Source organism: Gossypium hirsutum, chromosome D05 (genome assembly GCF_007990345.1).
Source record: "Gossypium hirsutum isolate 1008001.06 chromosome D05, Gossypium_hirsutum_v2.1, whole genome shotgun sequence".
Classification (NCBI taxonomy): domain Eukaryota; kingdom Viridiplantae; phylum Streptophyta; class Magnoliopsida; order Malvales; family Malvaceae; genus Gossypium; species Gossypium hirsutum.
The window spans coordinates 27,999,015-28,059,962 of record NC_053441.1 but is presented as its reverse complement, the minus strand read 5'-3'; the positions used below and the strand labels follow the sequence as shown (position 1 = coordinate 28,059,962).

Below are 60,948 nucleotides of genomic sequence, written 5' to 3'. Positions count from 1 at the left end.
TAGCAAGTTGCCATTATAGATAAATTGATGAATTAGACTTGAATTTGATATTTAATAAGCTTATATCATGATAAGGACTAAATTGTAAAGCTAATTAAGTTTGTTAGATAACTTTAAAAATTAGGGACTAAATTGAATACATTGAAAATTGTCATGAGGTTATATTGTAAGTAGAAACTATGGGGTCCCTAATGAAAGACTGTGAAATAAAATTTTAATCTGATGTTAAATATCGAAAAATGTGTATATCTCGAGTACAGAGACTAAATTGAATAAAATGTAAAATATAAGTGGCTATGTATTTGAATGTGAATTGGATGAAATCTGATATTGTTTTATTTTATTAAATTTTCGACGGTAGCTAAAGACGACATTGGGTCGTCACGAGAGAAAAGAAAGTCAAGAGTCATTGACAAGTAGCTGAACTATCGATTTGTACTTTTATGATTTGAGATCATTGAATATACACATTGCATGATTTACTTTCGAGGTAAGCTCATATCATCATATGAATTAATTCGTATTGAATGATGTTGAATATTGAGAATTGACTGAATTGAATGGAATAGAAAATAACATGATATAATTTATACATGATATGTGATATGAATATGGAATGAATCATGTTATGTGATATTGGACATATATATATTGATGATGAATTGAAATGAAATTATGATATTGAATATGAATTGATTATAAAATGAAATTGGAACATTGGTACCCTATTAACTGTTCGGGTAGAGTCGAATATAATTGACATGCCATAGGATTAGATTGTGTATGGGTTATATTTTAGTTATATACCAATGAGCGTTGTACGCAACTTATATACTTTGGATTTTGATGAGGCACTAGGTGTCAAATTGGTATGATGGTTGGATGATCCGTGTATTTGCCAGAGTTCAAGTTAGGTTAATAGAGATTATAAATTTTGAACCCATTAAATGATATTGAATTGAGGTGATAATGTGAAATAGTCTCATATGTATTCAAATGTGAAATGTGATTATAGACTGCATGTGAAAGATCATGCAAATCAAATATAAACGAGCCCTGGGGGTTGAATCGAATATTAATCAGTCAATAAACTCGAGAAAGAGAATTGAACCGTAAGTTGAAAGATCAAATGGCATTGATTGAAAATGAGGATTGAGTATCGTATTGTTAAATGCATATGTGCTTTAAACTTAAATGAGATTGGTTGTATACATGTCAACATAAGGCACAGTATTGAATGTTTCAATTGGTTATTAAACGAGCTAGTATATGAGATAGAGATTTGAATAAAGAACATGTAAATTGATATAAATAAATCTTAGCATATATTGATTGAATCTCTATTACGATTGTGCTCGTCTTATGACTTGAATCATGAAAGTACCACTGAGTTTTATCGCTCAATGTACGGTTTGTTTATTCCATGCGCAGGTATCAGTGAATCTCGAGGTCTCGAGAGGTGAAGTAGCATTCGGATCATTGATTCTCGACTCAATAATATTTTTATAGTTATTTATGTTTCAATAGATGACATGTACCTAGGTTTTAACCGTTTAAGATTGAAAATGGTCAATGGAGTGTTTTGATTAGGGAATGATAAATAGAGGTTGACATATGAATTGTTATAACATGTATATATATGTTATATAGTTTTAAAAGGTTAGAAATGTGTACTTGAACATCATCATGGGATGAAATATTTTGTATGTTAAGTCATTAGACCATTGTGTTGCCTATTTTGACAGTTATAGAATATAAGAGTTGACGAAATCTGTCTTCAATGTCGCAACACAACCATAAGGATGTCGCGACAAAAATCTCTAACATCGCAACGTTCCCTATTTGAAGTTGCGACGTCAATATATTGCTTTCCAAGTCGTGACATTGAGCCTCTGTTGGTGATGTTGTGGCATGGGTCCACCATGGTCGCGATGCCAACTCGGAAAGTTTTGAAAACTTTGCATTCTAGTCCTTATTCGACTTGGGTTATCTGAAGAGCTTTTGTAAGCTCGTATAAGATTCGATTATGATTTTAAAACATATGGTCAATGCATATCGTACTTAATAGCATAGGTAAATAGTTTAATTAGATGGTAATTGATTATAATTGCTTCGACAATGAATGTGATATCCGATAGCTTGGACTCAATAACCAACTTGAGTATGAGGTGTTATATTTAGTAGGGATAAAAATTAACTTATAAAAAAATTTTAAAGAAGGCTTCAAGGCGTGTATTAATGTCATTTGATTTCTATTCACCCCCACATATATTATGGCGTGTGAAAAAAGTTACTGGCAAATGAACTTCGAGGATACAATGAAACCCAATGACTATCTATGTTTTACATTGATGGAAATAGTCCATTGAGTACTAAGCAGGGTATAGAAAGAATATCAAATTTTCTAAAGAATTTTTGCAATTATTCTTCATAGAACAATCTAAGAATATGAAAGATTGTGAGAGAATGAAGAGGAACTTTATTTTTATGTTTTTTAGTGTATCATACAAATGAAAGTTCACTCTTATTTATAGGAGATCTCATGTCTCTTCATAGGGACATAACTACCAAAATGGGTAGTCATATATTTAGCATAATTGTTCAATAGGTATTTACTTGAATAATTATGATTATTTGTTAATAATTAAGTCATGTAACTTTTAAATTTATTAAACATAACTTATCACTATAAATAATGACAACTTTTGATTAATAATCAAATGACATAACTTTTGGTTTGTAACACCTAGGTTTTTGAGGTTAGAAGTTTTGAGGTTTTAAGTAAGGGTCAATGAGTAGGTTGAAGTATTGTGTTTACTTTCGCATTCTAATGACAAAATGAGCCTACTGGTTCGGTGGTTGGATATGTGTTAGTTTACCTTTAGGTTTTGGGTTTAAATTCTCATGTGTGATTTAAGGAAGTAATTTTATTTTAGATTTGTTTTATTAAAATATTTATTATTTTATCAAAAGTCTTTCCCACGTTCTTTCCCATTTTCTTTTTCAGTTCTTTTCCTCATTCTTCATGTTTTTTTTCTTCTTTCGTTATTTCTCTGCTTTCTTTTTCTTTTGTTTCCCCAATTTCTAGATTTTTTTCTACTTCGTTTCTATGGGTTGTTTTCTTCTCGTTGGAGATAGCGTGGTTTTCCGTTCTCATTTTAATCAAAATCAAGTAGAAGGTTTTTAAAAGGGTAGTTGAGGCGTTGGTCATTTGTTGTGCATTGGAAGCATTTATTAGGTGTGTGTTCTGAATTGTTCAAATTTTCGACATCGAATTATTGAATGGATTCTGTGGAATTCGGTAATTTTTGTGTGTTTCTGAAATTAAGTGGTTTGCATGATCTCAAATTTGTTTCGGCGTGTGTCTCAATATTGTCGATGTTAGGGATTAATTTGCTAAGGAAAAACACGAATTTCAGGCTGTTTTAGTGTGGTTTCATGACCACATGGGCATGTGCCGCACACGGGCGGTCCACACGGCCATGTGAATTTGGGAATTAGGGTTTTTGGGTAATTTTTGGTGCCACACGGTCGTGTATCTGAATTTGGGGATTTTTTCGATTTCCACACTAATGTGTGCCTTGGACACATGACCGTGTTCTTTAGCCACATGGGCGTATGAGATTTCTATGTGGCCATGTCTGCTCTACACCCTATTTTATCAATTTTGGATAGAAAGTTACACAGGATGCTCACACAGCCATGTAACTAGGTCACACGGACGTGTGTCTCCTCCACATGGGCATGTGCAGCCTGCACACGGGTGTGTAGGCTTCCACATGACCTAGGCACTTCCACACGGCCGAGGCATACGGCTGTGTGGCCTTGTTTCACAGATTTTTGTTCTGTGTCAGATTTTGACTCCTTTTGTGTTTCTGTGTGTTCCAACCCTCAGTTAGGCCTTATTAAGGATGGTTGGGACTTTGTTTAAGCTCGGATTTGTGCAGTTGTTTGTAATCATAGCATTAATTTAATGATTTTTTAAATGTTATGTGATGTTCCTAATAAATAAATACAGCCATAACTGATTCTGAATTTGATCGATTGAATATGTGCACCTCTATTTCTGTATGATTGTTGTATGATTGTTTGTAAGTTATGTACATTGTGCATCTGCATGAAAATCTGGGATTTGGTTGTGAAGAGAAAGAAGTCTAATCCGGCAGTTTAACTACATTACTTAATAGTGGTGATATCACAACATAAACATATGTCAGCTCAGCTGCATATTTTTATCAGAGTGGCTTGGTTCCACATATCGTAGTGTGTAAGGTGGATGGACCTATCATGGTCCTATGTGGTGTGCAGAGGGGATGGGCTAGATATAGCTCATATGTGGTGTGTAGGGTGGTCAAAATGGTGTTCGGATGGTTGGGGTGGGTTTTATTTTGTTGTATTCATTGCATTTGATTATAAGTCTATCTGTATGATTGTGAGGTTAATTGCATAATAATGTGAATAGTTTGATGTGTTTATGTACTGGCGTGTTTTGGGATATTAGCTCCATGTTACATTTGTTGTTGGACTGATTATTTGATACAAGTTGTACGTTTTCTGTCTATATGCACGTATGAGAATTATTTGCTTCACTCCTTTTCACTTGCTTTTGTTTTGATTTCGGACTCACACTAAGCTCATGTAGCTCACCTTTTAGTTTTCTCCCTTTTAGGTACTCTCGTGTTCTGTAGCTGGACTAGACAGTCGGAGGTCTCAGATGGGTCAGATTTGAATTAATCAAATAAAGTGATTCTTCAAATCTTAATTCATGAACTATTTTGGACTGTTATTAATTATAAGAACTGTGGAATAATTTAATTTTGGGCTTTCATAAATAGATACGCCAAATTGTTAAATCCTAAATTGTTAAACGATCCAGTGCGGTTTTAGGAAACTATTTTGTAAATGAGTTTTAAACAAGATTTTGTTTGTAAATTGCTTTTAGATCATTTCGGAAGTTAATGTGACCTCCGAGATTAAGTCGAAACTTCTAGGCCGAGTTTTGGGGTGTCACACGGTTACTTATAACTTTTCATTTGTAACTATTGGAACATTTTATATATTTAAAAATGCTCCAACAAACATAACACAACAAAAATATTATTTCATTTAAGGTAAGGTAAAATGTCGGTGTCATTGTAACAGTTAGTGAAACAGCAAGATTCAAGCAGGTTCAGTCATTATTTCCACGTAAATAGTGGGATTCAGATGTCTTTATCTTACGATAAACTATGGGGGATTCTTTTCATCACTCTCCCATCTACTATCCTATAGTGCTAGGGAATTTGTTAGTGGATCATTCCGCAGTATTTATCCACATGTTCTTCATATTTGCCGTAGAAAGTCAAAAGAGTAACAGATAAGACGGTTCCTGACATCAGGACATGACAAACACATTATAATTAAATGAGTGCATGATTTAAGTTCCCTTGCATCATATTGCAATTAATCAGCAAAAATGGGAACAAATATGTAAAAGATTCCACAAGGTCAAGAAAGGAAGTTTGTGATAGGAGCTTGATACCAAGTTTTTGAAGTTTTAACCACATAAAGTAATAATCTATCTTGAACTCAGGTGTAAGTGTCAAATATATGTATGTCTGATATTTTCCAAGATTTTAATGTACTTGGAGAGTCTTTAGAGGATCATTATCATGTCCCGTAACCATGTCTAGATATGTGTCGAACATGAAAATTTACAAAAAAAATAAAGAGTCTGAACAACATAATCCATGATTGCTTACTAGAAATAAATTAAAAGAGGTTGTGATTAAACCACTAAGTTAGGTTTAGTTACATTTAATAGTATATCAGGATACATGTATTCATCAATGAATCATAAGAAAGATGAATGTGCAATAATTAGACAGATGAACTTTCTTACCAACATAGGCAAGTGTGAAGAAAGAGCAATAGCTACCAATGGCATAAAAGAGCCACAGACAAATCAGAACCTTCCAAATAAACTAAAGGTGAAGTGACATTTAAATTGGCTAGTTATGTTGATTAAACTTGTTTGGGAAAAGACAATGTAACAAAATGGGGAATCTACAAATGCTTAGTTGATTTATTTAATAAAGTGGAAAAATACTCAACTCCAAAATCTGGGTTGGAGTTGAAAGGAGGGGTGGAAGGTAAACATAGTAAGCCTTTACTCTTATTTTTTTTACTCAAGTTTTAGTGTGACTATGTTCCATCTTTTCCAAGATTTTCATGGATTTTTAGAGTCTTTGAAGAATCATATCCCGATTGTTATGTTCGAATATGTTTTGGAATGGGTACTTTAAGAAAGAAAAATGAAGAGTCAGAGCAATGAGGCTCTATTTCCTATTACCAAACCAAGACACACCTTGATACTAGTAACTAATGATTGAAAAACAATTCACAACTTAATCATAGTTCAACTGTAACACCCCTAACTCGTATCCGTCGTCGAAATAGAATTTCAGAGTATTATCAAGTAATCGTAATCTAATCATTCATTTCAAACATCATAAAATGATTCAACATTAACATACATAAAGTCCCTTAATAAGTCTTTGAGAGTCTGAAAATACATTAGAAACAATTTGAGACTAAATTGGGAACATTTGAAAATTTTAGGAAAAAAAAGTTAGAAAAATTTTAACTGCAGGGTTCACACGGCCGTGTGAGTCACACGCCCATGTGTCTGGTCATGTGGGCATTCAAAGTAGGGACACACGGCCATGTCCCAGCCCGTGTAAGTCTCTGGCTTGGGTCAGACGGCCAAGCCACACGTCCGTGTACCAAGCCGCATACTCTTTGAAATGACCTCGCACGCCTATGTGTTAACTGTGTCTCTCACACAGCCAAGTCACACGTCCGTGTGTCTGGCAGTGTAGACCTAAAATGTGCCTTAAACGACAAATTTACCAATTCCTACATGCTTGGGCATTAAACAACTTAAAAACCATTCATTTAACTTGTCCAAAACAAGATCAAACACATTCAAAACATGTTAAAACAATCATCCTAGGTGTCTAACTAATGTACCCTCATTGGTACCACATTTATATCATAAAAAAAATCAACCAAATTAAAATTATAAATATGTCAAAATTCATCAATTTGGCCTAACTCAAAACTACTTAAAACATTAACTTAAATTCACATGCACATATCTAGATTTGGTTTAATTTACCATGCCATAATATGGCTTCAAACACAAACACATGTTTATATGTATATGCCAAACCAACATTACATTTATAACCTCATTTACAATCCATCCACAAAATAATTATCATTTAGACGTCCTAGGTACATGCCGACACAAAAGATAAACACCACCAGGTTTGAGTTTGAGATCGTTTTTGGATGCTGAATCGGCAATCAAAAGTGAAATACCTAATCTGCGCATGGAAAAACAAAATCGTACGCTGAGTAAAACTCAGTGGTATTTCTATAATCCGAATATTTAAAAACAAGATAGTATAATATGCACAATTGAATTTTAAGCACATATTAATGTCTAGTATCATGACTATCATATGTTATCATATTTCATTTGTTAAACAATGCCCCAATTCACATAATTTCTATACAAATAGTTATTCACATATCAAACTACATTTATTTGTACAATGGCATTAGTCATTCAATACTTAACTCATGAATACATCATTTCATACCATACTCAATTCTCATCACTTGTTATATAATAACTTTTCACAATTTGATGCACATATTATTTAAACAATAGCATTATCCATTCCCTATCCAATGCATGAGTACATAACTCATGTGTCTCATTTTCATGTTTAAAATCATTATCCCATTTTTAATTCACATACAATATCATCCAATATCAATCATAGTATCGTTTTATTCAATTACCCCTATTAACACAACTCGGACTCGGACTGATACACGGATCCAACAAACACACCAGTTTGGCACCCAGTGCCTCATCGAATAATCCGAAGTAATATGCACCCAATGCTATATAAATTTGACACCCAGTGTCTCATCGATTAAACCGAAGTAAATTGGCACCTAGTGCCTTATCGACTTGAAGTTGAAGAAATCTTTGTACTCTTCCTATCCTATAGCATGCTATCTATATCTGACTTAGCTCGATACAGTTAATAGGGTTTAGTTCCATATTTCAAAAACAACCAATATCCAATATAAAATTTTCATATAATCACATATACACATATATTCTTTTCAATTCAATAATCAATACATTCATAATTTATATACCAATTCAATCCATTTCAATCAATATTCATTAACTTCAATATCAAAGTGTCAAATACTCACCTCAACCACTTACCATATGTATTAAATCAAATTACAACAATTAGTAACTAGGTTTGGATTATAGAAATACAAATCGTGAATTCCGAGCTATTCGACTTTGCTTTTATCTTTCTCCTTTTTAGTCGAAGATTCTGGTACGATGTTAGTTACGGAATTAAAACAATTAAAAGTCATCAATACAATAAAATTTCAATTTCATATTGAATATTAAATATTTAAATTTTTACTCAATATTTGTCTAAATTCCAATTTAGTCCCTAAACTAAGACTAATTTTTATTCTTCACATTTAATTCTATATTTTCATACTAATTTCACTTTAAACTAAATTTAACTCCTTATTTTCACTAAACCCTTAAATTTTGAAGTTTTCGCAATTTAGTCCCTAATACTCAAATTATACAATTTATTCTACAATTTAATCCTTTTCCATTTCTAACTTAAAAATCTATCAATTTAATCCCTAATACTAAAATTATTCAACATTGACAACACTTAAAAACTTAATAATTGCTAAAATTTCAACATGGGTCGGGTAACCCTAGGTACCAAGATTCTAAAAACATAAAAATTACAAGAAAATAGACTAAATTGACTACCAATTAAACTTTGAAAAATTTGAGCCCTTGGTCGTGCGTCTCTTCTTTCTCCCTTTCTTTCTTTCTCTTTTTCTTTCTTTCTAATTTGTACGTCTTTTATTACTTTTTCTTATTATGCTTTAATTATTATTATATAATATATATACATTTACATAATTATTAAGAATTCATATTTTAACTTTAATTATTATAATATAGGTATAATTATTACATTGGCCCTTTAATTATTCTTTAATCTATAATTCAACTTTCACCCTACATTTAATTTAGTCCTTATACCTAATTACTTTTAATTCAAGTAAATTCGCTTAACCGAAACCTAATTAACTACACAACTAACTTCGTAAATATTTTTAATAAATATTTACGAGTTCAATTTATGTGAATGGAGTTTTGGAAATGCACTTTTTGACACCCCTAACTATCGGGTCGTTACATCAACTAACAATACCACAATGTCTATAGACTTTATACATACAATTCTTTTTTATAGTTGATTTTGTTCCCCTTTGTTGTAGTACAAGTGATCTAAACTGACCTTGAAGAAAAGCCAAGAATCATTTCCAAGAGTCATATCTTGAGCCATAAGAAGCACATTATTGATTTTAACACATAATGATGCAGTAGTAGTGTTAACCATTTCCTCTGACATTTCAAGCTCCGGTAATGTTTCTAGTTGTCTACTTGAATAATAAATACGCATCATTGTTGAAAACAACTTCAGTATTAAAGGTAAATCAACACATAAAGAGGCAATATTAGTCATACCTATTTCCATAAGCAGCATAGTTGGCATAAATGAACAATAGCACAATTAATACCAGCAAAACATCTGAACAAATAGGTAACAATAGTAATCCAGATTTCTCAAATATGAGCCAATCAATAGTAGCAATGATGATAATGCCAAAAGAAACACTTCACTGCTTCCACAAGAGAATATTAGCCACTGGGAACATGAGAAGCAAAATTAGTTAATTTATTGCGAAAAACAAATGCTCTAGTTTTATAAAGGTGATAATATAATGAGCCAGAGCAACAATATAACCTTACAACAACAATATAATGAGAAGCAATATTAGTCATACCTATTTCCATAAGCAGCATGGTTGGCATAAATGAACAATAGCACAATTAATACCAGCAAAACATCTGAACAAATAGGTAACAATAGTAATCCAGATTTCTCAAATATGAGCCAATCAATAGTAGCAATGATGATAATGCCAAAAGAAACACTTCACTGCTTCCACAAGAGAATATTAGCCACTGGGAACATGAGAAGCAAAATTAGTTAATTTATTGCGAAAAACAAATGCTCTAGTTTTATAAAGGTGATAATATAATGAGCCAGAGCAACAATATAACCTTACAACAACAATATCATACTGCAGAATAAAATTTTCCCAACATGATACTAGTTAAAGATTATTCTAAAAGAAGAATGTTGGTAGAGAACTGTTAAAAATCAAAACTTTCACCTCTAAGAGCAGGAATACATAAAGTGAGCACAGGTAAAATGGAAAGTTCAATAATATCCCACCAGGGGAAAATTAAATAAAATCATCAAGATTGTTTCTTCTCCTTTAAGAAACTCCATAAAGGTCCTTCAATTAGGAGAAAAAGAAAAGGGTGGGGGAGGGAGGGATACTCCATGGAGCAAATTTCCATTAATTGAATTTTGCATGTGGTTCAACTTATGTCCATAAGACATGATGATTATGGAACATTTAACTAAAACAAGAGATTTACAGAGATCAGTCCAATTACATCCTCTACCCCTACACCCAAAATCTAACCATAAACTTCCTTTATTTTTAGCTTACTCACTACTTTTGATTTTAAATTTTCATAAGAGCCAAGTATATATAGGATTTATAAGGGATTGATGCACATAAAAAAGATGTATGAGCATGTGTATTGAAATCACCATTTGAGTACACACTGAAAATTGTCAAAAGCATTAAGGTCGTATGCAATAACCGGTGAACTCTCAAGAATTCTATGCATCAGTTGTGTATATTAAACCAATTCATAGCATAATGGGATTGGAGATATCATTGAACCAGTCAAAAAGAGCAGAAAAGTAAATAAAACATTGCACCTCAGATTGTAAGAGTTGCAAAGTTTTGTGCCTATGCACAAATGAATAGTTAATCAAACATAACCATTTCTCATTATTATTGTTTTAATTGCCTTACCCTGATAGTTCATTCCATCCAAAGGGACACTAACCAAATTCTCTCTCCAAACACTAATTTAATTTTCATCAAATATCAAAGTACCGCACCACTAATCATTTATTTACTAAAGAAACTAAGTTGATTTCATCGAAAAACAGGACCAAAGATAGAAAAAAATGGAAAATCAAATAAGATGTGGGTTTTTTTTTGTTTTGAATTTTTTAACCCTTGCCTCCATTAGTGTTGATCGAGCTCTCCATTAATTGCAATCAACGCCCCCCCTTTTTTGGCTTTTAACTTGTAGCCAAAAATGAAAAACTCACCAATTTTGAATCTTGCACGAAGCTTTCCCTCTTTCAAACCAGATTACAAGGTCTTAAATCTATCACAGAATTGATGAAAAAAGCCAAGAAAAAAACCCTACTTTTCAATTTATTTTGTTAGGAAAGAAAACAAAGTTCATTTTTCCCCTGTTTTCATCCCTATCTGATTCAATTTTACTTTTGAAAAGTAAAAATATACAATATATATGACGTTACAAAGAAATAAACTCTTAGTTAAACAAATAAATTTGTTGGTTTATTTGATATGTAATCCTTCCTTGTCTCTGACTCTAACAATAATCTTTACATTGTTGTTATCATTGCTATAACTTTCTTTGATCATTTTTGTCTTTTTATCTAATGTTGCATTGTATGCTTCTCTTAGTATGATTTGCAACTTTTAAGGTTACCCTTTTTCTGAATTGTTGTAGACAAAATGATGGGTGAATTCAATCCTTAATTCATAGTTGAAAATGAAAGTGTAGCTCCAGCTGATGTCGTCCCCATTGACATTGAAGCAAAATACTTGCCTGCATGAAGGCTCTTGGCTTATTGTCTCTCCAACTTGTGCAGGTTCAATGTTCTATATTGTTTGATGGTGTTTGTTTCATATTGCACAATTAGGTTCTTCAAGCTTAATGAAAACTTATTCAAGTTGACTTTTCAGTGAATAGCAGATAAGTTTAATTACTTTATTAATGCATATTACATGTTAGTAGAAAAGTAGTACTTTTTTTTACTAGTCTTGTTTTTCTATTTTAGGTATTATTATCTTTTCCTTGTTGGAATAATTGGAAATAATAATGTTAAACTTCTAAGAAAAAAGAGCAAAAGGCACATGAAGATCTTCTGCTAATATAGATTATGTCTTAGGATGGATATCTTATATTACAAAGGACTGTTCTTGTGAATAGTAGGAAACTAAAATAAACTTAGAGGATCTACTTCTAACTAGCTTTTTTTATCATCTCATGTTACAAAAGACTGTTCTTATGAATAGTAGGAAACTAAAATAAACTTAAAGGATCTGCTTCTAACTAGTTGGTCTTGTGTGGTTTGAGTCAGCTCCTTTAGCAAACTGGAATCAACTTAGAAGATTTGCTTCTAAATCGTTATTGTGGTCTCTTGTGGCTTGAGTCAACTCCTTAGCCCTCTTAGCTTGGTGCTTCCAGTCAGTGAAAACTAGAGTGCAAATCATCATACAAACACATGTAACTTGTGCTGCAGCAAGCCCGAACCATAACCCAAGGAAACCCATTTTTAATCCAAAAGCTGCAAAAACGGAAACTGGCAAACCAACAAGGTAAAACGAGCAAAAATTTATACAAGCACCCAGATTAGGCCTAGCAGAACCTATCAGGATCCCACAAGCTGCTGTTTGAGGGCAGTTACCAAGCTCACAAAAGCCTAATATTGGTAGGACAACGGATGTCAATGCTAAAACCTCAGGTTCACATGTATACAACTTTCCCCACACATCTTTTACTGCAATTGTGAAAGTAAAAGCTAGTATTCCACATACCATTGCTATGATGAGTCCTGTAATGGTTGTCTGTCGTGCCTGAGCAGGCGCTTCAGCACCTAACTCTTGCCCGATACGCATAGATAAACTTGCACTTAGAGAATGAGGAAAAACATATAAAAGTCCTGTTGTTTGTATAAGAATCCCTATTGCAGCCATATTTGTCTCTGGATTATTAATTAAGCCACAAAGTACCACCATTATCTCATACCACCACCATTCTAAACACACAGATACAACACTTGGAATCATGAGCGACACTAGTGAGTGCCAATCTCGATAACTATTAGTTAACATTTGACCATCCCAAGGTTTTATTGATGTTTCTGTAAAGAAAAGATAAACTAGCAAGGCTAAATTTATGTTTAATGTGTTGCAAGCAGAGGCTAGAGCGACTCCTTTAACCCCCAAATCCAAATATATTGCAAGGAAGTAATTGATTGGAAGGTGTAGTATCATGGCCCAAGTTGCGGAAATTGTGAAAGGTAAGTTTAGACTTTGGGCTCTTAAGAAAATTCTTAAAGGACTAAGGAGAGCTTGGGCAAGCAATTCAGGAATAGAGTATGTAAGGAATACCTTTGCCACTAATGTTATGGTCTTATCTTGACCAATTAAAAGGAGGATTGGCTCCATGTTCAGCCATAACACGATGATTGGGATGGCTCCGAGAAATAGTAGGCAGAGGGTCTGTTTAAAAGTTTCACTAAGAACTGTCCACTTTTTGGCTCCAAAGGCCTGGCAACATATAGGCTCCATCCCCGTAGCTAGACCTTTCATTACTGAGTAGCCTGTGATGTTCGCAAATCCAATTGCCAGTGAGCCTCCGGCTAACTCAATTTTTCCAAGATGCCCTAAAAAGAACATCGAGATTAAAGACTTGGAGTAAAAAATCAGGCCGGAAATCACTAGCGGCACCGTGATTTTCCCCAATGATATCAGCTCATCCATCACCTATGAACCAAACACGGATATTAAACAATGCAAAATCATATACCACTAGCAAGGATTAACTTTCAAAACAAAGCTGGAATAATTAATGGCTTGTTTGATATAGTGAGAAATTGGACTTACCATAAATTATAAGGAAGAAAAAACCTACCTATTAAGCCAATTGATCGTAGCTTTCGCAGCCTTTTTAGAAGTAGGGAATTTTTTTTCTTAAAGGCTATTTCTTTAGATCGGGATATATTCTTAAAGGCTAACTTTAACCCTGAGCTACAAATACACCGTAGAAGGCTTGTTCTCTATCATGGAGTAAGCCATGAATTGCAAGCATCATTGAAAAAAATCTGGATAAATTTGCTTCTGACTATGTTAGAAAGACAGTATCCTCTCTGCAGCTAAAATGTAGTACAAAAACTTTTAGGTAATTTCCCCTCATAAATGAGATACCATTTCCCTCTTGACAAGTTTAGGAAGGTTGTTTTAAGAATAACAACGCATGCGTTGTGAATTTAATGGAGCATCGGGATTAGGGAGAGTATTGAAGGCTGAGAAGATGCACCACATTTACTTGTCAAAAGAGTAACAAAGATGCTGTCATATCAATTATTTGTCGTCCTCTTGGATTACTTTCCTAAGTTGATTTATTGAATTACTTTTATCGTATTCAACTCAATTTCTACCATCTGTCAGGTAAAGTTAAAATGCTAGCCTCGAATGGAAAAGCATTTGTTGCAGTCAAAGAATCTCAACAAGTGCCATTGTAGCTTCAAGTTTGAAATAGGCATTTGTGTTATCCAATTACTCAATTATTGATATAGGTTTTGGAAATTCATGCTCAAAATCGACACACAATTAGGCGTGGGTCAAATAGAAATTTTCGTAATTGGATGGTAAATGGAAAAGGATGAGGAAGAAAGTGATGGAGCTATAACTTCACCTTGCTGATAAACGAAAATCAAACAGGATTTAAATTACTTTTTCGGTGAATAAAGGGTACATGCACCTTTCTATTATTATTCACACATTTGATTATATGCTTGAACAATAGATTTGTAGATGTTTTTCATATTAGAACTATGTTTGGTCAATATCTACGAAAAGAATTGCATGCCTACTTATTTTTGGAGCATCACCTATTGGAAAGATTATTTCTTGTGACAAGCACAAAGTCATATGCTTGTATAATTGTCTGAAACCACAAACTTTTACTAATTTTTTATGCTGACATTCTTTGCATGGTAGCTTAATCCTTTTTACCTATTGGTGCTAAACAAGATGCACAACAATTATAGCAACATAGAAAAAAGGTATTATTGGTGATTAATCAAACATAGAGAGAAGCAAGGTTACTCATGATTTCCAAGATGCACTACATGTATACTTATTTTAGAAAGTTTTCTGAGCCATGTAACTAGCATCACAATCGAGCTAAAACCATTTAACTCATATTGTAGAGACAAAAAAAAACCACATAGATGGTAGAGAATAAGATATTATAGAAGTATTAACTATAAAAGTACCATGGAAATCCGTCAAATTGCATTTTTCCTTGCTAAAAAAATGGACAAATTAATCCCTGTATATTAAATTAAAGAGCAAACTAGCACTTTTATTAAAAGTTATATCCATTTCTACAGTTAAAACTTGGTTTTTGTATGTCAACATGAGGTATACGTGGCACACTACGTGTCATTGTCTTATTATTCCATCAACTATGCTAATTTTTTGCAATACAAATGAATGAAATTTTTAATAGAAATGACGAATTTGCCTTTAATAATGTATAGGAACTAGTTTGCCCATTTTTTAAATAAAGCAAGTAAAATACAATCTGACTCATAATACAGAGGTCTTTATAGTACTTTAACCAAGCATTAACTTTCTTCATTGCTTGAGTATTCACAAACCCCTCAAAGTAATAGAAACTCACATTCATTTTTATTAAGATCAGCAATATATTTGTCTCCCTGAAGCTAGCTCTATTGAGAGCAAATAAGTTTGTGTTTCTTTCGCTAGTCATTGTTCCATAATCTATATATATACATAGGAGTGAGCAAAACTCGATTTGACTCGAAAAAATAAAAAAAATTGAGCTTCAAGTTAAACAAATCGAGTTATTTAAGTTAACTCAAATTTTTTTTTTGAATTTTGAGTTTGAATCGAGTTTAGTTTTCGAATTTGAATAACATGAATAAACCGAATATCAAACTATAATATTTTATATTTTTACCCTAAACTCTCAAATATTTTTACCTTTCCCCCAAAACCTTTACTCCTCTCCCATCCTACCCCTCCACCCCAAACTCATTTCTCCCTATTTTTTTAAATATTTTCCCTCCAAAATTTTACTACCCCCATTTACTTTCCCCCAAAATTTTACTCCCCTAAAAACCCTTAAAACTTTTTTTATTATTTTTCCCAAAACTTTTACTTACTTCCACTTTCCTCCCAAAACTTTTACTCCCCTTTCATCTCATCCCCCATCTACCCCAAACCCATTCCCCCCCTTCCAAATTTTTTTTGAATATTTTTCCTCCAAAATTTTACTTCCCTAACCCACCCCCCAAACTTTTTATTTTCCCTCTAATTAAATTTTTACTTCTCACTCTTTACTACCAAATCAAAAATCAAAAGCATCCAACAAAATCCGTAAACCTAAATAGTAATAATTTTATTTATATCTACTATTTATATTATTAAATTAAATTTCACATTTTATACTATTTATATTATTGCATTGTTTAATCATATTGAATCTTTATATTAAAATTGAATTATTAATTATGCCATAAAATATTCGTGTTAAAATTTTTTGTTAGTATCAATTTCACATTTTTACATTTAACATATTTTTTAATTTCAAAATACATAGTGACAAGAAACAAAAGATAATTGAAGCAACTAACAAGCAAAGAAGCTAACTCGTGTATAAAATATTAATAAATAAATTATGGGGTGATGAAAGTTAATAACAAATTTGATTACAGTGGGTGACAATAAGGACCCAAAGTTATTTTTTAAAATTTAACTCGAACAAATATATTTGATTCGATTCAAATTTTGTCTCACTCGACTTGATTCGAAAAAATTTCAAATCGAGCTACGATGATAAAATAAATTTCATCAACTCGATTAACTCGAAATTTTTTCATTCAATTCAATCGAATTCTCACCCCTATGCATACGTAAATCATTTAGAGTGCTTTCACTATCTAGAAAATAACTTCTGAAGTAGTACATTGGTGTATCACATCCCATGTTATCTTAAGACAACATTAGAATAGCTAGTAAGTTTGAGGTCTTTTAGATGGGAGTGAGGAAGAAAGTAGATCAACATCCGGGTGCAAAAGTAAGGAGAGCAAGAATGTCACCTTAATTTTCTGAAACCAACCCAGAAACTTGTTAAGGAACCTCCTTCCTCCTGCTCTACTACCACTATTGTTATAATTGGTTTTATCTTCTCTTTTGGAAACATCACTCGAGGAAGCTGCTTGGCATTGGCTTGTGGGGCACATGATTAAGACTTTGCAATCTAATGATAGCAATTCTTTGGCTCAACTAGACTTGAAAATTTTAAGGTAAGCATGTCATGCATTTATACTGAAACATGCATGGCAGACGTAGATTCAATTGAGGAGAGACCTTAATCTTTTCATATCGTTTTTTGTCCTTTTCGGTATCAACCATAGATTAGTCTGGTTCTTAGTTGTTTGGAACTTGTAAGTATTAGCATAAGAAAACGGAATTCATCGAATTGAGAACGAAAATAGAGCAGAACAAATTTATCTTCTGGGGCAGTACAAAACACGATGCTCTATTAAAAATGAAGGAAATAAAAACTTAAGAATAGCAGTTAGACCTAAAGCATGCCTTTTTGCTTCTAAATATGCCAAAAGATTACTTTGGACAGTCTATTGATTTGAGCTAAGCATTTAGTCATCATTTGGGTACCAAATGAAATATTCCTTTAATCCTGTAGTTTGGAAGTTCAGCCTTTTGACATTCAGAATGTTTTCACATAGTAAGTATAAACCAGCACAAGAAGAAAAACACCCTTGCTTAGCTCAGTTGGTTCGTGTCTAGGGTTCGAACCCAACCCGTTTCCTTACCAAAAGAAAAAACATTACAAAATGCATATATACTGTCCATTAGGAAAGGAACTGTCAATTTCATTACCATGCTTCCATCTTTATACAAATATTCCAACTTGTAAGAGTATTTTAAATTGAATGTATGACTTATTGTAAACTCCACCCACTTATCACCTTGATACAGTAAGTTTAATGGTATTAAATATCTGTGTACACTTGCTTGCTGGCTATGTGACTGAAAGTAACTTATAATCAGTAGTTATTTTTTGCTGTGGAAAACTATGAGCTTTTGATAATGGTTAGTTTGATTTTCCACTGAAAGTTGTTCTCTTATGATTACCAAGGATGGCTACCATGTTTGATGCTATGCAAGGCAAATTTTAGTGCTTTATGTTTGCATTGAAATTGAATAAGATCTAATCTACAATGATAAATTATGTTAAAAGGCTAAAGCTTTTATTTAAGTGGAGAAATTAAATTCCATCTCCTCCAGTTTGGATGTTGGACAAAGAAGTTTGCACAAATGGCAAAACAATACCCTAAATGACACGTGTCCTCCATGTGACTAAAAACCAAGAATACCCATCGTTTTACAGGCCAGTGTGTATTGTGGGCTGTGATGGCACCCTGAATTCCAATTCCACCATCTCTCCTTCTCAAACTTTGATCTCGTCATCAGTTGAACAAGTCAACACTCAATTTGGATACCGACGCTTTGGATCTTACATTTGTCTATGTCTTAATCGCCATATCATTTCTTTTTATGTACTCGACTCATCGTGCCAACCTTTTTTTCTTTTTTACTTTTTCTTTGACGTTTTGCCCGTGAATTCGCAAGATTTCACCTTTTTTTTTCTTTTTAATGGTAAAGTATTAAAAATAGTTATTTATATTTGAAATATTACGTTTTAGTCACTTACGTTATTATTTTGTTATAAAGTGATAATAGAGTTTAACGGTATAGTGACCACTTCGTAACAAAATGATAATTATGTAAATGACTAAAACATAACATTTCAAACATAAGTGACTAAAATATAATCTTAGTCAAATATATAGTTTACCCCTTAAAAAGTTATACTACAATTATTTATTAAAATAGTTATGATATTGAACTTATTTTTTATTATTTAAAAAATTAATAACACATGTAACTGCGATTAGTATTGATTGTCTCGGGTTAAATTATGGTTATAGTCTTTTTACTATGTTTAGATTTAAATTCAGTTTGTATGTCTTAATTTGATATAATTTGGTTGGTTTACTTTTAAAATAATTTTTTTTGTTAGAAATTTTATTTTAAGAAAACTCATATCAGTAATTTAATTAGAAAAAGTATTAATGTTATAAAAATTAGGGTAAACTATAAAAATAGTCACTTTTGTTTACCTCAAATTACACTTTAGTCACTTATGTTTAAAATGTTACATTTTAGTCACTTGTTATCGTTTTGTTACGAAGCGGTCACACTACTGTTAAAATCCGTTACCTCCTTAACGGAAGTCCTATATGGCAGTCCAAATATGTTTTAAATGCCAACTTGGACGTCTAGTTGTTGGGATGAAAATATGTTTTTAATTAAATAAAAATCAATTTGGACTGTTACGTAGGACATCTAAGTTGACAATTAAAACCCATTTGGACTGCCACGTAGGACCGTCGTTAGGGAGGTAACGAAGCTTAACGATAGAGTGATCACTTCGTAACAAAACGATACGTAAGTGACTAAAACATAACATTTTAAACATAAGTGACTAAAATGTAATCTGAGATAAACAAAAGTGACTATTTTTGTAGTTTACCCTAAAAATTATAATCACTAAAAAAAGGGGAAAATAAATGGACAAGTCTCATCTATTGACTTAATCAAGATTTGATTTGGTAAGAAGAAAATTCAAATTGGATTAGATGATGGTTGAGTTAAATATGTGGTAAATCCATGTCTTTGAGGAAAAGATTTAACTTTATCTCTTGAATTGAGTTTTTTAATTATTATTAAAAAGATTTAAATTTTAAAAATTTGGCTTATGTTGTACTTAGAAATGAGTCTAATCCAACAGTTTGACTTTTATTTCCATTTTTTTATATAAAAATTAAATTTTTGTTGTAAAATTTAAACCTTAAATTATAACAGGAAAATATAAATATGAAACAGAAAACAATATAAAAGATAATTCATGATTGAACCCCAAAAAAAAATGACATCATAGGTAAAAGTATGGTTGAGTTTCTATGATTAGAGGTGCTCATGGTCCGGGCCGGGCCGGGTTCGAAACAGGTCCGGTTCGAAATATGGGCTTGAAATTTTGTCCAAGCTCGGTCCGGGAAAAATCCTAAGCCCGAGCCTGGTTCGGCCTATTTTTTTAATAAACACTAAAAATTTATTTTAAAAATAAAAATATAAAAAAGTATTTTAAAAATATTTTAAAAATAAAAAAACAAATATTTATTATATTCTGGCCGGGCCGGGCCCGGGCCAAAAAAGTGGTGCCCGAGGCCCGTCCCGTTTTCTAAACGGGCCTCATTTTTTTGCCCAAACCCATATTTCGGGCCTATATTTTTACCCAAACCCTCCCATATTTCGGGTGGGCTCCGGCCCATGAGCACCTCTATATTGGATTAAGGGTGAAAAACCCCGAAAAATTTAATTAAGCTCTTTGTTCTTTTTACATTTATTTGAATACTGAAACTTTCAAAATATATCAAAAAAGTCCTCAAATCTTTTCAAAAAAAGCAACTTAAACTTTCAAAATACATCAAAAAAACCCTCAAACTTTTTCAAGAAAAAAACAATTAAACCTTGCTTTTATTAATTAAAATCAACAAAAGCTATAAATATTATTAAATTTTAATAAAAAAATTTAAATATTAAAAAATTATTAAAAACTAGAAAAAAAAATATAAAATACATAGAAATATAAAAATTTTATAAAGCTGTAAGAAAATTATACAAAATGTAAAGAAATATAAATTTCGTAAAAAAAATTATAATAATTATCGTACTAAAAGAAGCATTTTATAATTTTTCTATAACTTTTATTGATTTTTATTTTTTTATCATTTTTCGTCACATATCCCGCTGTGCTGCGACATGTGATGAAAAAAACTAGGAGTCATTAATTTTTTTTATGATTTCTATAAAATTTTGTAATTTTGTTATTCTTTTACGATTTTATAAAAAAATGATTAGTTTTAATAAAATTTTTAATTTTTAATTTTTTTAAAAAATTTAATAGTCTTTCTATATTTTTTATTTTTTTCTAATTTTAAATAATAGCGGGGGCTTAATTGTTTTTTTGAAAAATTTGAGGATCTATTTTATGCATTTTAAAAGTTCAAGTATCCAATTGAATGAAAAAAAAAAGCAGTAACTTAATTGTTTTTTTTAAGAAGTCTAAGGACTTTTTGTATGTATTTTGAAAATTCAAGTATTCAATTGAGTGAAAAAAAAAAAGACAGTTTTTTTTTTTGAATCCATAAGCCTTCTATATTAAAAATTAATATTTTATTTACTTAAAAAATAAAAAAAATCATAAAAATTAGATAACGATGACGCTTTTAGTATGATAGTAATATTATTATTTATTATGGAATGAAAATTTATGTAAATCACAGAACCCCCACCCGCGTGTGAGGCTAGCTCTTCCCCTCCCTAAATATAAAGTCCTCCCTCATGGACGCTTCATGTATAAAACTCACATTTCTGGTTGTACTTTAGAAAAAAGAATCTACTGCGTCTCCAAATGGCCCTTCGATCATTAGCCACCAGGAAAACCCTAACCTTGGCTCTCAAGTCCACCAGGTTGGCTCAGTCTCGAGCCTTGCAGACCTTCTCGCTCCCCGATCTTCCGTACGACTATGGGGCACTCGAGCCCGCCATCAGTGGAGAGATCATGCAGCTCCATCACCAGAAGCATCACCAAACTTACATCACTAACTATAACAAGGCTTTGGAGCAGCTCCATGACGCTATCCAGAAAGGTGATTCTTCCACCGTCGTTAAGTTGCAAAGCGCCATCAAGTTCAACGGCGGAGGTAATTTTTTTGTTCTTTTTTATTTAATGCTTAAATTAAGTGACTGAGTTGCCGTTCAAAGATTGATAATTTGTGATTTTTCTTCTGACTCTGAAACTTGTGAGCAATGCCTCTTTTTAAGTTCCGCTAATTTACTTGCTTTTTGCTTACGGGAATTAAAGTGAATAGGATTTTGGATTAGTAAATGTTAAAAAATAATCTTTTGGAATAATTAAGATATCGGGTGTGTTTGGTAATCAGAGTTTGGTATTTTTTTTAGCTGATTTGGGCACAAATGTAGGATTGGTAGTCAAACACTGTTTGGTGGGGTGAATAGAGCATTTTGAGCTAAGACTCACAGTTGAGTTGATTGGGAATGAGATACGTACCATATATCTGACCTCTGACCATGTTGGCTTAAAAATTACTCTCTTTGCGAGATTTGTTTTCACTTCTGTAAAATGATTTCTTATACAACGAGATATGCACTTGACATAATTATCGGTAAGAATAGAGTTTACAATTATAGTGATACACTATTAATATTGAAATTTGCAAATAAGCAACTTAAGAAATTTGTTTTTTTTTTAAATTTCAAAAATATTCACTAATTAATTTCCTTAATAGATGTTTTAATTCATTGGTAATAGTGTTTTATTTCAATAATTTCAGCCAATAAAGCCTAAAGTATTATAAACAAATAAATACTTAACAATAAAATGTGTCATGCTCTTATTTGTCAGCTTTCAGCTCTCAGCTAAGTTTTACTAAACACTTTTAAATAAACAGTTAATAGAATCAGTTGGTCAAATCAGCCACTACAATCAGCTATCAGCTAATTGTCAAACAGGGCCATCGATTTTAAGGTTTAGAACAATTTTGATTAAAAAAATTTGTATTAGATACTAGCATAGCTCAATTTTGCTTGATGAATGATTCTTAGTAACTAGGATGTTTCTTTTTTAGTCCTTTGTTTGCTATTATACTGAATTCCCGTCATGTTGAATGGTTGTTATCTCATGCAGGTCATATCAACCACTCAATTTTTTGGAAGAATCTTGCCCCTATTAGTGTAAGTTCATATTTCAAAATCATATTTTTCAAATCTATCTTAGTAATATGTAATAAAGCTTGTTCTTTGAAATGGATTGCCGCTTACCTCATTCCATTTACATGACAGGAAGGAGGAGGTGAGCCTCCACATGGTTCTTTGGGTTGGGCCATTGATACCAACTTTGGTTCATTGGAATCATTGATTCAGAAGATGAATGCCGAGGGTGCTGCTTTGCAAGGCTCTGGTTGGGTGGTCAGTGATTTTGTTTGCCAAGGGTTCACTTGATTTTTTGTTTCCTTGGGCATCCAGTCATAAATGGTTTGCATCCGTATTTGCTTACTCTTACTTTTATTTTCTTGACAGTGGCTTGGACTGGACAAGGAGTTGAAGAAGCTTGTGGTCGAAACCACTACAAATCAGGTATGCTTGCAATATTTAGTGTAAAGTGATTCATGAACAATTATGGGACTTCTTGGTTTGTTCACTTGAATGTGAACCTACTTATTTCTGTGGCCTTGCTTATTCCGCTCCATTGGAAGACTTTAATAACCGGGAATATCTTATATGAGATTATGGCCTCTGGAAGTTATACCATGTAAAAGGGTTGCCCATTACCTTTCAGGCCTATGATGTGAGCTTTTTTAGAGAGGTCACCTCTACTTGGTTTCTATAAGTTGGAGTCTTGTGAAGCTTATACTCCCCTCTTAAAAGTTGCTTATAAAAAGCTATAAGTTAAGGTGAGAGGCATAATATGGTTATGAAATCTTTGCTGCAGGATCCACTTGTGACCAACGGGCCAAATTTAGTTCCCTTGCTTGGGATAGATGTTTGGGAGCATGCATATTATCTACAGGTAAATTTTCAAAACTTTAGTTGTCTGTTAAAATATGAGCTCAAATGTAAATCAAAGATTAGCATATGACAATGCCAATGTAGGCTTGTTACATCAATGATCCTGTGCTTTGATTTCAGAATTTTTACTGTTATTTTAGTTTTTGGAAAAGAAAAAAAAAATCTTGTTTTGTTGGTTACATTCAATAAACTGAAACTTCTGCCCTCTTGCATCTCAGAAAGATATTATGTTCACTTTATTCAGTTGCTTGAATAAGCTTATGAGAGCACCATATATTTGCCAATGGCTTGAGTATAAGAGAATTTGAGTCATATATCTTTACTCTCTTTATATATCACTACGGGGTGTACATGAGGGAGGGGTTGAAAAAATAATTGTATAATTTATTGAACCATCTTTTATAAAGATGGTATTCTTTGATATCCTGGTGTACTTTTTCTTATGTGTACCTTTGATATATGTTTTTATGGTGCAGTACAAGAACGTTAGACCAGATTACTTGAAGAACGTATGGAAGGTCATAAATTGGAAATATGCAAGTGAAGTGTACGAGAAAGAAAGTGCTTGAGGTTTGATGTAGAGAATTAAGAGGCAACTTGTCGGATGCTGTATGGCAAAGAGAATAACAAGAAGAATAATGTATGTGTTGTATGAAAGTTAATAAATATTAAGCTTTATGCTTAAAAATTAGAAGGCGTCTTGTACCACTGGTGAATTACATTTACATTTACCCTTGAGTGACCCTTGCTTTTGGGTTTTTCTTTATTCTCCTTTCCAAGGCTGATCAACAGCATTGAATGAATGGTTATTTCTTTGTTTTTCTTGGTATTTATCCTAGTTTGCAGTTCATAAAACCGATGATGAACTGGCTTTGATCCTCTTTGCCAAAAGGAACCTGAACTTTGGGTGTTCGGTTCTGATAAAAAAGCCCTCAACCCATAGAAACCCTGTGGAAAACTATAAACCTTAGCCTATAAATTGGATTTTGACACCAATAGGTGTTGAGGGACAAGCACAACACTATTGAACTTTGGTATATTTGATCAATGTGTCGGTAATTTTTTTTAAATTAATTCAAATTAATATTCTCAAGTTTAAACAATTTTGTTAATTCTAAAAATCAGATCAAACTGGACATAAATTAATTAATTTTTTTAAATTCGAGAGAATTGATAAGTATTTGGAATAAAATAAAAGTTAATTGAGTTAAATGAAAGAATATATGAAATTTAATTAAAATTAATTATATAAAGTTTTTTCTAAATAAACAAATACAAAAGTAAATATTTATACAATTATCTATGACGCAAGGCAAATGCATCTTTTCAACTACATGCTGGATTCCATCGTGATGGAGCTTGGAGTGGATCTTCCTCTTTACTTCAATCTTTGTTCACTTCAAACCCCATGATAAAAAAATAAAACTCATCACTCAGTGCATATTGTTGCACCGGACGGATGCAATAAGGTGTGCAAAAGTTCCTCGAAACTCTAAATGTTTGCGTAAACTTTGGCCAAATTCTTAACATGTTCATTATTGACATCCTTATCAAAGAACAAAATGTGCATATGATAGACCGAATCAATTGCTCAAGTGATATAAGGATACAGACGCGCTTGGATAATAGGCGGCGCAAATTCAATCAATCCAACAGGTTCTGTAACTCGAGAATGCCACTGTCAATCTATATTTGTGATGCTTCAAAATTATTATATTGGATAATCTCACTGTTAATGACAAGCATGTCCGAAAATAGAATAACACATTTACCAATCAAAGAAACCATGTACATGTCATTTCATGCCATCCCAACTACCACATTACAACTCATCCATATGTATTTCATTCCATCATATATATATCTACATTCCAACACATGTCAAACTCAATATCACATTCAAATCTCTATACCAAGCCATGATCAACCATACTTTTCACCAACAAGCATACAACTTCTATATAAGCTTAAACATACCATTTGTAAAGAACACTTATATACATAAACAAGCTATCCCTATTACATGCCACAAAATCGAATTATAATGGTTTCAAAGTCTACCAAAAGATGGTTGGATAGTGTGATCTTTAAGCTGATCCGATCATCTGGTTCCGTAAAATAAAATCAACAAAGAAACACGAAAATAACACGAATAAAATTCAATAGAGCTTAGCAAGTTCATAGGTTGAAAACGATAATGCATACCTTATGTCACATTTATAAATTTACAAGACAATTAACTAACATTCAATCTTGTCATCACAACCGTGTCAATAGGTGAGTTTCGTATACACAAATCATATATCCATCCAAGCTAACAAGATCATTTCATGTCAAGTTACTACATAATATCCATAAGCATATGCAAATATATTTTGAAGACATCAACAAGACATTATCATCAAATCTCAATACAAATCATTTTATCCTTTAATGAACACAATTCTACCGATGAACAGAAATAAACAAATATGAATATGTAGTTATCCACCCAAGACATGCCAAAATGCTCAACTGAGCTAATCTAACCAAGAACATGCTTGGGCACCAAGTGCTTAGCCTGTAGACTAACATCCCTCTAAAAACACGCCTAGGCACCAAGTGCCAAGCCCGTAAGCTAACATCCCTCTAAAAACATACCTAGGCACCAAGTGCTAAGCCCATAGGCTTTACATCTACCCCAAGAACCATTCTAGGATCACTATAAATATAACTTAGTAATCCGCAACAAATGCTGAATTCCATATACCCAGTGAATAATAACATATCATATATCATCATCTCATCACAATTAAACCCCATACAGTGCGCAAAATAAACTATTGGCATGCCAATTGTATTCTATCATATGTTCATTCGAGCTCGATACATATAAATGTATAACATTTTCCATATCAACACTTTTTCCTATCAATTCAATCGTAACATTTCAATTTATAACCAATGTCACCAAAATATAGAATTTCAATAATAACATTACTAAATTATACAAAATAATATCGTATGAACTTACCATGGCTAAACAGCAAAGATAGCAATATCAAGGACTAGTCATCAATTTTCTCTTGTCCACGATTATCTATCAATTCTTGATCTATATAGTAATTTATTTCAATTTATCAACCTCAATTATCTTATAACATGTAATTTAATGCATATTAAATCCTATTATCATTTTCATCCCTAAAGTTTTACACTTCATTCAATTTAGTCCCTAAAATCGAAACAAGTTTATTTTCACAATTAATCCCTAACCCTAAGTGTCAAATTCATAAACATCCTTATACAACCTTCAAATTCTAAAATTTTACAAGAAAAACAAAAAATTTTTAATATTTTATCATTTTAGTCCCTAAACTCAAAACTATTAAAAATCACTTTACAAATTAGTCCAAATTCATGCTCAAGCTTCAAACTAAACCATTAAAAACTAAAATGCTTCAAGAATATCAATGGCAAGTTTTTAAAACTTTGACAGTATTTCAAAATAGTCCTTGGACTAACTAGATTGAGCTACAACGATCTCAAAAATATAAAATTTATGAAAAACGAGTAAAAATGAACTTACATGCAAAGATATACACAAGGCCGAAGCTTCCAAGGTTTAAAATTGGTGAAATCGGTTGGAACATTAAAGAATGAAGAAGATTGTTTAATTGTTTTTTTTATGTTAACATATTTAACTAATTACTAAATTACCCTTAAATTTAACCTTTAATTTCATTAACCAAAGGCATCAACCGTCCACTAGTAATAATATTATGGCTAAATTGCCATTTAAAACCATCCCCGTATACATTTATTCTCAATTTGCACCTAAACACTAATAGCAATTGACTTTTACAAATTTTACTATTTAGTTTTTTTTTCTTTAATTACTTAATCAAACATCAAAATTACCGAACCAAATTTTAATATGACACTAATGACCTCGTAAATATTAAATAAATAATATCTACGAACTCATACACCAGAATCTGATCCCAAAACCACTAAAAATGATTGTTACAGCAAACAATTATAATAAATATAATTATATTCATTTATGATAATAATTATATTAATTAAATACAATTATACAAATAAATTACTTATTCATATGCATGTAGAATGATTTCTCATCAAATCCTGTATGATCCAAGGTAGTCCAAATCTATTCAAATATTAAATGTAGGACTTATTATAAATATTTATAATTTAGTGTGTTCTAATATATCAATTATGGTTATAGTTTTACATTGTTGATAAAGGGACATTATAGTTTTACAAATAGTATCTGCATCATATACCAGTAGACATCAATAGTAAATTTCATCGATCTCTATCTATGTTGTCTTATAAATCACCTAGTAGAGAAAAGCCATAATTGCAAACCCCTAATTGAATGTCCTAGTTAAATGGAAGTTTGTCAGTAAATGGGTATATATAATGCATAAAATAGCCAAACATGTAAAGCATTAGCATTCCTTTGATTATGTATGGTATGTAAGCTTTGGCCTATCGATCGAGGTCTTTACCATTTGTATCGGTAACTAATGTCTCCTCAATTAGTGTTTCCTACTATGTAAACTTCACTCAACACCCTTCCACATCTTTCTTATTTTAAGATTTTGTACTCGATAATGTGGATAGTACTGCCTATGGATCAAAGGCAAGGAAAACATGTGAGTAGAGTTACATTTTTCAATGTTAAAGTCACTTTACTGCAAGGAAAATAAAAAGTACGGGTCTTTAACTTCTATCGTTTAACTAAGGTAACAAGCAACTTTCCCAAGCACTGAAAATGAGGTACCTAAGATACTTGTTTAAATCTGATGTTTTTAAATAATCTATAATTCAATCATATTTGAGGATTTTAAAACTTAGATTATTCAAGTGGAGAACCCTAGAAGCCAAGAGTGCTACCCCTAGTATCCTAGCAAAAACAGTGGCTGCTGCGGCTTGGGATGACAGAAAGGGGTGGCAATGACGGGTTTGGGGAGATGAAGTCTCCTTGTTGGTTGAAGAGCTTATACAACTATCAGTCAAAAGCTCGACGATGGAACTAAACGAGAAATCGACTCTAATCTGTACTATTTGGACAGAGAAATCCTACAATCCAGATAGTTTCAAAGCGCAGATGAAAAGTATTTGAAAAATTAAGAGAAAATTTGAGATCCAATCGGTAGGGCAAAACCTTTTTATGATTGTGTTTGAATTAGAGGAAGATTTAGAAACTGTTATGGAGGGTCAGCCATGGTTGTTTAGGAAGAGTCTAATTATCTTTGATCGATTGACTAATCCAGTGGAAAGAGATCAGATCAGACTTGTTTCATCCCTGTTCTGGATCAAGATTGGACCGTGCTTACCAGAATTTGACAAAAAAGATCTCTTGCATGCCATAGGGGTTACTTTTGGAGGCGTTCTCATATCTAAAATCAGTGGTGAGTTATGTCACCTTAGAATTAAATTAAACGTACAAAAACCCCCTTCGTAGGGGTATATTTGTTTTAAGAGACAATGGGAATAGATATTGGATTCCTTTTAAGTACGAAAAGCTACCGAAATTCTGTTTTGGCTGTGGAAAGCTAGGGCATGATCTCCAGGAATGCACAGTAATACAACCTGCAGAAAAAGACAGAATTAGAGAAAACCCACCTTTCTCTTTAGCACTGAAAGTAGAACTAAATTTGGTTGGCAGGGAGAGCCTAAAATTTAACGCTTTAGCAAAAAAACTACAACCATAGTGTTCGTATACAGGAGGTGGTAAGGAGGACCAGGAGATGTACTTACAGAGTGGTAAAAGTAGTGGTATGATCCAAGAAGTGCAAGAGGATTCATAGGTAAAAATAACAGCAAAAGAGACAAGAACGCAAAATATGGGTGAAGTTGACGGGAATAAGTCAGAGAAAGGCATCACAGTCGAAGACTCAATAAAGCCAGCCAGGAAATCCAGTTGGAAAATAGCTGAACCAACTGAAGTGTTGAATTATCATGGCACAGAAAGTAAATTACAGGAAAGGAAATTGACAAAGATTGAATATGAGGATTACAACATAAAAGAGACACGAGAAGGAGCAGCAAAGAGGAGGCGATGTGATGGACAGAATTTAATAAACGAGGCTGAAACAAATTTAATGAGAAAGAACCCCACCCAAAATAGATCGGCGGCTGCCAATAGGCAAGCTGACCGGACACAATGAAAATCATATGAGGTAATGTTCGTGGATTGGGGAATCCACGGGCAGTATGAAGGCTTCGGTTTTTACTGAAGAAAAATAAGCCCCAAATAGTCTTCCTCATGGAGACTAAAGTTAATGAAAGACATATGGAGATAATTAGGAGACGGTGTGGTTTTATGAATGGTTTTGATGTAGGAGCAGAAGGTACGAGAGGAGGGATCTGCCTAGCATGGAAAGAGGAAACCCAGGTTAGTCTTAAAACTTTCTCAACTAATCATATTGATGTGTTGATCAAAGAAGACGATGTTAGTAAAGAATGAAGATTCACAGGATTTTATAGGTCACCTTATATTCAGAATAAATCTGCCTCATGGAATTTACTAAGATTTTTAGGATAGGAACAAAACTATCCGTGGCTTGTTAGTGGCGATTTCAATGAAATAATGTATTCTTTTAAAAAGAATGGAGGTCAGCCAAGGGAGGAGAAACGGATGGAAGCATTCCGGAAGGTATTGAAAGAATGTTAACTCATTGATGTGGGATATACGAGAGCATGGTACACTTGGGAGAGAGGGAATCTACCGAGTACAAATATTAGAGAAAGACTGGATAGGGGTGTTGCAAATGAAGAATGGATGAAATTGTTCCCAATAGGCAATATACACCATTTAACATCTTCACTTTCCGATCATTGCCCTCTTTTCATTAGTACAAATAATGTTGATAACTTCAAAAGAACCCCAAAATTTAAGTTTGAGGCGTGGTGGACTACAAAAGAGTCGATTGAAGAGGAGATTAAGAATTCATGGAAGTCGTCAAGTGGATCTATTGTTGAAAAGCTTGAAAGATTACAGACCAATCTGTCAAGATGGGCAAAATCAATACAGAAGGCCCAAAAGGAGCTGACGAATAAGTTCACAAAGGAGTTAGAAATTTTAATGGAGAAAGAGAGATATGAGGATACAATGGCACAGATAATTAATACGAGAATCCATTTAAATCTGGAGATTGATAAAGATGAAATGTACTGGGAACAAAGAGCAAGAGCAAATTGGCTTCAGCTAGGGGATAAGAATATGGCATTTTTCCATAAGCATGCCTCAATACGGAAATGAATCAACACAATAAACAGGCTGGTCACAAATGATGGAAAGAAGATTTTTGAAGAATTAGAAATTAATGAGACTGCCACAAAATACTTCCAAAATCTTTTTTTTATCTAATGGGGTAGGAAATCTTTCTCATCGTCTGTCAGGTATCAAGAATAGCATTTCTCCAGACATCAACAGAAACCTACTGGCAAAATATACGGCAGAAGAGATTTTCCAAGCAGTAACAGAAATGGGACCCACAAAAGCACCAGGCTATGATGGCTTTCCGGCACTTTTCTTTCAAAAATACTGGCATATTGTAGGGAAAGACGTTGAAACCTTTTGTTTGGGAGTTCTGAATGACGGTCAAAATTTTGAAGACTCCAATCTTACCGAGATTGTACTTATTCCGAAGACTCCAGATCCCACAAATCTTGTCAACTTTAGGCCTATTAGTCTATGCACAGTTATTTATAAAATTATTGCCAAAACTATTGCTAATCGTCTACAGGAATTTATTGACAGATGTATTGACAATGCTCAAAGTACATTCATCCCGGGAAGATTAATTTCTGATAATGTGTTGATTGCTTATGAAATTCTTCATACACTTCGTAAAAAATGAACGGGGAAAAAAGGATACATGGCAATCAAGTTAGACATGAGTAAAGCCTATGATAGAGTTGAGTGGACATTCTTGAATGAAGTAATGTTACGTATGTGTTTTGCAGAAGAATGGGTGTCATTAATTCTGAGATGTGTTTCTACAGTCTCTTACACAGTTAACATCAATGGAAGGAGAGGTGATGTTTTCAAACCCACCAGAGGACTTCGACAAGGTGATCCACTTAGCCCTTTTCTTTTTCTGATTTATAGTAAGGGACTTTCGTCCTTACTTAGGACATCAACAACAGAGGGTTTGATAAAAGGAGTTAAGGCTAGTAGAAGGGGCCCGACGATCTCACATTTACTATTTACGGATGATTGTATTCTGTTTAGTGAAGTTACAAAGAATAAAGCAAATATCTTAAAAGATATTTTGAAGGAATATGAGAAGTGTTCAGGTCAATGCGTAAATTTCAATAAATCCACGATTTTCTTCAGCTCTAATACAGTAGAAGGGGACAAAACAACTATCTCAATTGAAATGGGAATAAGGCGATCAACAAATATAGAAAAATATCTAGGACTTCTCAATGTGGTAGGACGGCAAAAGAAGGAATATTTCCAGAATCTCAAGGACAAGATTAAGCAGAGGGTCGAGAATTGGAGTACAGAATTTCTTTCACAATGGGGTAAGGAGGTTTTCATAAAATCAATACTTAAAGCAATACCAGCCTACACTATGGCATGCTTCCTTCTACCAAAATCTTTGTGTGGGGAGTTTGAAAATTTGTTTGCTAGATTCTAGTGGCAAAAAGGCCAAAGGAAGAAAGGGATTCATTAGTGTCAATGGAAAGCTTTGTGCAGCTCTAAAGAGGAGGGAGGCATGGTTTTAGAGACATGGCTCAATTCAATTTATCCTTACTAGCTAAACAAGGATGGCGAATTATCAATAACCAAAATGCTCTTTTTACGCAAGTTTTTAAAGCGAAATACTTTCCAAATGATCATTTTTTTTAACTCCCGTCTTGGAAATTATTGTTCTATGTGTGGAAAAGTATTTGGGCAGCAAAGGCTTTACTGGCAAAAGGTTTATACTGGAGGGTTGGTACAGGTACTACTATTTCAGTTAATGATGATGCTTGGATCCCAGATGCAGTAAATTTCAGATTATCAACAACGATTACTTCAATGTGTGATCTTAAAGTTAAGGAGTTAATTGATAGTAATAAAAGGCTTTGGAAGAGGGAGCTGATTAACAATACCTTCACAGAAGAAGACGCTGCAAGAATTCTTCGAATCCCTCTGGCACGTACTCCTCATGAGGATTTCCTTATTTGGGGAGGAGAATCATCGGGTGAATTCACGGTCCGAAGTGCCTATAAACTATTATAGAATTCGGATGAAAATCTTAGAGCTTATGCTTTACAAACCAACTACAGGAAATTCTACAAAAAACTTTGGAGCCTGAATTTACCAACAAAGATAAAGATTACAATATGGAGACTATCATGGAACTTTTTGCCTACAAAAGTGAATTTACAACACAGGAAATTATCAGCAAACACAAACTGCCCCAGATGTGGTGAAAGAGCTTAAACAATGGACCACCTATTTCGAGAATGCCCTGTTACAACAGAAGTATGGAGAGCATTATCATTTCAGAATATTATTATGGACCAGAGCACGGACTTCGTAGAGTGGCTAACCTGGGTGTTAGAATAGCTCAACCATTGGCAAAGTTGTTTATTCTACTGCGCACTTTGGGCCATATGGGGAGACCGAAATAGAAGAATACAAGAAGGAAAAGTCAGCAATGGAAAAGAAATTGCAAATTTCACCAACAATTACATTACTGAATTAACTGGTCTTGGAAAAAGTAAATCGACAACAGTTATAGAAAACAAGAGATGGAGGCACCCACATCGCGATTTCATAAAGATAAACTTCGACGGAGCATACAAAGAAAGCCAGAAATACTCAGCCTCAGGTATTGTGGCCAGAGATGATGAAGGCAGAGTTCTGTTATCTTATTCAAAGATCCACAACGATATCACCTCTGCGTTTGCTGCGGAAGTAGTAGCTTGCCGGGCAGCAGTTCATATAGGATCAGATAAGGGATGGCAGTCAGTTATCTTTGAAGGAGATTCTCTTACAGTAATTAAAAAATGCAATACAAAAGGGCAAGATCGATCGCTGATAGGGGCATATATTCACGATATTCAACAGAAATTAAGTGAGTTTAAGAACATCAGCTTCCAACACACACCAAAACACGCAAATAATCTAGCACATATTCTTGCAACAGAAACCCTAAGAAGAAAAGAGGAGGTATACCTGGAAATGGAGGTCCCTGAGTACGCCGAATAACAAAGAAAAAATGATAGGGTGTGTGAACCAGACTAGAAAGCGCCAGGAGAGGAAGAACGAAAGGAAGAAAATTTCAAAACAAAAAGAAAATGGAACGGTTAGGAAGGAAAAGTTTGGAAGAAGGAAATCGTCAAATTGAAAATGAAATGATGCGAAGAAGAGAGGGCAGATTTCAGCAATTTCTGATTGGGCAAGGAATCGTGCAATAAATGTTGATTCTATAAGTTACTTTTAAAATATTTAGATTTTATTTTACCTTTGGCCATCTGCTTTGGGCCGTTTTCTTAGAATTATAAGTGTTCAGTTTTTGTAATTTTGTTTTATTAATAAAAGTCTAATCTAATGTTATTAAAAAAAAACTTAGATTATTCGAGATCAAATAATTTATTTTTTATCTTGTTAATAATTGAGAAAATAATTAATAATTAATTTTTATTTATTACAATATAAAAAATAATATTAAATTTTAATAATAACAAAATCTCATGACAGAAGATTTTACCATGCTTATGCAATATGCTAATTTGTGATCCTATAGCCTTAATAGACCCATTTTACAATGGATAGAACTTCGAATTAGGAAAGAGAGTTTGACAGTTAGAATGCTTAGGAGAGGAGAGAAGGAACTTAGGGTTGGATTTTAGTGTAAAAATTAAAAGGGAGGAGAGTATTTGTAAGATGTGTATGCACAATCATTCAAATTTAATTTAAAGGAAACTCGACACTCACGAATGTTAAAATCTATTGTATTAAATTCAAGTAATTGGACTTATGAGCAATCAATCTCAAATCAATATATTTGACCTGATCTTTACACATATCAAAATTAAAAAATTATATTTTTTTATTAAAAAGTGTATTTTAATAAATAATCTTAAAACAACAATATTTATATAAAAAACTGATTGAACCACGAAAAGAAAATAAAAATAACATAAATAACTCAAAAATTTGAGGTACTATACAATTTTTAAAGAGTAAATTACAAGTTTAGCCGCTTATATATGGTTCAAATTACGATTTGATCAATAAATTTTAAAAAATTATTATATAATTTCTAGCGTTATCAATTTATTATGTTATAGTCACTAAGCTATTACCTGCCATTAACGGTGTAACAAGAAGTTCATGTGGCCTTTAACAATGTTTTTTTTTTCACCTTCCCTTCTGAACTTTTTTTTTCTTTCTATTTTGTTCTCACTTCATTTTTCACTCTTCTTCGATTACCAAATATTGTCATTATTTCCTATGGAAGTCGATAAAGATAATAATAAAAAATGTGTTGGTATTGATCATATTTCGTGATGAAAATAATACCAATATCTTGCAATGGAAGAAAAGTGTAGGAAAATTTTTGAAGAAAGAGACCATGGAAAGGATAAGGAGAAAAAGGAGAGAGAGAGAGAGTTCACTTGAAAAGGGTGGAAAAAAAATTAAGAAAATACTATTAAGGATCACGTTAGCTCACCGTTATACTATTAATGTCTCAGTGGCCATAACATAACAAATTAATAACATTAGTGATCTCATAATAACTTTTTTTAGAATTTAGTGACCAAAATGTAATTCAAACCATATAATAGTGACTAAACTTGTAATTTTTCCCTTTTTTGTATAAGTGAAAAATTAGGGCTTCACGAGACAAACTCGCCGTGATATAAAAACATCATTTCCCCCCCAAACTTGCTCTTTTTTTACAAGCCAAAACCCTAGTTGTTAGCGAGCAGAAGCAAAGAGCCTCCAAAAAACACTTCAACCCTCTAGCCATGGTCTGTTCTTCATTTCATCTTTATTGTTTGCTTCTGGGTCTTTATCAAAATTTAATATTTTTTCACTAATTTGATCACTCTGATTGGATCTTTATTGCTTTGTAGACATTCAAGCGTAGGAATGGTGGCCGAAACAAACATGGCCGTGGCCATGTCAAGTTCATCCGCTGCTCTAACTGCGGTAAATGTTGCCCTAAGGTACTTCACATATGGTTTTCTTACCTGGGTCTTTGGGTTTTTATTATGATTTATTTCACACATATATTGTTTTCTTATTCTTTTCCCTTTTGTTTCGAATGAGTAAAGGATAAGTCAATCAAGAGGTTTCTTGTGAGGAACATCGTGGAGCAAGCTGCTGTCAGGGATGTCCAGGAAGCCTGCGTCTATGACAGTAATTCCTCATTTAATGCCTCTTATAAAACCAAAATTTCTGATTTTATTGTTTATTTTTGGATTCATCATTTGGTTGATGTTATGTAGCGTACACTCTGCCCAAGCTGTATGTGAAGATGCAATACTGTGTTTCATGTGCGATCCATTCCCACGTTGTGAGGGTCCGATCCCGCACTGACAGGAGGAAACGTGACCCGCCTCAGCGCTTCATTAGACGCAGGGTACATCATATAATCCCTGATATCATGCTTTTCACTGTCAATGATCTATTTTGTTATGTGATTGGAATGCGGTTCCTCTCACCTTGCTTGGGTTGTTTATCATTAGTGCAAGGTTGTTAATGGAATTTGAGCTAATAAACTCCTTATAGATTTTGTAACCTATGAATTATATAGAATGAGAAAAGGGTCTTTTGGAAAATCTTCAGGGACTGCTAGTCTGCCTTTTGAGCAGAAGTTTCCATGGCTTTAGGGATGAATTAGTCCCTAATACCTAATAGCCATCTGCCTTATTTGGTTGCTTATGATCATTTTGGGATGGAAAATGCCTCTGAATCTAAAATAACTGATATATGGAAGTCATCCACGGGACTGGTAGAACTTTGACTTTGCTGATTTTTGTCATCAACTATCATTAGAATGATTCTATCTGCTATGCTTATAAAGATACTATTCTTTAGGGACTCATGTCTGCCCCTTTTGCAGAACTCTCTAAGTGCTTAAGGGATGAAGAAGCCCCTTAAATTCAATATCCATCTAAATCACTTTGTCAGTGGCCTTTTTTGGTGGCATATTGATCATTACAGGATGGAAAATTCCTTAGAATTAAGATAATTTATGTGGACTGGAGCTCATAGAGACCAAAGGGATTGTAGAATTTAGCTACACCTGAAACTTAGAGATCCCTACTTTTTCTGATTGTGATCCATGCTTTGCATATTTCAAGGGAGTGGTCTGGCACCTTTTGCTGAAATTTTATTTGCTTTTGGGATTGACTGTTCCCTCATGTTAAATATCCATCCAAATCACTTTATCAGTTGCCATTTTGGTGGCACGCTGATCATCATAAGATAGTTTCCAATAGATTATGCATGGCGGGTTACACAGGTAGCTATAGTTGTTGGGATTTTAGCAGTCATTTGGAAGTAGCATACTTAATTCGCTGAGGAATATTTTTTCAATAATAAAGAATAATGTATTTGCTAAGAAAAATTTAATTGCACTACACAATGTATAGTTGATGGTCTCAGGGTTGTTGAAATGTATGTCCAATTTCTTTTTCCTCTTCTTTCAGAAGCTTTCGTTAATTGCCTGATTTCAAATCTTTTCAGGATGATATGCCAAAGCCCGGTCAGCCTGGTCAGGCTCCTCGTCCTGGTGTTGCGGCTCCTGCTCGTGCATAAGGCTTTTGAAGTTTAAGATGAATTTGTATTTCGTGTTTTGCTTTGAGATATGGTTGCTTGAATTTTGAGAACTTGGATCATGTAGGGAGTTTTTTTTTATTGTTTTAAAGTTCGATACTTTGTTAAATCTTGGAAGGTATTGAGTGGTTGGGAATACTTGTTGGAACTTGGAACTTCATAATTTCTGTTTAGTTGCATATGATTATCCAAAATGAACCTCGCTCTTGAATGGGGTTTTTCAAGTAAGGCCGTGCAAGTAAAATGGTATTATATAATTTTATTTCAAAATGTAGTGTAGGAATTAAAGAGCATCAGACTGGAATTCTTTAACGCTTTAGAAAGGCTTTCATTCTGACATAGAACGCGCAAAGTTGGTCAGATGTGATATATTCTTGATCCAAACAATTTAAGGTTAGCTTGAATCTTTAGATTCAACAGATCCCGGTGTGATTGGTTGCCAACTCAAACTCGAGTACCCCCAACTCTGCATTACTTGTATATACTCGAATCCCATCTCTAACCAAGCGAGTGGCAAAATCTGTTCCAAGACTCAAACAAGCTAGAACAACTCTATCCATCTGACTACAAATGTCTGGTTGTTCAAAGCTGAGTTGCAATGTGCTTTTCTTCTTCAAATGAGTATAACAGCTGGTAGGGCAACAGGGAGTAGCTTCTGTTCCCTAGCTGTTACAAGCTTAAGATTAATGCCTTCAAAGCTTGTAATTCTTAGCACCCGTGTATTTTCTTGGTAATCCTGATGCATCCTGCCATTGGACAGTCTGTCTTGATCGCATTGTGGGCAATGTGTGATCTACTTGCTGCATACCCCTCCTGCAACATAAACACAGTCACTTCATTGCTGGTTTTGAGCCATGACACAAACTAACCCTATCTTTATCCTGATTTCTTTCTTGTTTTTATTCTTTTTTCTGCTAAACCCTCCTTGTCTTAAAGCAAGTCATTCTAGGTCCCATGATATTCTTATGTCTACAAGAGCAAAACACATCCTTTTCTACGTAATTGCAGTTCGAATGCTTGTGAGCAGAGAAGAACATAGAAGTAGAATACCTTGTGAAGGCTGCTCATGATAGTACTTATGGAAGGAGTATTTGTTTGTGCACGACTAGCCACCTGATAAAGTTGAAGCGAAAATCATTACCTAACATCAGGCAATTCAAGTATAAGAGCAAATGCTTTTGGGGGAAAAACCATGGGAGGGACCTCATCCAGTTTGATATATCCAAATGGTAATCTGGGGTCACTTTCTTCCAACATCCGTTTCAGTAGCTTTTCTAGACCAGTCCCTGCATCTTTGCCCACCCATCCCCACTACTCGGCCAAATTTAACATTTCCATGATATAAGCACCACTATGAAGAGGTCCTGTCCACAAAGGGCCTGATACAACAAGTGATGCAGCATCCTGTAAAAATTGACAGCAAATTTAGCATAAGCCTGTATCCCCTCCAGTTGCAAAAGTAGAAACAATGTTTAACGTAGGTACAGAATAAGCAGTTTTTGACATTGCAGAGTGCAAGGGAAGCTTTCATGACTTGGAATAAAAACAGAAAAAATAAAGGAAAGCACAAAACCAAAGTTAAATGCACACACATCATGAAACGAAATTATACTTTTGTTGAGTTATTGCAAGGACATCTGATTTGACCAAGTTCATCCCATGAAACTGCTTGAGAATTTCCACAGCGGTTGCAGTAGCAGATGAAACCATAATCCCTATCATTAATATGAAAACATCAAATAAGTACTAAAAGAAGGCTAAAAAGGTACAGATTATATATATATATCACCTCTTCTCAGGTAGCTTCCCTCGATTCATTCGGAGCAAGCCTCTGAAAACAGGTCCATGGTAAGAGTAGTATGAAAAAAGTGGGGTAACACGATAGCCTAAAACAGAAGCCTCCCTCACAGCACCACCTATAAGGATTCGCAAACCAAGCTCGTTTGCATACGGCATTGGACGAACATATGCTCCAAATGCTGATAATGAACTAATATATACACCCATAAACAGAAATAATTAACTCATCAGAGACAATTAAAACAGAAAGTATCCAATGTCATGGTTACCGATGATTCCTAATCCGATTCATTAGGGAGCACATAAGGGCTTGAAAGACTATTATACATCACTATTTAAGCAGCTATCGAAACTCATATTTGCAAAATCAGTGAGAACAGGGCACTGAATCGAAAAATAATTCATTAAAAAAAACCATTAGCATGAGTCCACAGACAACTCTTAATATGCTAGGACATCAGCAGTTGCAAAAACCCATTGGAGCAAACCATGAAATGAAACTATTCAATTTGGTTCTGCTATAGCAATAGCAAAAATAAAACCAATCAAGACATGACGAGAGACAGTAGCAACCGAAATGCCATGACAGACCATGTTGAAAAGTCAAAAATGGTGGGAGGTGCAATTGGCACCGAAAGAAGAAAGTAAAAAGTGGTTGGCAAGTTGAGTTTAAAGTTGAATGGTATAATTGCAATTTTGGTCCCTAATTTTTTAGGCCATTTGCAAGTTAGTCCCTGAACCTCAACTATAAATAGGCCTAACCATTTCTCATTTCAACCATCCCAACCAATCTTTCTCTCTTAGTTTTCTCTCTTCTCCCATTTGAGAATTCTTAAGGAATTCTATTTGTTTGTAATACTTTGGAGATAGTAAAGTTATCATCTGGTGTTAGTGCCCGAGGACGTAGGTATAATTTACCGAACCTCGTTAAATCTCTTGTGTTCTTTCTTGTCCTATTTTTCTTTCAATATTTGAGGGTATAATAGTAGTATTTAATTGTGCTATTAAATTACTATAGAAGGGATATTCTGTCTAGGAAAGACTTGGTATTTAAGAGATCCATGTGATCCACCTCTCTTCCTTGGGAATTGAACTTTGTGTGATTTTTTAGTACAATAATTTACACGCTTCCGACCCTATTGGAACAACAAGTGGTATCAGAGCCGAAGGTTAATCGTAGTATGCTCTGTGGTTGCAGTTTAAACTGATCTTCCACATCAGAAAAGATTTCCTTAGGTATATTGAAAGATTATGGAGAAAACGGTCGGTGTAGGAGCTTCAACATCGTCCATGTGAACAAGACCGATAATTGCAAATGCAAGATTGGCCGTGAAGATCTTTGATGGCACGGGCCATTTTGGTATGTGGCAAAGTGAGGTTCTAGATGCCCTTTTTCAGCAGGGTCTAGACATTGCCATTGATGAAGAGAAACCAGATGATGTACAGGAGAAAGATTGGAAGGCGATCAATCGGTTGGCATGTGGCACAATTCGATCATGCCTTTCTCGAGAGTAGAGGTATGCTTTTTCAAAGGAGACTTCTGCAAATAAGTTGTGGGTGGCACTTGAAGAAAAATTTTTGAAGAAAAACAGTCAAAATAAGCTCCACTTGAAGAAAAGACTGTTTCGCTTCACATACGTCCCAAGTACCACAATGAATGATCACATCACCAAATTTAATCAGTTAGTCACTGATTTGCTGAATATGGATGAGACATTCAAAGATGAAGATTTGGCTTTGATGCTGTTGGGGTCACTTCCTGAGGAGTTTGAGTTCCTAGAAACTACTCTACTTCATGGCAGGAGTGATATATCTCTGAGCGAAGTCTGTGCGGCCTTATACAGTTATGAACAGAGAAAGAAGGACAAACAGAAAAACTCAATCAGAGATACAGAAGCTTTAGTAGTCCGAGGTCGTTCATACACTCGGAAGAAAACTTAAAAGGGGAGATCAAAGTCAAAGTCCAGACTCGGGAAAGATGAATGTGCTTTTTGTCATGAGAAAGGCCACTGGAAGAAAAATTGTCCAAAGCTGAAGAATAAGGGAAAAGCTGTTGTAGATGCTTGTGTTGCTAAGCATGATACTAGTGACTCTGAACTATCACTGGTTGCATCATCATCGTCGTTCCATTCAGATGAGTGGATATTGGATTCGGGTTGTACCTATCATATGTCCCCTAACCGGGAGTGGTTCTCTGATTTAGTAGAACTAAATGGAGGAGTTGTTTATATGGGCAATGACAATGCCTGTAAAACTGTTGGGATAGGTTCAATCCAATTAAAGAATCAATATGGATCAACCAGAGTTCTGACTGATGTTCGGTACGTGCCCAGTTTGAAGAAAAATCTCATCTCATTGGGAGCCTTGGAATCCAATGGTTCAGTTGTTACTATGAGAGATGGGATTTTGAAAGTGACATCTGGCGCACTTGTGATATTGAAGGGCATCAGGAAAAATAACTTGTATTACTACCAAGGTAGTACAGTTATTGGAGCAGTCGCTGCAGCTTCCGGTAACAAAGACTTGGACTCAATGCAGTTGTGGCATATGAAGTTGGGACATGCCAGCGAAAAATCCTTGCAAATTCTGGCAAAGCAAGGATTGTTGAAAGGTGCAAAGGCTTACAAATTAAAATTTTGTGAGCACTGTGTTCTGGGAAAGCAAAAGAGAGTGAAATTCGGCACTGCTATCCATAATACAAAAGGTATTTTGGAATATATTCACTCAGATGTGTGGGGGCCTTCCAAAACACCTTCGTTGGGAGGAAAACACTACTTTGTTACTTTTGTTGATGACTTTTCCAGAAGAGTTTGGGTGTATACCATGAAAACTAAAGATGAAGTGCTTGGAGTTTTTCTTAAATGGAAAACTATGATCGAAAACCAGACTGGCAAGAAAATCAAGCGGCTTAGGACGGACAATGGAGGGGAATATAAAAGTGATCCGTTCTTCGATGTGTGCCAAGAGTATAGTATTGTTCGACACTTCACAGTTAGGGATACACCACAGCAGAATGGATTGGCAGAGCGTATGAATCGAACATTGCTGGAGAAAGTTCGATGTATGTTGTCCAATGCTGGGTTGGGCAAGCAATTTTGGGCTGAGGCTGTGACATACGCTGGCCATCTTGTTAATCGTTTGCCATCATCTGCATTAGAAAGAAAAACTCCTATTGAGGTATGGTCTGGAAAACCGGCTACAGATTATGATTCCTTACATGTGTTTGGATCCACTGCATATTACCATGTGAAGGAGTCAAAGTTAGATCCGAGGGCAAAGAAAGCTCTCTTTATGGGAATCACTTCTGGAGTGAAGGGATTTCGTCTTTGGTGCTTAAGCACAAAGAAAATGATCTGTAGCAGAGATGTTATCTTTGATGAATCTGCCACATTGAAAAAGGTAGCAGATAAAGATATTCAGACGAGTAATACTCCATAGCAGGTGGAGTGTACTCCAAAATAGGTGGAGTTTGAGCAGATGGGGATTTGCCCAGTTAATAAGTCTAATTCTCCAGCCACAATGGAGGAATTAGAGGTTGAAGAGGTTCTGACCCAAGAACCACTAAGTACACCAGAACCAGTTGCAGTTGCAAGGCCACGGAGAGAAATTCGTAAACCTGCTCGATTTACTGATATGGTGGCCTACGCCCTTCCCGTTGTTGATGATATTCCTATCACTTATCAAGAAGCAATGCAAAGCTTAGAAAGTGATAAATGGAAAAGCGCCTTGGATGAAGAAATGCAGTCTCTCCGGAAGAACAATACTTGGGAGTTGGCGCAATTACCGAAAGATAAAAGGGCAATCGGATGCAAGTGGGTATTCGCAAAGAAAGATGGATCTCCTAGCAAGAAGGATATTCGCTACAAGGCAAGATTGGTAGCTAAAGGCTACGCTCAGAAGGAGGGAATTGACTACAATGATGTATTTTCCCCTGTTGTGAAGCATTCCTCCATTAGAATTTTGTTGGCCTTGGTAGCACAGTTGAATTTGGAGCTAGCTCAACTTGATGTTAAGACGGCTTTCTTGCATGGTGAGTTAGAAGAGGAGATCTATATGACTCAGCCCGAAGGATACACAGATGCTGGTGGTAGAAATTGGGTTTGTAAGCTGAACAAATCGCTATATGGATTGAAGCAATCCCCGAGGCAGTGGTACAAGCAATTTGATAGCTTTATGAGAAGGCAGAAGTACACAAGAAGCAAATATGACAATTGTGTATATTTGCAGAAGCTGCATGATGGATCTTTCATTTATCTACTCTTGTATGTTGATGATATGTTAATCGCTTCGAAGAGCCAAAATGAGATAGATAAGCTGAAGGCTCAGTTGAATCAAGAGTTCGAGATGAAAGATCTAGGTGAGGCCAAGAAGATTCTCAGCATGGAGATAAGTAGAGATAGACCGAGAGGCAAGCTCTGTTTAAATCAGAAGCAATATCTGAAAAAGGTATTACAATGTTTTGGTGTAAATGAAAACACAAAACATGTAAGTACCCCACTTGCTTCTCATTTGAAACTTAGTGCTCAATTATCTCCGAAGACTGAAGATGAAAGAGAATATATGGCGAAAGTCCCATATGCTAATGCAGTTGGGAGTTTGATGTATGCGATGGTGTGTACGAGGCCTGACATTTCACAAGCTGTTGGAGTTGTGAGCAGGTATATGCATGATCCTGGAAAAGGACATTGGCAAGCTGTGAAATGGATTCTACGGTATCTTCGAAAAACCGTAGATGTTGGTTTAATTTTTGAACAGGATGAAGCACTTGGTCAGTTTGTAGTTGGATATGTTGATTCCGACTTTGCTGGTGATTTAGATAAACGTCGTTCAACTACGGGGTATCTGTTTACTCTTGCGAAAGCCCCAGTGAGTTGGAAGTCTACCTTACAGTCTACAGTAGCTGTGTCTACTACAGAGGCAGAATATATGGCAGTTACAGAAGCTGTTAAGGAGGCTATTTGGCTTAATGGATTATTGAAAGACTTGGGAGTTGTTCAAAGTCACATTAGTCTATATTGTGACAGTCAGAGTGCTATTCATTTAGCGAAAAATCAAGTCTATCATTCAAGAACCAAGCATATCGACGTAAGATATCACTTTGTGCGGGAAGTCTTTGAAAAAGGAAAAATTCTACTTCAGAAGATTCCGACAGCAGATAATCCCGCAGATATGATGACCAAGGTGGTAACAACAATCAAGTTTAATCATTGTTTGAACTTGATTAACATCCTGAGAATTTGAGCACCTTTAGGTGTATGGCGCTCGAGAGCGCATTTGGAGGCACTACAAAAGATAGCTTTATCAAATTTGGGGAGTTGAAGGAAGTGTGTGAAGATATGATTATCCTAATCAAATCTTCAAGGTGGAGATTGTTGAAAAGTCAAAAATGGTGGGAAGTGCAATTGGCACCGAAAGAAGAAAGTAAAAAGTGGTTGGCAAGTTGAGTTTAAAGTTGAATGGTATAATTGCAATTTTGGTCCCTAATTTTTTAGGCCATTTGCAAGTTAGTCCCTGAACCTCAACTATAAATAGGCCTAACCATTTCTCATTTCAACCATCCCAACCAATCTTTCTCTCTTAGTTTTCTCTCTTCTCCCATTTGAGAATTCTTAAGGAATTCTATTTGTTTGTAATACTTTGGAGATAGTAAAGTTATCATCTGGTGTTAGTGCCCGAGGACGTAGGTATAATTTACCGAACCTCGTTAAATCTCTTGTGTTCTTTCTTGTCCTATTTTTCTTTCAATATTTGAGGGTATAATAGTAGTATTTAATTGTGCTATTAAATTACTATAGAATGGATATTCTGTCTAGGAAAGACTTGGTATTTAAGAGATCCATGTGATCCACCTCTCTTCCCTGGGAATTGAACTTTGTGTGATTTTTTAGTACAATAATTTACACGCTTCCGACCCTATTGGAACAACAGACCAAAACTTCAATTATTAGTTATATTGTTTGAAATTGAAAAGTGGCAACCAAAATTGGAAGAGAAAAAACAATGGAGGTTAAAAAAAGAAAACTCACTGAAAAGGGCGGTGACCGCCTGATGAATACCCATCAGTGGAAGTAACATAAACCAATCCATCAAGTTTCAAACTGCTAAACGCAGCCCTTAAAAAGAAAGACGAATCACTCCCAAACGAATCTAAGTCAATATAATCAAAATAATCCCTTTGCAAATAACAATCCGTTAAAATCCGATTAGCTTCGCAATGCGTCACTACCCATCTCTTTTTTTCCCCTTCCAACCTCTCGACTTGTGCTAAATTATCCAAAATAACCCTCCTGTGGCTCTCGTTTGCGTCGTTGGCTAACACGAAATCGGCTTTGGATTCGACGAGGTAGCGAAGTGACCGGATTCCGCAGCCGCACATTGCATCGAGGACTCTTAATTGGCCTTTGGATTGCTTGTAGAGTGCAGCTGAAAGGACCCCGAGGTCTCGGCCGGTGGCGCTTTCGTGGCGGAAAAAGGTGTCGCCGGTGTCGAAAAGGATACCCCTTTCGGTTATTTGATTGGGTTGACAGCAAGTTGTGGAGTTAACGCATAAGGATGGAGAAGAGATTGAGGGTTTTTTGGGGATTAGAAAGGACCTGAGATTGAAGGGGGAAGGGGATAGGGTTTTAGGATTGAGAGAGAGCATGGCGGGAAAATGTTGGGCAGGAATGATTCTTAGTTGGGTTTTCTTTTAATTAAATCCCTACATTACACTGCCACGCCGGCTTCCATCAACATTTCTAGACGTTGCAGACCATATCAATATCATCATCAATTACTTACTTCCCTGCCTTCCAATAGGATTTTTAATAAAATATATTTTATTTATTAATATAACATTTTAATCGACATATAGTAAAATATATATTAAGTAATTAGATAAGATAATTTGAATCACAAGTTCAACTACAAGCAATCATTACATTACTTTTGACATAATATCTAAAATCAAATAATAATTAAATTTATTAATTTAAAATGGTAAGTCAAAGTATAAGTTAACTATTAAAGAAAATATTATGAATAATAAAATAATTTATCTCATAACATATCTATAATTAAAATATACATATTGATAAAATATTTACCAAGTAAATTCCAATGAGATAAAAAGAGTGCATAATATTAATATTACTGTATTATTAAAAAGCGTAACATATTTTTACTCTCTTCCTAATAACATCACTTAATATCCGGATTCTAATTTTATATACTAATCTCATTAGGACGAATTTTTGAACATCTATATATCATTATTCTTCTAGAAATTATGCATGAAGAAAAACTTGGGAAAAATAACTTTCGTTCAACTTCTTTTAATATGTCGTTCTTTCAGCTAAGCCATAAAATTATCTTCATGCACTATAGTCGGATTTTTTGTTTATCAAGATAGGTCACATATTTCGTGCAATATTATATCAAGTTGTATGAAACACTCCAACATTATAATTCTCAGAAATTATTTATTATTTTTATTGAATATGGCTAGGGTGGAAAAAAATAAAACCAATATCAACAGGTGCCGACCGGATTTGATTCATTAGGGTCGGATTTTTTTGGAAAATCAAGTTTGAAGCAGGTCGAATTGGGTTTGAGGTAAATCTGTTCCACCTCGAGATGTTTATAAAAAATGCTCTTGATATATATTGTAGGTGTTCCGTAAATAGATTTTTGGGCATTTTTAGATGATTTAGACACAAATGGAGAATTAGGTAGTCAAACTCTCCAATTATAGTATTTGGTGAATGGAGGTCTGTAAGAACTTGTTAAGTTAAAACTTCCAAAACAAAAAATGTTGGGTTGGACAGCTTTTCTCAACAGCTGATTGGGAATGAGATATGTTGAATGACATCTGATCATGCTTGCTCAAAAATTACTCTCTTTCACCTCCAAAGTCTAAAGTAAATCTCAAAAAAAAAATCCACCGTAAATCTACAAAAATCAACATTGTCGCGAGGAATTTTCAATCGAGCCCATTCATCCTTATAGAAGTTATATTGAAAGGGCATTTGGCATTTTAAAGGCGCAGTGGAAGATTTTAGCGAAAATGCCAATATATTTGTCTCAAGATCAAAATAGGATAACTTGTGCTACATTTGCATTACATAACTACATCAAATTAAGTAAAGTTCTTGACCCAACATTTACGGTCATAGATGCAAATTCGAATTTTATTCCTCACGAAGCATTTTCGGATACCGAATGCATTTCCGCTCAAGAAGTTGAGCATATGAGTACTAATGAAATGACAAAAGTTCATAATAACATCACTACTAGTTTGATGGTAGCTAAACGACAACGTTGTGTTTCTTAAATATTTGTTTTTATTTGTTTGGATATGTATCTATTTCTTGAATATTTATGTATGCTTAATTTATTTTCAATTTACTTGTGTAAAATGATTTTTTATGCAACTTTATATTAATTGAAACATGCTACTCGACAAATTTATTCAAAGTGTGACATAATTATCACTAATTTACATACTAAGAACATGACATAATTATCACTAAGAATATAGTTTACAATTATATGGATACACTATTAATATTTATCAATTTCCACAAGGTTAATATTTGCAAATAAGGAGCTTAAGAAATTTGTTTATTTAAATTTTTAAAAATGTTCACTAATTAATTTCCATAAAGGATGTTTTAAATCTTTGGTAATAGTGTTTTATTTCAATAATTTCACCCAATAAAGACTAAAGTATTATAAACAAATAAATAATTAACAACAAAATTTGTCATGCTATTATTTGTCATTTTACGCATATCAGCTTTCAGCTATCAGCTAAGTTTTACCAAACACTTTTAAATAAACTGTTAATAGAATCAGTTGGTCAAACCATTGCAATCGGCTATCAGCCAATTGCCAAATAGGGCCCTTGTTTTTGCTTTCAGTAAATAAATATATTAAGTTTTAAGTCTAAAAAAACAATTAACATCATTTGTTTCAAAATAAAACAATTAAATTAAATTTGAGTTGATCGAGTCAAAGTTGGAGTCAAAGTCGGATCTCCTATTAAATTTTAGGTTTAGGGAGAATTGGTCAAGCTTCAAGGCGGGGACAGGGCGAGAAAAATCCGCGTTGCTTCATCCAATTGCATCCCTAAATATGGCATCGTAAATAAAGTATTTTTAAAATGGTCTATGGATTATTTTGTAGAAGTTCGCAAAGTAACATGTCCAATGTGGAGATTTAGAATTTAATTAGTGGAAACCAAAAGGGTTAAGTGAATAAATGACCAAGGCCCTTACAAGCAAATAGGCCAAAACTTAAATTAAGTGGACAATCATGTTCTTAGCTATGGATTTCCACTAACTATTCCAGGATTAATTCATGAATGTTGGATGATTGAGAGAGTGAATATTCTAGAGGAGCTAAATCGTTTAAAGGATGGAATTAAGGTGACAATTTTGCATGGGAAGTTGTGGTGGATCATGTATTAGCAAGAATTAAGTGTGAAGAATCTATGTTTGGAAAATTTTGGTTTAAAAATAATTTTTTAGTATAATAGAAAAATAAAATTTTGAAAATCGAGTCGATTTGTGATATTTATAGTAAAAAAAATTTCTGAAATATACTTATGCTTTGAGCAATACGGATCTTTGTCTATTCAATAACTATTATGTCATTTATCAAGTTCAATTGGGGAGATACCTTGTACTAGGTATCGGAGTAGTAACTCTCAAAATATAGAAACATAGGTATAATTGTCTAGACTAGCAATACATCAGATAATATCCAAGTGGAATAAATCCTAAATCCATCTACGGATTTATTCACTTGTAAAATTCATAATATGACTTACCTTAATCCTAAGTAAGTGACTGACTATACATGCGTTACGCATATGCTTTATGTACAAATGCTTGAGTTCAATTGGCAATAAAGACAAAAGTTGGTACGTTAGGTATATGTCTTCTACATTGCATGACTTTGTTTACAGTAGTGGAATTCATAGCCTAATAAATGGTAAATGGTATCCTCTTATAAGCATTACATGATAGATAGAAGAGTAACGTGATCACATGTTATCTGTCTAGAATGAATGATTTAATTACTATTAGTTAGCAATTGAGTTTTTCATGAAGGAAGATATAGTGGTTATCATATGAGGATAACACACATATGACAAAATTATTAGACGGGTGCTTAATAAGTTACTTTCATAATGGTATATAATGAAGAGAGTTCAGTCATGATACTTCAAGTGGATTGACTTTGTGATTAAATAATATTGTAATTAATAGACGAAGAGTCGGAACTCATTCGCTCCCCTAGCTTTTGTCTATCAGTATTAGTGTCGGTGTCGGCCCAACAGAGTGCTTTCGCTGTTGGTGTTCTTTTTGATCTTTACGCATTTCACTGCTCCATTGGAAATTCCCTCTACCCTTATCGTACTCCAACTTGGTAGTTTCCACCGCTTGTTCAGAGTTGAGCCCTAGGATTTGATGGCAGACTTAAAAAGCCACCTACAGACACTTTACGCCCAATCATTCCAGATAATACTTAATTACAAATTATTGAACCTTAATTATATATGTCCAATCGGTCTCTCCTACTAGCTCAATACGAATCTTGACAGTTTACATTTGAACCAATACAGTGAATAAATGAAAATGAAGAATTTGAGAAATAGATCGCATGCATCACTATTTTCAGTGAATGTGTTTTCTTGCTATGAACAAGAGTTTAGGTTACATTATTTTCTTCAAATTATTATTTGATTCATTAAATAATTGAAGTTCGAAATATGAATTAATTTAATTAATCATTGCAGTTTTAATGAACAAGACAATTAAATTTATCTACACGTAAATTTTGGTACAATAAATTTGTAATGACTTTAATGCAATTAGAATAAAGTTTAAGAAAATAATTTGATTAAATGAATGAATTAAATTTATTTTAATTAATTAATTAATCTATTGGAATAAAAAATAAGTTAGTTGGTTGATTAAATTATATATGTTGATTTAAAAGCCAAATAGATAAGATAATTGTACCAATACATGAAAGGCCCACTAAGGTCTACTTGGCATTAGGGTGGGCAGTATACATAATTTCTCAAAGGGTGTACTGCCGCCCACTTTACATAGTACAAAATTTTTTTGAAGTTATTTCTCTCGGGGCCGTCACCAATTATATATACTGATAAAAATGATATTATGTTTTTTTTTGTTGCTAAATTTTCAAAATACATATGGTTACACACTTTAAAGATAAAAGATGAAGTCCAACATATTTTAAAACACTTCATCCGTTGCTTGAGTGTAAGTTCCAAACAAAAATTCTTTCTCTTCATATAGATTTTGGAAAAGAATATTAAAGCTTATAAATTATTTGCAAACACATAAAATTGAGCATCTTGTGTCACCATCCTATACCCTTCCAAGAGTAGCTCTAATACCATAAAAAGAATGAATAAATATATGAGATGAATACTTAAGTTTATTCATTCGAAAATGAGGTATTTACAAAGAAAGATACCTCGTCCATATACATAAAAATCTCAACAAACAACCAATGAAGAGATATCCTAGCTAATTTAAATTACAAAGAAACTAAAATAATTAAAATAAATGAAATTTAAATAAAACACAACTAGAGTAAGTTCAAAGTAACACATATCCATCTAAGATACTGCATCTTCTGTTACTCACAAACGACAAATTGTAAGTTGATAACTCATATATGATTAGTTTTGTAGATGTATCTACTAGAATTATATCAAAACATCCACTTGATGGATAAATGAACCCATATTCATTTAAAAAATTCAATAGATTTAATATTTTATTGTGTGTGTGTGAAAAAGACTAACTACATTAAAGAACCCTAACCCTACTTAACCTAATACTTCTCCTAATAATTGTCTTGACTCTCCATTGGAACTTTTAGACAATACCCATGTTTGGATATCAATGTATTGTCTTGCACAACTTACTAATATATTAATGGTTTCTGTTATGCCCATGCTAAGCCTTGAAAAAGAATAAGTTCATATTCTTCCATAGTGGCCATGTTATCAGGTCAAAGAGAGTAGCCCAATGGGCGTTTGCTCTTGTCAGCCACCCCTTATTATTTAATATCAATTTTAGCTAACTAATAAGGTTCTAATAATCTATATTCTTTAAGGACACTCAGCACATTAGAATTCTTTAAAGTCAAGAACATACTAGTTATTTATAGATATTCATGTAAATACTCAAATCTTTTCACAACATTATTGATCAAGATGGTTTAACTAATCATGCCAAACAATTAAAATATTTGGAGTAGTAAACTTTTAGTTTACTCTCGCATGTAACTCCACAATATTAATAAATGCTTAGAAGTTCCAATAGAGTAGAGGAAAAGGTAGGTGAATTTTTCAATACAAATTTCTTACCCAATATAATAATGTAATAAATAGGTATCAATTTTTTACTTGTTCAAAATCTCAATATGATATTAACTTTTAAAAGTTAAGAATTTTTTTGAGGCTAACAAAAATATAATGCATTAACTATCACAAATTTTATTCTATCGAATATTGATATATTAGCTCATTTGTTGCTTTCAACTAATTTTGTACTTCTAAATATTTTACCAATATTACCTTGTTTCATTATGAAACAAGAAAAATACTTTCTATCCATAAAATATGTTGCAATGTTGGAGATAGGGCTAAGTAAGAAAAAATGACAATTAACCCGAATTGAGGTGTTTGAATAATTTATGGAATGTAAATTTAAAAATCGTAATTACTCGAAACTGAATCGAATTTTATTTTTATTTAATATATAATTATTTTTTTATTTTTCTATGATATAAAAATAAATGTTTTATGTTTAAAATAGTGAAACGAATGAAAAGTTTTTGAATTTTTATTTATTTTTAAAATATTTATGAAAAAAAGTTTAAAATTTAGTCGCATAATATTCAAATGATTTAAAGTAAATGTCATTTTATTAAAATAAGTGTAGAAATTCAAAATAAATAAATCAAATCAAAAATCAAATCCAACCCAACCAAATCAATATCATTGTACAATAAAACTGTTGTAGGCATATGATGAGTCCACATGGAGACGGTAATAGCCTGTAGAAATCACGGGCGGAGTTGAGTGATTTTACTTGAAATTGCCACTCAACTCAACTAGTAAATTGGACTACTTGCCAGTCAAACCATCTACCTAATTCTATTGACACAAAATAATAGAGCGGATACAAGATTTTTTTTCCCTATAGGTCAAAATAAAGTTTGATCCATTTTAAATGATCTAATTTAAAGGTAGCTGGAATTTAATTGCTTTTATGTTTTTCTTTTTCTTTTTGATCTGTTCAACCATAAGAAATGGCATGAGTAATTGATAAAGGGGAGCTATTGAGTAAAATATCACCACTATTTGTATTTTGGTCAGCATATCTAACCCCAAATTATTGGATTTCAATTATAGTTGACGAAAATTATCTTTATTAACATTTGATGACACCATTGTTGATTTAATTTGAAATATAAATATTAGCCAATAAGTTATATTTTAAGCTAATTGGTATCAGATTCGAGGTTGAATTTTGTGTGTGAAAGTTACTCTGATTATACAATTTACAATGCTGAGAATTCATTAGAAATGGGTAGAATAATCGATAAAAGAAACTCGTATATTAGACCCTATAATTCTGTAATCATTATATACAAATTTCTCACTGTAGTATAGACGCCAACTTATCCGAAAACTCAGCAACCAGAAACCAGAAAGGAAAAAAAAATCAAAATAACTAATATTATAGGAGAGAGCATGTGGGACACCGAAGCTTTGGTTGTGAATCGATCTGCCATGGTTGAACTAGGTCTTGATGTCGTTGCTTCCTTTGCTAGGTCCAGACGACGGTACATGTCCGCCCTTGGGAAGCATGGCGAGGAACGAGGGTCCATACTTGCCGGCAGGTTTTTGAGATGGAGACCTCCTCATAACCCCGACATGGAAGTTCTTGAATGGAACCATATGGTCACATGGCAGAGCCCGGTGGGGTTTGTCGGAAGGAAGAGCAAGGTTCAAGGTGGGTTGTGTAGCTGAAAGAAGCCTAGCGGAAGAAAGTGATGAATTAGATAACAAGATGAAGAAGAAGAAGACGGATGTGATGAGGTGAGAATTGTGGGTTCTGATGGAGGCCGCCATTAATGGGTTTTAGAAGGAGGATTTGTGAGGTTTGGATGAAGAAGAGGATTATAATTTTATTTATATAAATAGAGAGGGGGAAAGGAAATCGTTGTCTGTGTGGTGTGTGGAGTTGACGAAGTCCAGTTGGGGGGGTTTAAAGTCATGAAACTGTAAGAAAAATGCAACTTCACGCGCTGATTACACACGCTACTACATTGACTTAATAATATTCTTCTTAATTAATTTCACTTACCCTTTTTTTAATTCGAGATTTAGGTTTGAATTTATGGTTTATGATTTCATTTTTCACATAAATGAATAGATTATGGCTTCTTTCAGTATTAGTCACGTCTGAAACTGGTGACTCTATATCTTACGTTTATTATATTTTAGGTTTAAACAGGATTATTATAAAATACTCATTTCTTTTTTAAATTTTGAAAGCCAAATTCAATTTTTTATATTTGTATAATTTCCCCGTTTCACACCAACAACTCCAAACCTTCAAAATAATAATAATAACTATAACTTTTAAATATTTTTGATAAATTTTTAATCATTTTCATGTAAAATTTTCTGTAACTTTTTTATAATTATTTGTTTTTAATTAGTTTTTTTAGTAAATTACAATGATATGGTAAAACCCGAACAACCAATGCAACTAGCACAACTCGAATCTAAATCACATTTGAAATAGTGAACACCTTCATCATCACATCACATGGGATTTTTTTTTTATTTTCACATTTAAGTCATGAAAATACATTATTGTTAAAAATTATTCGATTAAGAAGAAGTTGGTCAATAATATTATTAGTATTTGAAGTAAACACGACAAGGGGTAAATGGGACAATAGTCAAACAAAGAAAGTTACAGGTCTTAGACTAATACCCCCCCTCCTAATTGCGGGTATATGGCCAGTGGCGTTGTCAATCGGGTCATTTTACACATTTATTTTTTCTAATCTACATCTTTTATTATCTTACCGCCATTTTATATGGACCGCTTAACTTATTTTGATTTGAATTAATTTGTATTTATATTAATTTTGACAATAAATTCGGTTGATTGAGTTTTAATTCGACTAATATGAGTATTATTATAAATGCAAGAGAACGTAGAATCGAATAGGTAAAGTACATTTATCTTCATATTTATGAATTAAAAAGGGACAATGAATAATTCTAAATATTATATAAAAATATATATATAAATAAAATCTACTATTGTTAAAAGAAAAACGAATCTCTAAAATTAAAAAGTAGAGAAAAAAAGTGAGAAACTCGTGGGGGTTTGAGAATGTAAAGAAATTCGGTCCACAATTGGAGTTCCTATAGTCAGTTAGGCGTTGAATACAAACTTGTTTCCCACGTTACCCGACCTCCTCTTCCTTCTTTTAACTTGCCTTACCCCACATTTAATTCAAGTGATATTTAATATTATAAAATATAATTTTCAAATATTTTTAAATAATTTAATATATATACAATAGCAAGGTTTTCTTGTAAATCTGTAAAATTTTAAATTTTAAATAATATGATACTATCTTTCAAAAATAAATTATAACCTGACACCTCATCAAAATCAATAATTTCATACCTTGTTCGATTACGTACTAGTCTGCTAATGTTTGTTTAATAATTCCTTTATTTGGAGTGATGTGAACGATTCAAAATTGAAAATCATCAACTCTAATAAGAAATGGTTAAACTCTTTCTTTCTTTTTTTTACTATAATAGTAGTAATTTATTAAAGAATATTTTAGAAGTGAATTTAGGAATATGTCAAGTGTTTTATTTAATTATTATTTTATTACATCTTAAAAATAAGTGACATCAACCCCGACTCACTTGTGGATAATAATTCATTTATTAAAAATATTACATATTTATTCATTTTGATTATTTGACATATATTTTTAATAAAGAAATTTGACTTTAGAAATTTTTTCTTATTCATTTTGATTATTTGACATATATTTTTAATAAAGAAATTTGACTTTAGAATTGTTTTTAATCATATATACACTTTTTGATACAATGCTTAAAACTATTCATAATCCCTCCTCAACTTTTAAATAGAAGAATAATGCGTTTCAGTACACTTGAACCCATGTACTCTTGCACTGACAACAATACTAATGTCAGTCAAGCTAATTAATCGACGACTTTAGAAATGTTGAATTCCTAATTTAATATACAAGTACAAAAAACGAGCAGTTCTAAATTAATATTCATTTATATCAATATTCACATTCCTAAATAAATTAAGGTAAAATATTTCATACATGTTTTATGAACATTTTATTAAACGAAAATGTTGTGTTTCCCTTTTCAAATTAAGCATCTATACGTGATTACAAATTTATACAACAATGAAGAACTTTCATGAAAGCTCTCCTTTTTCTTTTTCTTCTTTTACATGAATAGTTTATGGTCAAATTTCATCTTTAATCCCTTTAATTTTTTGAGATTAGATTAGAAAAATTAAATTTCAATCTTGATCTCCATATTTCACTCAAATTTGAACTTGAATCTTTACACTTCAATTTTGACATAATTTAACATCTCATTCTTATAATGCTATTAGTTAGTCCAAATAATTTATTATGATTAAAATGCCGGTGTAAATTTTTAAGAATTGTTATCACCATTATTGATTAAAACCATAAATACTTTACATATATTAACTCGATTAAAGAATAAATAATATTTTTTATATAGTAAATATTAACTCTATTCCACTTTAACCTTATTCGATTCTTGTTAATAATACAAAGACTAAATGGATCCATTTAATAATAGAATGATTAATTTGATACAATCCCTATAACAATTTTAAAATTTCACATAAAAATAGCTTTTCCCAAAATCAATTTGGATTGAAAAGTATTACTTTGACAGAATCAATACCATAAAACAAAGGATAAAAATAAATGATATGATACATGAATTTCACACTTAAAAGAAGGGAATGTATGAGGTGGCTGTGCATGAATTCTTAATCAATTATATGATACATGAATTTCACACTTAAGAGAAGACAAATTGAGGGAAGGCGTTATTATTGAAGAAATAGAAAACACATGAGATGAGGCATGTGGGGAGGAAAGTGCTGAGTTTTTATATTTTATGTATGTTGTATTTATGTTTTAATTTATTATGTCATTTTAATCATTTTATTAGTATTTCTTTTCATGTCAGACCATATTATATTTATTTGAATGGGGAAAATGCCATAAACTGGTTTACTCAAAACGACTGATACTTCCAAAGGAGACAGACAGGCAGGTCAAAAACCAGCAGACTATGGTGACCATTATCAACTAGTTTACCCATTCTATCTGCAATCGCATTTGTATATTCTGCAGATTACTTCAACACAACTGCTTACTAATGGAAAAAGTAGGGTGATACGAATTGATATTTAAAATAATGTAAGTTGAACCCAGTCTCACCAATTAATTAATTAACCAACCATGTGTAACTTGATAATTCATATATCTATTCTGCTTAATAATGAAATATCTTTTACACAATAATCATTAATATGATATCAATATGTTCTTTTAAGATTTATTACATTTTATGATATCAATTACTCAACTTTTCATTTTAGCGAATTAGTATTTGAATCAAGATTACTCTAGTTTCATCGATTAGTATTTTAGGGATTAATGGAGGAGATATCTGAGTTATTGCCAAGAGTTGAGCACAAAAAGGCTGAGTAAAATACCAATAATCGATGATGAAACTAGGGTAATCTTGATTCGAATACTACTTCACTGAGATGAAAGGTTGAGTATTCGATGATGAAGCAAGGCTTCTTTCAATGAGATTATGAACAATTTTTCAAATGGCTAGATAATTAAAAGGGTTTCTCATATGGCTGAGATGATGAAAACGTTTGATAATCGAAAGGGTTTTTACAAAATGTTGAAGGATGGAAACGTCTAGTGAAAAGATTCAATATGAATAAAATAAAGAATCAAAGATGGCTTTTGATGTTGAAGGATGAAAATGTTTGGTAATTAGAAAGGTTTTTTCAGAAGGAAACTTTTCACTAACTGATGGAAAAGAATTTAAAGGATTTTGATTTTTTTTATTTTAATAAATGATGTTAATTAATCTTAGAAAAATAATTTTAATCGTTTTTTTTCACACCAGGGGTCAAAGAGGGTGACACATGACACATGACAGTGTGCGATTGGCCAAAGTTGTCATGTCATAAAAAATTAGTGTCGTTAGCCTCAGGTATCAATATAGTGGATAGAAAAAAATCGGGTACCAATCTGGGATAAAAGAACCATAAGTACCAATTTGAGAGAAGTTGACAAGTTTGGATACCAATTTTATATTTAACTCATATTAAATTGTAATATGATATGTGGTTTACAATTAAATTCTTGCAATACTTACTAAGCTATTTTAGCTTAACGCGTTTTTTTTAACACGTAGGTTGAAGTTGAAAAGAGAAGCTAGAAATGGTCCAAGACTTACTCGTCTCATCACATCACAGGGCTTGGATAAGAGTATGGTTTTACATTTTGTTAATAATATGGCATGTATATAGGCTTGTCACATAGATTTTAGTAAAAATGAACTAAGTCGATAACTTTATGAACTTTGTTAAAGTTGAATTTATGTAAAAAAATGTATAATATGTTTAAAGTTAGCTTTCATGAGATTGTTTGTTACAGAAGGATTATGGGTAGTTCTAGATATTATGTCAAAAAGAACAAATATAATTAGAACTTATAATGAGATTGTTCAAAAAATTTACAACATTTATTGTAAATTATGAAAGGGACTAATAAAAAATGGGTAAACAAAATGGGGTTTTTTTGGGCGTAATAACTAATTTGGTCCTTCAATTTAAAAAAAAATCATTTTAGTCATTTATTTAATTTTTCACCTTTTTTAGCCTTTGAAGTTGTATTGTTTGTCAAATTACTCCAAAATGGAAGGAAAAATTAACGTTTGTTAACTTTGTTGATGTGGCATATACGAGGATTGTCATGTCAACAATTAATTAATTTTTAATTTTTAAAAATTAAAAATAAAAATTATTAAAAGATATATTTTTAATATATTTTTAAGATAATTTTTTAATTTTAAAAAATTAATTAGTTGCCAATATGGCATACATATGGACTGTCACGTGGATAAACGTTAGCAAAGTTAACTAACAGGTGTTAATTTTTCCATTCATTTTGGATAATTTGATAAATAATATAAATTTAAGGGCTAAAAGCAACCGTGAAGAGATAAAATAATTTTTTTATAAAATTGGAATATTATGTTTTTCCTCAAAACCAACTTAAAATTTATTAAGTATTAAAAACAGTACTGTAAAACAATGGTAATATAAAAGTTCAAAAAAAAAACACTGGTAATACAAGGTGGACATTTGTTTTGAGCGGAATTTTGGTCAGACAAATAAATGATATAAGTTTAAATTTTGATGGAAAATAATTAGTATTATTATATTTTTAATTTTTATATATAAATTATTCAATTGTTAATTTTGAAGATAACAATTTAACATTAACTTTAACCGTGTTAATTAATTGATTTAACTTTTTAATTTTTATAAAGGTTGATGATTAAATTTTGATAGATTGAAGTAAATGATTTAACTTTTTTTTTTATAAAATAAACAACGATAAATTAGAGTTTATTGAGTTTAATTAAATTAAAAAGTGTCTTGAGTTGTGCCTTCGATTAGGGGTGTAATTGAATCGAGCTGAGCTCGAATACTGTTAAACTTGAGTTTGACTCGAACTTCGAAACTCAATGCTCGGGTTAAGCTTCAACGAATATCTGTTTTCAAGCTCGAGTTCGGCTCAAGATATAATCGATACTTGAGTTAAATTAAGTTTATGTATCAATTTTTGTACTTAATCTTAAACTTAGCTCAATAATTAAGCTCAAGATTAATAATATATGTAACACCCCTAACCCTCATCCGTTACCAGAATAGGGTTACAGAGCATTACCAAACTTTACGAATTAAATACGAACATTTTCCAACTTTTGTTACACATATTAAGAACCAATTATATAACACTCATATTGCCCCTTAGATGGACCTTCGAGGCCCAATATTCACCTTAGAAGTGAATCGGGACTAAACCGGGTACTTAGGAAATTTTTCCCAAAATTTCAAAAATTTTCTTAGAAGCAGGGGACACATGCCCTTGTCCCTGCCCGTGTGAACGAAAATAGGCCATTTTAAGGCCATTTTTCTCACCCATTTTGACATTAACATGTACTTAACATTCACATATACCAATATATCTCAAACAAGCAATCAATACAAGCTAAAATATGTTCTCAACATGACATAACACCACAAATATTTCATTTACTTATACCTACCTATTTAACTCATTTCATTGATTTATAAAATTATACTATTAATTACATGCATACAAACATTTAATATTCACAACCACAATTCAAACTATTTCATTGTCAAACCAACCCTATACATGTCATATAAACCAAAATTTACATTGCAAAAACTACCGGAATAAACTGGATAGTGTAACTTGATGTGTTGATCCGATCTTCTGACTTCACGTTAATTTACAAGAACATTAAACAACACGAGTAAGCTTAATGAAGCTTAGTAAGTTCAACAGGTTAAACATTGATCTCACCGAACTTAATATAATATAATAAATTAAATTATAAATAAATCATACATTTTTCCCTAACAAATACAATATAATCAATAAACACACTTTCTTCAGATCAATATCAATAATAATTTATAAATCTTTCAATTCAATCACATAAGCCTCTTACCATTTCTTACTGAACCGAAGAACGACTTACGGATATGAGTACATCGTTCTTTTTGTGCCATAGTCCAATTATGGTCTTACACATGCATTGCCATGGCCCTGCCATGGTCTTACATTTGTAGTGCCATAACCCAGTTATGGTCTTATCATCAGAATGTCATAGCCCACCTATGGTCTTACACATGTATTTATACTGCCATCGTCCAACCATGGTTTTACGTTTAAGGTGTCATAACCCAGTTATAGTATTTTCATTAAAATGTCATAGCCCAGCTATAGTCTTACATTTAAACATTGCCAGGGTCCAACCATGATCTTATCTGTCAAATTCATTTTTTGCCATGAAACGATCGTTCTCAATCCTGTGTTCTACTCGTTTTAAACATTCAATTCAATTTTCATACTTTTACAATAATCTTAATTTTAACAAAAAAATATGAATAAATATATTATATCATTCCTAAATTAACAAATAATCATGAAAGTTTAACCATATGAAATTCTGGGTTGGATTG

At 32.9% G+C, this 60,948-nt stretch overlaps 4 protein-coding genes, 1 long non-coding RNA gene, 1 other non-coding gene and 2 pseudogenes across 8 annotated transcripts; 4 read left to right on the top strand and 4 right to left on the bottom strand.

Moving 5' to 3' along the window:
* Window positions 1-5,201: 5,201 nt before the first annotated feature.
* LOC107902562 (reticulon-like protein B16) lies at window positions 5,202-9,988 on the bottom strand (annotated as a pseudogene).
* Window positions 9,989-12,232: 2,244 nt separating this feature from the next.
* Window positions 12,233-14,291, bottom strand: LOC107903106 (protein DETOXIFICATION 53). The gene is made up of 2 exons (XM_016829154.2): window positions 14,009-14,291; window positions 12,233-13,860 (listed from the first exon to the last, which is right to left on the bottom strand). Exon 2 carries the CDS (start codon window positions 13,855-13,857, stop codon window positions 12,472-12,474), a length of 1,386 nt encoding a protein of 461 aa, XP_016684643.1. The 5' UTR covers window positions 13,858-13,860; window positions 14,009-14,291; the 3' UTR covers window positions 12,233-12,471.
* Window positions 14,292-21,508: 7,217 nt separating this feature from the next.
* LOC107904849 (superoxide dismutase [Mn], mitochondrial) lies at window positions 21,509-24,631 on the top strand. The gene is made up of 6 exons (XM_016831354.2): window positions 21,509-21,980; window positions 22,985-23,031; window positions 23,140-23,265; window positions 23,377-23,433; window positions 23,789-23,866; window positions 24,342-24,631. The coding sequence occupies exons 1-6, from the start codon at window positions 21,689-21,691 to the stop codon at window positions 24,432-24,434; spliced, it is 693 nt and encodes a 230-aa protein (XP_016686843.1). The 5' UTR covers window positions 21,509-21,688; the 3' UTR covers window positions 24,435-24,631.
* Window positions 24,632-25,089: 458 nt separating this feature from the next.
* LOC107904850 (uncharacterized) lies at window positions 25,090-34,309 on the bottom strand. Of its 3 annotated transcripts, none has more exons than XR_001686370.2 (5): window positions 34,058-34,309; window positions 33,645-33,803; window positions 33,430-33,481; window positions 32,986-33,347; window positions 25,090-25,262 (listed from the first exon to the last, which is right to left on the bottom strand). It is a non-coding gene; the product is annotated as an uncharacterized lncRNA (long non-coding RNA). The 3 variants fall into 3 exon arrangements; XR_001686366.2 differs by lacking the exon at window positions 25,090-25,262 and adding an exon at window positions 25,641-29,469; XR_001686367.2 differs by lacking the exon at window positions 25,090-25,262 and adding an exon at window positions 25,641-29,469 and having other exon boundaries at window positions 33,645-33,916; window positions 34,058-34,305.
* A 1,403-nt stretch (window positions 34,310-35,712) lies between these two features.
* On the top strand, window positions 35,713-37,896 carry LOC107904852 (40S ribosomal protein S26-3). The gene is made up of 5 exons (XM_016831355.2): window positions 35,713-35,859; window positions 35,965-36,057; window positions 36,166-36,250; window positions 36,340-36,473; window positions 37,583-37,896. The coding sequence occupies exons 1-5, from the start codon at window positions 35,857-35,859 to the stop codon at window positions 37,652-37,654; spliced, it is 387 nt and encodes a 128-aa protein (XP_016686844.2). The 5' UTR covers window positions 35,713-35,856; the 3' UTR covers window positions 37,655-37,896.
* Window positions 36,715-36,799, top strand: LOC121218057 (uncharacterized; annotated as a pseudogene).
* On the top strand, window positions 36,967-37,069 carry LOC121218056 (small nucleolar RNA snoR99). The gene has a single exon (XR_005914323.1). It is a non-coding gene; the product is annotated as a small nucleolar RNA snoR99 (small nucleolar RNA).
* Window positions 37,897-38,360: 464 nt separating the features above from the next.
* LOC107904851 (tRNA (guanine(26)-N(2))-dimethyltransferase) lies at window positions 38,361-46,130 on the bottom strand. Its single transcript, XM_041094564.1, has 6 exons — window positions 45,499-46,130; window positions 39,462-39,662; window positions 39,285-39,387; window positions 38,876-39,076; window positions 38,723-38,785; window positions 38,361-38,485 (listed from the first exon to the last, which is right to left on the bottom strand). Exons 1-4 carry the CDS (start codon window positions 46,113-46,115, stop codon window positions 38,984-38,986), a joined length of 1,014 nt encoding a protein of 337 aa, XP_040950498.1. The 5' UTR covers window positions 46,116-46,130; the 3' UTR covers window positions 38,361-38,485; window positions 38,723-38,785; window positions 38,876-38,983.
* Between the last annotated feature and the right edge of the window lie 14,818 nt (window positions 46,131-60,948).

Coding starts and splice junctions, on each gene's coding strand:
- LOC107904852 (XM_016831355.2), top strand. Junction 36,058..36,165: donor GCGGTAAATGTTGCCCTAAG/GTACTTCACATA, acceptor GAATGAGTAAAG/GATAAGTCAATCAAGAGGTT. Junction 36,251..36,339: donor GGAAGCCTGCGTCTATGACA/GTAATTCCTCAT, acceptor GATGTTATGTAG/CGTACACTCTGCCCAAGCTG.
- LOC107904849 (XM_016831354.2), top strand. CDS start 21,689: ATGGCCCTTCGATCATTAGCCACCAGGAAAACCCTAACCTTGGCTCTC. Junction 21,981..22,984: donor CATCAAGTTCAACGGCGGAG/GTAATTTTTTTG, acceptor TATCTCATGCAG/GTCATATCAACCACTCAATT. Junction 23,266..23,376: donor TGCAAGGCTCTGGTTGGGTG/GTCAGTGATTTT, acceptor TTTTCTTGACAG/TGGCTTGGACTGGACAAGGA.
- LOC107903106 (XM_016829154.2), bottom strand. CDS start 13,857: ATGGATGAGCTGATATCATTGGGGAAAATCACGGTGCCGCTAGTGATT.
- LOC107904851 (XM_041094564.1), bottom strand. CDS start 46,115: ATGCTCTCTCTCAATCCTAAAACCCTATCCCCTTCCCCCTTCAATCTC. Junction 39,663..45,498: donor GGCGGTCACCGCCCTTTTCA/GTGAGTTTTCTT, acceptor TGTATATATTAG/TTCATTATCAGCATTTGGAG. Junction 39,077..39,284: donor CTTGCAATAACTCAACAAAA/GTATAATTTCGT, acceptor CAATTTTTACAG/GATGCTGCATCACTTGTTGT.